General features: G+C 28.5%; 5 protein-coding genes and 1 pseudogene across 27 annotated transcripts in view; 3 read left to right on the forward strand and 3 right to left on the reverse strand.

Moving 5' to 3' along the window:
- Positions 1–1,102: 1,102 nt before the first annotated feature.
- On the forward strand, positions 1,103–10,124 carry LOC149882549 (TNF receptor-associated factor 5-like). Its single transcript, XM_090100168.1, has 8 exons — positions 1,103–1,119; positions 1,271–1,455; positions 1,967–2,018; positions 2,608–2,712; positions 4,214–4,378; positions 4,529–4,606; positions 4,684–4,761; positions 9,821–10,124. The coding sequence occupies exons 2-8, from the start codon at positions 1,295–1,297 to the stop codon at positions 10,049–10,051; spliced, it is 870 nt and encodes a 289-aa protein (XP_089956294.1). The 5' UTR covers positions 1,103–1,119; positions 1,271–1,294; the 3' UTR covers positions 10,052–10,124.
- Positions 6,486–8,930, reverse strand: LOC145202387 (uncharacterized). Its single transcript, XM_080075308.2, has 2 exons — positions 8,298–8,930; positions 6,486–8,194 (listed from the first exon to the last, which is right to left on the reverse strand). The coding sequence occupies exons 1-2, from the start codon at positions 8,878–8,880 to the stop codon at positions 6,807–6,809; spliced, it is 1,971 nt and encodes a 656-aa protein (XP_079931434.2). The 5' UTR covers positions 8,881–8,930; the 3' UTR covers positions 6,486–6,806.
- A 6,429-nt stretch (positions 10,125–16,553) lies between the features above and the next one.
- LOC149882550 (uncharacterized) lies at positions 16,554–53,850 on the reverse strand. Of its 19 annotated transcripts, XM_090099768.1 has the most exons (27): positions 53,621–53,850; positions 53,308–53,433; positions 42,600–42,667; positions 41,996–42,034; positions 41,809–41,850; positions 41,015–41,053; positions 40,829–40,870; positions 39,721–39,759; positions 39,537–39,578; positions 38,385–38,423; positions 38,197–38,238; positions 37,363–37,401; positions 37,175–37,216; positions 24,071–24,109; positions 23,904–23,945; positions 22,831–22,872; positions 22,161–22,199; positions 21,980–22,021; positions 20,423–20,461; positions 20,242–20,283; positions 19,887–19,925; positions 18,363–18,404; positions 17,691–17,729; positions 17,510–17,551; positions 17,169–17,207; positions 16,953–16,979; positions 16,557–16,810 (listed from the first exon to the last, which is right to left on the reverse strand). In XM_090099768.1, the coding sequence occupies exons 3-27, from the start codon at positions 42,661–42,663 to the stop codon at positions 16,797–16,799; spliced, it is 996 nt and encodes a 331-aa protein (XP_089955894.1). In that variant the 5' UTR covers positions 42,664–42,667; positions 53,308–53,433; positions 53,621–53,850; the 3' UTR covers positions 16,557–16,796. The 19 variants fall into 19 exon arrangements, 18 of the variants coding, with proteins under 18 accessions (XP_089955901.1, XP_089955896.1, XP_089955899.1 ...); XM_090099769.1 differs by lacking the exon at positions 53,308–53,433; XM_090099763.1 differs by lacking the exons at positions 53,308–53,433; positions 53,621–53,850 and adding an exon at positions 44,217–44,828.
- On the forward strand, positions 47,059–51,616 carry LOC149882551 (uncharacterized). Of its 3 annotated transcripts, XM_090099759.1 has the most exons (10): positions 47,066–48,417; positions 48,510–48,802; positions 48,882–49,094; positions 49,189–49,428; positions 49,533–49,609; positions 49,743–49,948; positions 50,055–50,384; positions 50,497–50,652; positions 50,873–51,068; positions 51,170–51,616. In XM_090099759.1, the coding sequence occupies exons 1-10, from the start codon at positions 47,491–47,493 to the stop codon at positions 51,478–51,480; spliced, it is 2,949 nt and encodes a 982-aa protein (XP_089955885.1). In that variant the 5' UTR covers positions 47,066–47,490; the 3' UTR covers positions 51,481–51,616. The 3 variants fall into 3 exon arrangements, 2 of the variants coding, with proteins under 2 accessions (XP_089955885.1, XP_089955886.1); XM_090099760.1 differs by lacking the exons at positions 47,066–48,417; positions 48,510–48,802 and having other exon boundaries at positions 49,046–49,094; positions 49,189–49,259; positions 49,346–49,428; XR_016456220.1 differs by lacking the exons at positions 49,743–49,948; positions 50,055–50,384; positions 50,497–50,652; positions 50,873–51,068; positions 51,170–51,616 and having other exon boundaries at positions 47,059–48,417; positions 49,189–49,259; positions 49,346–49,428.
- A 10,903-nt stretch (positions 53,851–64,753) lies between the features above and the next one.
- On the reverse strand, positions 64,754–66,351 carry LOC149882552 (uncharacterized; annotated as a pseudogene).
- A 1,930-nt stretch (positions 66,352–68,281) lies between these two features.
- LOC149882553 (TNF receptor-associated factor 5-like) overlaps positions 68,282–72,089 on the forward strand; it is an 11,261-nt gene continuing 7,453 nt past the window's right edge. For 2 of the 3 annotated variants that reach the window (XM_090100164.1, XM_090100167.1), the window contains exons 1-3: positions 68,282–68,938; positions 69,194–70,811; positions 71,108–71,159. In XM_090100164.1, coding sequence (XP_089956290.1) covers positions 70,651–70,811; positions 71,108–71,159 — 213 coding nt within the window. In that variant the 5' untranslated portion in view covers positions 68,282–68,938; positions 69,194–70,650. Of the gene's footprint in view, positions 68,950–69,193; positions 70,812–71,107; positions 71,160–72,089 lie in introns of all 3 variants that reach the window. The other variant, XM_090100165.1, reaches the window with a different exon arrangement.

Consider the following 72,089-nt stretch of genomic DNA (forward strand, 5'->3'; position numbering starts at 1 on the left):
AAAAAATCCAAAAGAAATATAAAAAGAACAATGTTTAATGTATATCTTTAAGTTATATTCATGAATATAAAATAAAAATTTAATTAAATGGCACTCTTCAAACTTCAAGTTTATGAAAAATTAAATGGCACTCTTCAAACTTCAAATTTTTGAAAAAAACTTTTATCATGAAAAACCCTTTTAACTTAAGATTTCGCGTAGACCGTTTTCAATGAACAAAGATAAGATAACAACGTAACAAAGATAAATACACTAATCTTGTTTTTTTTGTCTCGTTCATCAAATTGAAGTTGTTTTAAATTATTTTTATCTTTCATTAGGTTTTTCAGAAGCCTGTGCAGGTAAAAGACTCTGGTGCAGGTGAAAATTTTTAATGATTTTGTGGTTGTAAGATGGATATATGTATGTACTGTTTGTTGTGATTTATAAGCGAAAAGTCTCGATTACTCAGACTCGATATTTTTTATCAAAGTAGTATACATATTCACAAGATACTGTTAGCGCTGTAAAAAGGGGTGTAAAAACCTTCTCCCCCAAAATGTATGGTCAGGGACCCAGGATACTAAAGATAATGAATTCTGGCAGATGCAATGCAACATTCTTTAGTAAAATCAGGGTTTGACTTGCTAACATCATTTAGGTCCTAAACATTTTAATAATACAGGTATTTTATCTAACACTTGCCCAACCCATGAAAGATTTTTAAAATTCTTTTTATCCGTTCAAGAAACCCTTAATAAAAGGTTAACACTTGTGTCACAAATTGCAACGCGTTCACCCTTAAATAAAAAAACGAATGATAGTAAAATCTTTACTTGAAACAATCCATAGAAATTATTGTATAGATGGCGACTCTTGGATATATAAACAGAAAAATTAAAAAAAAAAAAATAATAATGATAATTAGATCATGGCAGAGAACTACTTTTGAAACTTTATGCTTTTTAGTTCTTTTTATTTATACTTTTTTTTTTTCATCTGAAACTAAAAAGTATAACATTTCAAAAGTAGACATTTTATTAAAAAGCAAATATTTAATTTTAAGCTTTATCAAGTTCATCGTAAAACATCTGATTTACTGTGTGACTTTGAAAATACTTGCTGGAAGTATTAATTTTGGTTGGTAAAAATTCATTAAAAGAAAACTAAACATTATAATCACCATCTATCAAAATAAAATCACTAAAAGTTATACTTTCAAAAATATTTTTTTCTTTTACCACTTTCACCGTATTTAATGATGTTTGATTATTTAAAAAAAAATTTAAAGATTTTAGCAACTATCAAATTCAAAATGGCTTCACAACCGAAATATGGAGGCTTTGATGAGTATTTTTTGAATCAACTTCCAGATGACTTTGTATGTCCAATCTGTATTTTAGCGATACGTGAACCTGTTCAAACGGAATGTGGACACCGATTCTGTTTTTCGTGTCTAGAAAAAACAAAAAAAAGGTAAGAACTTATTGGAGAAACATAAAAATAAGACACTTACGTCATATGAAGCAATGAAAAACAAAAATAATTCACGAACAATTTGTTCAAACCACGAGATTTTTACAATAACTTTTTGGGAGCTTCTGAATTAAAATTTTCACTTAATGACATAGGTTTCAAATTTGCTTTAGTATTGAATTGAAAAGTTACAAACTAGAGATTAAATTAAATACAACTACATAACATTAACTAGCATAAATTAGCTTAATGACAATTTTAATAGTTTTTATTGATAGGTAAAAATTATATACCATATGCTCTGTAAAAATATGAATTCGCTCTAACATTCCATAACTAGAAAACTCTTTTGTAATCTTCGGAGGTAGATCCTAAAAAATTGACAAAATGAAACCAATAAATTGCTGATGCTACGCTCGTTTATTTTAAAAGTGATTATTTAAAGTTTTATCTTTTTTCTGTCAAAAGTTTTCTGTCAAAACTTAATTTAAAAAGTGACATAAATTTTTAGAAATGAAAGGGTATTTTGTCCATTAGACAATACGACTATAAACCCAAACAAGGTAAGATGTTTTGTGGTATGGTGGAGTTGTCTTCATGGTTCGTTTGTGTTGTTAAAACATCAATAATTTTTCTGATTATGAAATTTCGTTAACTGCGCCATTTTTGTTCCTTAAAAAAGGGTGACTTTATATTTTTTAGAAGTTTGAAAGCTTGTCAATATATTTGTTTTCTTAGACTTTTTAAATCGATTGTTTGAGAGATGTCTAAATCTTGAAACCAACATCTTCATACTTGCTTATTTTAGACTAATTATTGATAAATAGTAGGAAATTAAAAAAACTATCAACCATACTAACATAAAAGCAGCACATATAATTTCTGCGATCAAATTAACAGTTATCTCTTTTGTGTAAAATCACCTCTTAAGTGTAAAGTTACCCCTTAACTGTAAAATCACTCCGGTTTTACGGTACAAAACTGTTTTAAAGTGACGTCTTTATCAATATTCGAATACTTGTTTTGTTATTTGTTTGTTTGTTTTATCAACTTTCAATTCTGATAAACCATAAATTCAATTATGCAAAGTAGAGCTGTGTTCTTGAAATCCTCAAAATCAACTGGAATAACACCGACTATTTTTGTTAGTAGACATTTCCCGACAAAGCTGTGGAAAGAGTTATACTGAATTTTACGATAAAATGCCATAACTTCTCACGAAATTGTCAATGGACTGGACAACTTAGAGCAGTAAAAGTAAGGACTATAAACTAATACTAAACGTTAGTTGTTTTTTGTTTTGTTTTGTTCTTAATAATAATATATTAGTATATTATAGAAATATCATATATATTTTTAATTTCATATACTGTATTATCTATATATGCTCGTTCTTATTTGCGGATCTGTTAAAAAGACATACCTGGACTCCAAGAAATTTACTCATCTGACTGACCCAGTTGCTCATGAATAGATGTAATATTCCTTTTCGCAATCTAAATGCCAAAGTTCTTTAAAATTACTCATTCAAAACAAATTTTAAAGTTTGCACTAAAAAAATTCCTATGATGTTGATGAGCTTTCTTTTTATCTTTATTTATTTTCAAATTCGAAGAAAAACATCAATTGATTCGATCCAGACTTCTTCAAAAACTAAACATAAGAATGTGAACAATCAATTTTTTTGATACTTGGTCAACAACTCTCATCAAACTGTTTGAGACCTTCAATAGCAATTGATAAGATCACTATCTAAACGACTTCTGCTAAAAAAAAAATTTAAAGCAAAAGTAAATAACAACTATTGTAGGGAACAGGAGAGGGGTTGAATTGAAGGACAGTGCGTGTTAAGTGATGGCAACCTATAGAACTTTACTATTTAACAAGGTAAAAGGTGATCAAATGAAGTGAATTGATACTACTTTTAATCACTACGTAGTTTCACTTTAAAATAAAATTGAAAAAATTAAAGAAAACTTTGAACTTAAAGTTTTTTCTCTAAATTTCGTAATGCAACAATAAATTTAGTAGTAATAACATTCGTTAAATATCCACCAAACGAAATTTCTCTAATTTTAAAGCATTCCGAGACTATTTTTGTTATTTCATGTTTAACTTATTTACAAGTTTAGTCTCGTTTGTGATGAAATAATACGAGGGGAGACCAATTCTGTCTCGGATTGTCTCGTCTCGTGTGGTCTCGTCTCGTCGTGTATCGTATTGTTTCGCTAAAATGTAGTTAAATAATGGTATTAGTTTCCAGACCTTTACTTCGCTGTACATATTCCTCTTCGATCTGTGCATACCTGCGATCTCCGCAAAATTTTTTCAAAATCCGAGGCTTTAGTACAATAATTTTTTTTGTATTTGTTGTTTTTCTATACTTTCAACATAATATATAATTTATGCTTTAACTGATAATTTATGCTTTGATTTTCTAAGCGCAATGCAAAAAGTTGTGAAGAGAACTGGTTTCGAATTTAGTTGTTTACATATCGAGGTTTTTGAAGTAGAAACTTAGAACTACTTTTAACAGATAAATTAATGATTACATTATAGTTTGATTATACTTCTACTTTGTAGATAATAAACGGAACAGGAAAAATTTGAAAATGCGTATTTGTTGGTTGAAAGGGAACGGAATGAAATGCTTTGAATCAGGTAGGGTAAATAAACAAAATACGCATTTTCTGTTCCGTTCCCTATTGAGTAAAAGTTACTTTTTGTTTCTGAATCAGTAGACATTTTGTTGATTTAGGACCATTTGGAAAACTGCCAGTATGAAATCGTCGAGTGTCCTAATGAATTGTGTCTGACTTTAATCATGCGCAGAGATCTACCTGAGCACTTAGAAATAAATTGCTGGTATCGCAAAGTTACTTGTCAATATTGCATACAGAAGCTTATTTGTAAAGATCTAGAAGTAAGGACTAATCAATTAAAATCTTTTTTTTTAAAATTACATCTTATAACTTAATTCTTGCAAGTTGAGCTGATGTTAAATGACGTCTCCTTTATCGAATATCGTTCACTACACAAATTCTGAATTCAGTGATTGGAATTTTAAATTTAGGTTCACTTAGAAAATTGCCAATATTTCCCACTCGAATGTTTGAACAAATGTGGCTCGAAAAAGATATTGCGAAAAAAGGTAGCTTTGTAACTAGAAGAATATTTAAAAAACAACATTGATCTGTGTGTACTGATTTTTATTAAATTTTAACAAAGATGACCATGCATCTTGCTGATGATTGTGCACATACTGTTGTTTCTTGCGATTACTTGAACGCTGGATGCTCTTTCAAGGTAAGAGTTTTAAAATGCACAACAATCATTATCAATTTTTTAAAGTCTCGATTAGTTAAAAGATGAGTAAAAAAGATATACAAAGTTGCGTTCATAAAATCATCGTAACAAAAAATTGTTTCAGACAGTTGTATATGTGTGTGTTGCACGCATCTAATTTTGGTTCATTGAAAAAATGTGTGGATTACATGATTACATGTGAAGATTAAATGTGATTACATGAAGATTACATAAGTAAATGAAGATTACATGTGAAGATTAACTTGTAAAAGTGATGAAACCGACGTTTCAACCCTAGAGATACTCCAATTTACTTGGGTATCCCTAAATAATATTAGAATAACTTCCCTAAAGAATCGTTGTTTGTCGAGTTTGTTTTAGCGAATGTTCTTCAAAAGATTTCACTTCATGGATAGATTTTTTTTTTCAATTCAAAAATCAATTTTCTTACTTCAAAAAGTGTTTTCGTTCTATTTATTATATTTTAACTCTTGATTAATTAAAAGTAAAAATAATAGACAATGTTGAGTACATTAAATCATTGTAACACAAAATTAGATGTTTAAGTTATGCAGATAGTCCAAAGATTTTCAAACAGTTTGTGTGTTTGAAAAACTTTAGACAAACTGTAACTTACTTAACTTAACAAATATCAAGAAATATTTTGTATTTCTTCAAAAAAAATTTTGTTTAGGCGAATAAAACCCTATAAAAATGCTGAAGTTCAGATAATGGAATAAAAATAATAATAAAAATAATAATAAAAATAATAATAAAAATAATAATAAAAATAATAATAAAAATAATAATAAAAATAATAATAAAAATAATAATAAAAATAATAATAAAAATAATAATAAAAATAATAATAAAAATAATAATAAAAATAATAATAAAAATAATAATAAAAATAATAATAAAAATAATAATAAAAATAATAATAAAAATAATAATAAAAATAATAATAAAAATAATAATAAAAATAATAATAAAAATAATAATAAAAATAATAATAAAAATAATAATAAAAATAATAATAAAAATAATAATAAAAATAATAATAAAAATAATAATAAAAATAATAATAAAAATAATAATAAAAATAATAATAATAATAATAATAATAATAAAAATAATAATAAAAATAATAATAAAAATAATAATAATAATAATAATAAAAATAATAATAAAAATAATAATAATAATAATAATAATAAAAATAATAATAAAAATAATAAAAAAAATAGTAATAATAATAAAAATAATAATAAAAATAATAATAAAAATAATAATAAAAATAATAATAAAAATAATAATAAAAATAATAATAAAAATAATAATAAAAATAGTAATAAAAATAATAATAAAAATAATAATAAAAATAATAATAAAAATAATAATAAAAAATAAATAAAAAAGCTTAGATAATGTAATAAACGTATTTAGCAAGCAGTTACTTATAAAATAACGAGAGAAAATAACCAATAATTATTATTGGATTTCCGAATGTGTTTATAAATAAAATTTTTTTCAAAATCACTTTACAAATGTGAAGCTTTAAGTGATCTAAAAATTAAAATAACGTAATTACGTCGTCACTGTTGTAAAAAATGACCAAAAACTACTTTGAGCTGACCCGAGAAAACTGCTTTGACAGGGTGAAACTACAATGTTTCCTGACTCCAAAAATGTAAAATTTGAAATCTAACTATTTTGTCCGAGAAAATAATTTTGATTTTTAGTTTTTAGTACTTTGCACAATAGGGCGAAATGACAGCTTTTCAAATTTTGCATTTTTACAGCATTCAAAAACTCTTCAAAATAAGCATTTATTACTCCAAAACATAACTGTCTAAAATTCACTTGAATAATAGTTTATTCTGACACAACTGATATAGTTTTTCATTAACAAGATGGAAATAATAAACACTTTCTTAAATAATTCTTTTAGTTATTCTAAGCCAAAACACAAAAACAACCTCTTGATTCTAAACACATAAAGAGCAAATGGTACATAAAATAAATTCTTCTCAATATTTGATTCTTCACAAATGCTTGCTGTTGTAGTCCACAACACATGAAAGAAGCCTCTTTGCATACTCAGGATGATTGCGGTCTCTTTTGTATCTCTGCCAATGTGAGCTGAAATTATGATGCATTGATTCTGTTGCCTGCTCACTAAAGATCCCCAAGGGAGCTCTTTTGATCTCAATGAATTGCTTCACATGGAAGAAAACAGCATGAACTTTTGGAGTCACACTGATGTTCATGATTGCCAAATATGAGTCTCTGAAGCGATCAATTTTTTCAGAAAAGTCATCCTCCAGAACCATACCAAAACATGCTGTCACCACAGACTTAAACTTTCGAAGGGCATCAATGATTCCAAAGACTTGAAAAGCAGACTCAGTCTCTGCAATTCTTTGAAGGAGGTCAAGATTGCTGAGAAGCTTGTGACAGGCATTCCCTGCAAACTGCCCACCATGGTATGGTTCTTGTTGAATGTGGAGAGCTGAGGGCCACTTCACAACATTGGGCCAAACTTCTGTCATGGCTTTGTACATGTGATTGACCACACCAAGGAGAAGATGGAGTTCCATTGGTGGTATGAGCTCCAAGATGAGTTTGTTTTCAGAACCAGATAGCAAAGGCTCATGCACTACATTGCCAAAAGAACTTGCCTTTTTGATATCACCACCAGACTTAGCAAACTCTTGATAACAGGCAACAAGTGAGCCTAGTGTCCTCAAAGATCCTGATTGAGAAAGATGCTTTGATTCTGTGTTGCACCAAGAGCAAGGGTGAGTACTTGCATGGCTCTGAAGGCCACAAAAGATGTTGGCAAGTTTCATGTTGCATGAGATAACAAAGTTGACTTTGTCTAACTTGATTAAAGACAAGATCTGCCTCACATTTTCAAAATTTTCTGGTAGTCCTTCTGATAAAGCCACAAGCATTTGACGCTTTACACTACTGTCTTTGGCAGTCCTCTGAGTTAAAAGTTTTTTCCGTGGTGGTGACCTTGAATCACAGTGAGAATCCAACTCCATGATGCCAAGAGAAACTTTCAGAAATCCTCCACCTCCATCAATTCCCAACTTGACAATATGATTCTGGAAAACTCTTCGAGAAAGCAGGACTTCATTCAAAAGCTCGGCAAGATCCTTGCAATGCACAACCACAAAGTCAGTGGAGTTACTCTCTGATAAAACTTGGATGCTGGTTTGAGTAAAAAACTCAGACAACTGTTTGCCAATGGCTTCAAACTTAGCAAGAAAACTAGTCTCCACAATCTTGGTGTCACTGACTCTGTTGATGGTTGATGCCAATTTCTTCATGCCAAGGTTGGACAGTCCTGTGTTTAGCTGAACTTGTACAAGATCTTCAGTTTTGATGCTGGGTTCAGGAAAAAGAGCTCTTGCACTTGAGCTTCCTAAAAATGAAATTATATTAACACTTTTTGTAATTTTAAGTTTTAAAATTAAAGGTATTCCCTCTGAACCTGCCATCTTTATATGTATATATAAAAGTATCACCTGTTTTAACTCTAAGTGGTGGGCCGCCTTTAGGATGCGATATTTTGACAGTACCACCAGGTGTGGAAAATTTAGTAGAGATGACTTGAGTAGCTATTTGCTCTGCAGCGAATGGATCAGCTGTAGCTAGCTGCTTGAGATTCTCTCTAAAAGTGAATGGAGTGCACTGATGTGGCAGACCTCTTCCAACTAGACTCAAACAATCACCACATCTTTGAGGGGTACAATCTTCCACAGGTTTAGAATAGTCCACTGGGCTCTTCTCATTCAACTTCAAATGTCCAACTTGACAAATAAGACAGTTGCAACCTTGATCTCTTGTTGGTGGTCTAACTTTTATAGATGAGAAAGGAAATAAAGGTGGCAGGTTAACATCTTTTCCTTCATCTTTTCTCCGAAGAATTGTTCGACATGAGTTACAAATGCCTCTTGGCACTCTGGTATCAGTAAAATCAAGACTTGTATGGTAATGCTTGAGGATCATTTCAACAAGGAACTGTGTCAACTCTCGAGAGCACTTCTTCAGACACAAGACACAGACAGATTTCCGACAATCTTCATGATTTTTTGAAAAATTTGGCATTTTGAAATTTTTCTCACACAACTGATAAGTGAAACACTTTAAATAAACATGTTCACTGCCTATTCCCGGAATTTTCGGCTTGTTTACAATTTTGATGCAAAACTTAAAATAAACATGTTCACTGCCTATTCCCGGAATTTTTAGCTTATTTACAATTTTGATGCAACAAAATGTTTATAATATAGTTCAACCATGAAATTGTAGGTAAAATTTTATCTTCTGAATTAAAATAAATACAAATTATACTTGCTATATAGACTGTTATGTTTTAGAGTAATAAATGCTAATTTTGGAAAGTTTTTGAATGCTGTAAAAATGCAAAATTTGAAAAGCTGTCATTTTGCCCTATTGTGCAAAGTACTAAAAACTAAAAATCAAAATTATTTTCTTGGACGAAATAGTTAGATTTCAAATTTTACATTTTTGGAGTCAGGAAACATTGTAGTTTCACCCTGTCAAAGCGGTTTTCTCGGGTCAGCTCAAAGTAGTTTTTGGTCATTTTTTACAACAGTGTCGTTGCATGGTGAATGAATGAAGCCTCAAACGCAAACTGATTAATTTACTTTATCGACCAATTTTTTATTCTACATTGTGTAAAAAAAAAACAAAATTTTTTTATCTCATTCAAAGTTTCATTTCAGTGAATTTTACAGTTTTATTTTTCAAAGTGAAATCTTTTTGATAGTAAATTTGATGGTAAAGTTTAAATAAAAGTTTATAAGGAACATCGAAATATTTTTCACCTTTTTCTTTTTAATCATTAATTTTTGATATTGAAACGTATCCCCTCTTTTAACATCTTTCCAATGTTGAATCAAAAAGGTTTCATTTAATTTGAAAGACAATTTTTTGCGACTCCTCATAAAAACTAATGAAAAATTATTTAGTTCTTTAAATAAATTTATAATTAACGTTTCTTTTCCCTTTGGATGACTTTTAGGCAATGCGAAAAGAGCAAGTTGCTCACAACAAATCTTCAATAAATGATCATCTTTCTTTGGCAATGACAAAGTTGTCCACTCTTGAGAACAAAGTAAATGAAAACGAAAAAGAAATAAGTTCAATGAAAGAGAGTATCACTCATTTTGAACGAACAATAAACTCATTGCAGCTCAAAATCAGTGAAATAGAAAACAAACGAAATTCAACTGAATGGAAAATTTTAAAATAATATTCTTTGGTTGAAGAAAACATCAACTTCCTTCGACATTTTTTGCCTGTGCAATAAAAAGTAGACAAATAAATTGATATAGTAGTATTATTTGTTGACAAGCAACATAATCCTTCAATTGTTTGAAAAAAAAAATCGTATAAGGGATCTCTTTAAATCATTCTTGTTTCTATGTTTAGAATGCTCAATAAATGATGTATTCACAGCTGGTATTTGAATAAAAGGTTGGCTAAGGGAGGGTATATTTCCGAGCTCTGCAGTTTTAGGCCCCCCCTCCCCTATTCAAAATCAAAGATTTATAAAGCATTTAACTTAACTTGCTAATAAATTAATAGTTAATTAATTTATCATTAACATAAATTTAAAAAAATTTATGTCAAGTTTTAACTTCGTCGTTTGCAATGAAGGCTGTCTTTAATCATTTAGTTTACAGACCGAAAGTGTTTAACACTTCGTAGGAAAACATAGTAAATGCCATAACTTAAATTTAGATTTTGATTGTGTTCTCTCCGGCAACTTTTAAACTGGTAAAGCACTGCGCTGCAAAATTTGTGTTCTGGGCTAAAGATAATTGGTCACAAATAAATTGTCTGGGGATTGTGGTATCGGAAAAGATTGATTTATATTGTGTGGTTTATTTTAGAAATTTTTCTCCCCTAATCTTCTCACCATTTATTGCAAACAAAGAAAATATTTTTAGCAGCTCTAATGTAATCAGCAGCTGGATTTTTCCTAAACATTCCGACGTTTTTCTTCCAAACGTTTTTCCAACGTTCCAACGTTTTTCTTCCAAACCATCGTAAAAAATGATTACTTCTTCATCTTTTTCTCTAATGTTTTCGCTGTCAAAAAATCTCTGCCAAAATTTCAGAATCTGAAAGTGGTGCTTCCACTGCGGATTCGTCAGTGTCAAAATCAACAGATGAAGCTGCGTCAATATCCCTCTGGTATAAGATCTGCTTTAACGTTTCACAAAGCCTAAAAATCTTATCATGCTTATCTTTAAATGAATCAGCATCGTCAGCTGTCTCTTGATTTACATTGGAGATTCCTATTTTATGCAAACAGTTTACAATCGTTTTGATGCATTACAAAACAGCAAATTGCAGCTTTATAGCAGAAGATGCAGCTAACAACTATGATATGAATACTGCATTCAGAACGGACACCAATGCTTGTATTAGGGGGGATCGAAAAAAGCAAGTTCTAAATGATGCCTTTGAGGTAGAGCGAAAAAGTTGCCTCTATACATAAATAGTTTCTGTTCAAAGTTTCCACACCCTAGGATAAAGTCTTCTGTTCTGGCAAGGAACGTGAAATTTCAAAAATTTAGAAAAGTAGTCAAAATTATTTTTGCAAGTTTTTTCAAATGTCACAACACTTAACGGTAAAGTGCGAAAGTTGCACCTACAAATGGTTAAATACTGCGCGAGATTTGACTCTCCACGGGCAAAATGTTCTGTGTTTGGCAAGAAGCCTGAAATCACCCAAAGAATCAACAAATTCACTGATTTTTTTCATTATTTAATACACATTTGTTAAACGTAAATTAGATGTTTTAGTGATGTTTCAATGATGTTTTAGAGATGTTAAACGTAAAGCAGAATTGTTATGCACTCGCATATTGTTATATATAAGAATTAAGAAGTAAAAAATTCAAAAATTAAAAATACGAAAATGGTGTTTTGTTAGCTCCTTCCCCAGCTAACACAAAACGTTCGAGAAACGTTCGTAGAACGTTAGAAATGGTCGGGCAGGTTCTAAAAACGTTTCTAACGTTCTTCGAACGTACTCGAACGTTTTGTGTTAGCTGGGTTAGGCTTTATACTGTCTCTTGCACCTAAATTCAATCACCCCCGATTTCAGAGTGGAGCTAATAAATCTATCCCGATTACAATTTTGATGCGTAACCAAGGTTGTCACGCAAGTTGTGGTTATAATTATTTATGAAAAACGGGGTTGGTTGTCACATATTTTTATTTGCATGTTGTGATTATGAAAATAAAAATAAAAAAAAAAACTTAAGAAGATTTTGAATTACAGACATGAGAAAGTTTTTTTTGATATAATTTTATTTTGAATAATATTAGATGTATAACCAAATTTTTTAAAAAAAAAAAAAAAAAAACAACATTTCCTGAGGACCTGCAGGAGGTTTGGGCAATAGAAAGATAATAGTAATTAAAAAGTTAAATCTGAAAATAAAAAAGTTTTTAAAATTTTTCTAAAGAATCTACATTCAACGAAAAAAAGTGAAATTATTGCCAAACTGTGACAACCATCGTAGTTGCACAATCTTTATAAATTTACATCAAAGCGATTAACAATCAAGTTTCTCATTAATTAAGATTCTCAATTAAATAATCCAAACTTCAAATGTGAATTAAAAAATTTAAAATTAACGCTTAGTATATAGTATATATGGTTAATGCTAATACCGATATTAATACTAACAAAATATTTTTACTAACAAATGAACACATTCATTCATTCTTCCATTCAGACTGATTAACCGTGGGTCTACTTCGAAAATGTCTTTTAAAACGGGATGTAAGATTTTTTTTGAATTTATCAAAATTATGAAAAAAAACCTTTTGATTTTTAACAAAATAAAGCCAGTAAAAATATTTAAAAATATTTAAAATTAGTAAAAAACATGCAAGATGGCTTTTAAAGTGACATTAGGATCATGATGTTTTGCTGCTTAGATTTATTACATATGCAAGATTATCGCCATGCAGTTGAACAGCAAGCCCAGTTCAAGACTAATTTTCTAAAAATGGATGTCTTAAGGTATCAGCGTCAAAATCCCATCATAATTTTTTTTTTTTTAGCAAAATTTTGATTTATTTTTTCAACAAAATTATTGCTTCGTTCATCCAACAACTTTATGCTTCGCTGAAATTTTAAAATTTATTTTTAGAAAGGAAACTTAAAATAAAGATGCTGGTCTTTTATGGAGGTCAGGCCAGATTCACACACGATAATTTTATATTCGCTTTCAAAATTAAATTAGCAGTCTGAAAAGTATGGTTAAATGGACAGGGTGATTTGATGTTACCCAACAATTATAGCTAAATAATCCGGATGTTGTTTAAAGCAATGTGCAAATGATGGCGTTGTTACGTTTCGAAGAAGCCTTATCAATAAAAAGAGCTATTGAATTTCTCTCTTTTTTTCTTCTTCTTATTCAAATATGGTGACTGAATTTCATCCTGTCGCAAACTTTCGAGGCTTTTAGTAAAACTAGAGGGATGTTTAACTAAATTATGATTGAAAGTTAAACCCTTTTCGGAATCTTTATTTACCTTTGTTTGCTTCAATTTCTTAGAAATCAAAATGGATTTCTTTTTTCAAAGAGGTTTTTCGATTCATTTCCGTTCGGCCATGGAACTATTTAAATAAATGAATTTAAATACTTTTTAATATATTAAATAACTTTTTGTTCGCCATTTGTTTCATTTTTGATATTCTTAGAGTATAAAGTGAAACGTCCTTTACGTTTGGTCAAAGTGTAAGAAAGAATTCATCGACAGCCTGATCGATCAAAATGTCATATAATAAAATCCATAAAATTTTCCTTTCGCTTATGTCAGCTTTACAGAATGAAGGAATGGACTGAATAATTGATTTTAAAAATTATATTTGATATTATATCAACTTGAAATGTAAATTATTAAAAGTAACACCGTTACCGATGTTAATTCTTTTGACTGAAGAAAATTGAACAATTTCCTTGAACGTTTGAAAAATATTTAAAGGCAAAATATTGACACTAGACTAGAAAATAGAAAACTAGACTATAATCACACCGAGCTAAAACTTATTAGAAAAGTCTTTAAAACATGGCTTACTATATAACAGGCCTTGTCAACGCGCGGCTTGCGTAAAAAACTGGAGGCAACATTAAAAATATTAATTCGCAGTAATTTACATTCTCAGTGAGGTGATTTTCGCATGAATATAATATTTGTATGATATATCTACTAATAGTAACTTATAAAAAGTGAAAAGATGAATTTATTATTCTTTTTTTAATTTTGTTTATAACTAACATTGTAATATAACTAACAAATCACATTTATAACAATTTTAAATTAACTTAAACGTATCTAAAACTAATTATGTTTAAACAATTTCGTTAGTATATATAGATTTATATTTTGCTATAATTTAATATTAGCATTTACCACAAAATTTATTAATGGGTTTTTTATGTATTAAAAATAAGTTTTTGAGAAAAAAGAGATAAAATCTTTAGAGAATAAAAAGTAAATACAAGCTTTCTAGATATTTTTACTAAACACTACTTTACAGTTTTTGTTAAAAACATTAAAAAAATTTTACTTTGTGCTGAGTTTTATCAACTTCTGCTTTGGCGTGTGAACGAGGTGAATAGAGTCGACAATAATTGTTAAATAAAAGATTTGTCATTGTTAATCCATGATGTCTTAGCATACCTAATGAATAAAATTCTGATAGCATCATAAGGAGGTTACACAGTGATGACCGACAAGTGTCATTATATACTTCATAAAAAAGAATGTAACAGTAAGTTGCCCATTGACAAACTTTGTCACCAGGAATTGTTAAACCTCCTCGATTTATGTTCTTTACAAAATTTCCATACGCTTCAAAGAAATAAAAGGTGTCATCTGGATTTTCATCTTCGCGAATAATATACCCAGCAATATAAACTAATGACATTTTAATAACAACAGTCAATGAATCACACAGAGCAGGTAAATTGTCAATAACGTTGCAAATACCCTCGCTTGGTAAAAATTTACATTTTGGACAAGAGTGATCTGAACCTAGATTGGCTAAAACATCTGAACTTTTCTCAAACTTTAATAGCAACTTTGTACGGTATATAGTTACTTTTTCAAGAACTTGTTGAACGAAAATAAAATAAGTTCCTCCTGAGCCTTGTTTTAATTTTCAAAAAAGCCTTTCTAATGGATCTGTTGTAAAGTTGCCTAATAATACATACTGATGAGTTGTATCTAAAAGATATTTTGACAACTGAACCAAACCATAACGTTATATAGTAAGCCATGGTTTAAAACGAATATTGAAACTATGCTAAAACTTGGAAAATTAGGCTAGAATTACACCGAGCAAGCACTAAATCCATTTGGAAGTGTCAACTTGAAAACGAGTTTTGACACTAGGCTAGAAATTGGAGAATTAGGTTAGATTTACACCGAGCGGGAACCTTCTCCAATTAGGAATTGCAGCTTTAAGGTGAATAGGGGCACTAGACTAGAAACTTTATAACTAGGCTGGAATTACACTGAGAAAGTATCTAATCCATTTTAGAACGATCATTGACACAAAGCAACGAGCTGGAATATTAAGCTAGAAATACACCGAACAGTAACTTAATCCAATAATATTATTAGTATAATAATATTATTAGTATTATTAGTAGTATTATTATACTACATGTATTTAATATTATATATATAAATTTGTTGAACCTGATTAAAAGAAAGTAAAGTTTTACAGGGATAACATTTATCACTCAGATGAATTAGGTAACATGTGATGATGGACTGTAAAACGATATGGTACATATGCATCATTGGGGCGTTAAAACTTTTTCATTTACGTGAGTTTTTAATTTCTTCATTTAAGTGAGTCTTTAATTTCTTCATCTACATAAGTCTTTAATTTCTTTATCTACTGAGTCTTTAACTTCTTCATGTGTGTGAGTATTCCATGTGCTCTGGAAATTTGTCCAAAAATATTAGTACTACTCCTAATCTTAGGGCTGTTTTTTCCTTGAGGCATTCACTGCTCGGTCTTGACCAGTCTATGCAAATACAAATTAAATGTTTGATGGAAAAATGAATATTAAATCATTCTCAATAAACTTCTGCACGCAAAAATGTTGTTTTTAGCAATGGAAAAAATCGACCCTTAAAGTATCAATTTCCAGTTTTATCGACAAATTTGCCACATTCATAATTGCAGCAACAAAGTTCTTTTCCCTCATTGCCAGGACAAAGTAGGAGTCTATAGTATCATCAACCACAATCTTCTTCCCAGATAAATAAAAAAAAAGTATTCTTAACAATAAAAAATCTTTTTAATTTATAACTTGTTTGGTTCACTTGCATAGTATTGATTTCATTAAACAAATTTTAATGATGCCGATGATCTCAATAAGTTTATTGGTTTCTTGTATGTTATTTTCAAAAGTAATGTTTATTCATAAAGTTTTATATCTATAATTTATTTTAACTATTACATTATAAGTAATTAATTTTATAATTCTTATAGTTTCTTAATCACGTCAACGTTATAATCTCAACGCGAGAAAGCAGGCTGTAAACCGCACAAATTATTCCAACCAATCTAGAAAACGAAAGAGTTGGGAGCAGTGGGAGTGGAAGGAAAAGAGCATGAGAGGGAGAAAATGTAATTTTAAAAATATATACTTTGTTTATAATTAGGATCTTGTGTTAAGTTGCAATATATATAGTTCCTGGAAGAAAGAAAGAACACAGAAAGTTGTTCTGCTAGATTTATTATTCAATAATTATCAACAATTATATATATTTATATAACTATAATATTATGTATAATTATATATACTGTGCAAATAAATATTAAATAGGTATCACATGATAAATATTTCAGAAATAAAAATGATGAAATGCAAGTCATATAACTATTGTCTTCTTAATGATCACTGTCTTCTTATTGATGACTGACTTAATGATGACTGTTCAAATGGCTACTGTTTACGATCTAGAAAACAATAGAGTATTTGACTAATACCCTTTTTTATTAAAATTGCTTAATTCTGATTTAAATCTAAATTCAAACTTTTTAAACTTCATTATTTATTCATATTTAGGTTTCTTAATAAGAACAGGTATTGTAAATGTACCTTTGCCAACTGACGCTTGAACCACGACTAAATAATGGAATAAGTTTTATTAAAAAAGAAAAAAAACAAAATAAAACATTCATCTGATTAAAAATAAGATTTATCTAAAAAAAATTGCCCCGGACTTGCTTCTGTGATGCTATTATCGAAAAAAAATTACAAAAAACACATTGGAAATAATTCAAACAATAACAACAGATTTAAAATATTGCATACCAGATTTTGATGGTTTAATTGAAGGTGTTTTCCACTCAACTAAAAAAAGAAGAACATACCAATTAAACTTTGTTGATTATTTTAATCTCTTCAGTAACAAAAAAAACTCCCCAATTTTCCAAGTACAAATGAGTTGTTTTTGACTGTTCAATCAAATTGCAATAGTTTAAAAAATATTAATGTGTTGTACTTCAAACCTGGCTCCTTTTTTCGTCAATAGTTGATTGTTATTGTAAAATGTAAATTTTTTGTCGACATGACATTTTCTCAAGTCATGTCACCAAAAATGGCAGATTGAACAAACAATTCAAACAATAAAACTGATTAATAAAACTGCATACCAGATTTTGTAGGTTTAATTGGACTGGGTGTTTTCCTCTCAGCTAAAAGAAAAAAGAAAGTTCCGATTGAAACTCCTTGAAAAATTTAAATATGAAAAAATAGTATTTTGTGCTTTCAATATTCTAATGTCATGTAATATTTTATTAGTTTAAATTTAAAAAAAAAGATAACTTGACTCACTGGATTTTGAAGGTTTTATCGGTTGAGAATGGCTAGACTCTAAAAATAAAATGGTTTGTTTTGGTGTAAAAGTGTAACTTTTCTCAGCTATTTAATTTTGAAAAGTTTGAAAATATAAAGATTTGTGAAAAATGAAAAGTTATTAAAAATAAAAAAGTGGGTTTCATAAAGATAAATATAAAAAAAAAAAATTCCTTCTTATGAGTCAATCATGACTTATTACCAGAATCAGAATCTATGGGGGAGGGGGGGGAGGGGTTAACCCTTAAGAAAAACAAAAAAACTCTCCAAATTTATAGTTGCAACATTCTATTTGATTTTCAAACTGTTCTTTTTTCTTTTTGATTTACAATATTCTGGTTTTATTTTTTCAGATTTAACATTCTACATTTTCATTTGCTTTCACAATTTTATTATCTATTAATATTCAACATTTACATAAATATCCTGAGCAAAATGAGGTGTTTTTGACTTTGTTTAATCAAATTGCTAAAGTTTGAAATATACAAATCCATTATACTTCAAACCTGGCTCCTTTTTTTGTCAATAGTTGCTCTTTATTATAAAATGTATATTTTTTGTCGTCATGACATTTTTTCAAGTCATGTCACTGAAAATGGCAGATTAAACAAACAATTTAAACAACAATATTGAATTAGTAAAACTGCTTACCAGATTTTGATGGTTTAATTAGACTGGGTGTTTTCCCCTCAGCTAAAAGAAAAAGGAACTTCCTGATATAAACTCTTTGAAAAATTCAAAGATGAAAAAATAGTATTTTGTGCTTGATGATATTGTATACAGTTTAGGAAGCTTTCCTAGCCAGCCAATAAGGAGAGTGCGTACGCCAGAAAGTTTCCTACTCTGTATACAAAAATCTAATGAAAAACAATATTCTAGGTTTCATTTCTTTGAATTTTAAAAAGAAATTAACTTGACTTACTGGTTATTTTCATTCATTTTCAAAATTTTATTATTCATAAATATTCAGCATTTGCATATAACATGTAAATAATATTTAGGTAATAAATGCGTAAGAAATACAATTGATTAACCCGTTACAAAAAACTATTGTCTTCTTAATGATCACCGTCTTCTTAATGATGAATGACTTAAAGATGACTGACATAATGACGACTGACTTATTAGTTGAACATGATAAAAATCAGCATCCTTTAGCTATCAATTACTCAAAAACTACTTAAAAGTCGATTTTTAAATGTCTACTTGTAACAAAGGCTTTTGAAGAAAAATTTTCCAAAACTTTTTCTAAATTTTATATTTGTTTACTCATTTTAACCCTACAACAATAATTAAAAATATGTAGCACCAATACAATCGAACAACAACACATAAACTTCCTTCTGCAAAAAAAAAATTAGAAAAAAATGTTAAGTAGTTTTTAAGTAGTTAACAATTAAAGGGCACTGAACTTCATCATGTTCAAACAATAATGATGACTGACTGAATGATGACCGACTGAATGATGACTGACTGAATGATGACTGACTGAATGATGACTGACTGAATGATGAATGACTGAATGATGACTGACCTAAAGTAATAATTTTTTTTCTTCAATGTTAAATTCTAAAAAAAAGGATATTTTTTTTTTATATTTAAAAATGAAACAAACAAAATCGCTACAGAAAATAACCAAGTAATAACTGATAATAATACTAATAAAAATGAATAACAATTTACAATAATAAATAAAAACTAATGCTAGTGATGGCTGACTTAATGATGACTGACTTAATGATGACTGACTTAATGATGACTGACTTAATGATGACTGACTTAATAATGACTGCTTAAATGACTACTGTTTATAATCTAGAAAACAAAAGTGTATTTGACTAATATCTTCTCTCATTAAAACTGTCTAATTTTGATTTAAATCTAAGTTTGAACTTTTTAAAATTCATACATTATCTATTTGTGCTTATGTTTCTTAATAAGTAAACGGTATTGTAAAACTACTTTAGTTAACTGATGCTTGAGCCACAACTAAATATTAAAATAAGTTTGTGCTTGTTAAAAAGAAAGAGAATAGAACATTCATCTGATTGACAAAAGATTCATCTAAAAATATTTGTCTCAGTTTTGCTTCTTTGATGCTATTGTTAAAAAAAATTACAAAAAACACATCCCAAACAATTCAAACAATAACGACAGATTTAAAATATTGCATACCAGGTTTTGATGGTTTAATTGAAGGTGTTTTCCACTCAACTAAAAAAAGAAGAACATACCAATTAAACTTTGTTGAATATTTTAATCTCCTCAATAACAAATAAAACTCCGTAATTTCCCGAGTACAAATGAGGTGTTTTTTGACTGTTCAATCAAATTGCTATAGTTTAAAAAATACTAATACGTTGCACTTCAGACCTGGCTCCTTTTTTCATCAATAGTTGATTGTTTCATCAATAGTTGATTATAAAATGTAAATTTTTTGTCGACATGACATTTTTTCAAGTCATGTCACCAAAAATGGCAGATTGAACAAACAATTCAAACAATAAAACTGATTAATAAAACTGCATACCAGATTTTGTAGGTTTAATTGGACTGGGTGTTTTCCTCTCAGCTTAAAGAAAAAAGAAAGTTCCGATTGAAAGTCCTTGAAAAATTTAAATATGAAAAAAAAGAATTTTGTGCTTTCAATATTCTAATGTCATGTAATATTTTATTAGTTTAAATTTAAAAAAAAAGATAACTTGACTCACTGGATTTTGAAGGTTTTATCGGTTGAGAATGGCTAGACTCTAAAAATAAAATGGTTTGTTTTTGTATAAAAGTGTAACTTTTCTCAGCTATTTAATTTTGAAAAGTTTGAAAATATAAAGATTTGTGAAAAATGAAAAGTTATTAAAAATAAAAAAGTGGGTTTCATAAAGATAAATATAAAAAAAAAATTTTCATTTGCTTTCACAATTTTATTATCTATTAATATTCAACATTTACTTATTTAGTTGAACATGATAAAAATCAGCATCCTTTAGCTATCAATTACTCAAAAACTACTTAAAAGTCGATTTTTAAATGTCTACTTGTAACAAAGGCTTTTAAAGAAAAATTTTCCAAAACTTTTTTTAAATTTTATATTTGTTTACTCATTTTAACCCTACAACAATAATTAAAAATACGTAACACCAATACAATCGAACAACAACACATAAGCTTCCTTCTGCAAAAAAAAAAATTAGAAAAAAATGTTAAGCAGTTTTTGAGTAGTTAACAATTAAAGGGCACTGAACTTCATCATGTTCAAACAATAATGATAACTGACTGAATGATGACCGACTGAATGATGACTGACTGAATGATGACTGACTGAATGATGACTGACTGAATGATGAATGACTGAATGATGACTGACCTAAAGTAATAATTATTTTTCTTCAATGTTAAATTCTAAAAAAAGGATATTTTTTTTATATTTAAAAATGAAACAAACAAAATCGCTACAGAAAATAACCAAGTAATAACTGATAATAACACTAATAAAAATGAATAACAATTTACAATAATAAATAAAAACTAATGCTAGTGATGGCTGACTTAATGATGACTGACTTAATGATGACTGACTTAATAATGACTGCTTAAATGACTACTGTTTACAATCTAGAAAACAAAAGTGTATTTGACAAATATCCTCTTTCATTAAAACTGTCTAATATTGATCTAAATCTAAGTTTGAACTTTTTAAACTTTATTCGTTATTTACTCATGCTTATGTTTCTTAATAAATAAACAATATTGCAAAACTACTTTAGCTAACTGATGCTTGAGCCACAACTAAATATTAAAATAAGTTTGTGCTTGTTAAAAAGAAAGAGAATAGAACATTCATCTGATTGACAAAAAATTCATCTAAAAATATGTCTCAATTTTGCTTTTTTGATGCTATTATCGAAAAAAAATTACAAAAAACACATTGGAATGGTTTTTTGATGGTTTAATTGAAGGTGTTTTCCACTCAACTAAAAAAAGAAGAACATACCAATTGAACTTTGTTGAATATTTTAATCTCCTCAGTAACAAATAAAACTCCCCAACTTCCCGAGTACAAATGAGGTGTTTTTGACTGTTCAATCAAATTGCTATAGTTTAAATATTAATATGTTGTACTTCAAACCTGGCTCCTTTTTTCGTCAATAGTTGATCATTATTATAAATGTAAATTTTTTGTCGACATGACATTTTTTCAAGTCATGTCACCAAAAGTGGCAGATTAAACAAGCAATTCAAACAATAAAACTGATTAATAAACTGCATACCAGATTTTGTAGGTTTAATTGGACTGGGTGTTTTTCCCTCAGCTAAAAGAAAAAAGAAAGTTCCGATTGAAACTCCTTGAAAAACTTAAATATGAAAAAATAGTATTTTGTGCTTTCAATATTCTAATGTCATGTAATATTTTATTAGTTTAAATTTAAAAAAAAAGATAACTTGACTCACTGGATTTTGAAGGTTTTATCGGTTGAGAATGGCTAGACTCTAAAAATAAAATGGTTTGTTTTGGTGTAAAAGTGTAACTTTTCTCAGCTATTTAATTTTGAAAAGTTTGAAAAAATAAAGATTTGTGAAAAATGAAAAGTTATTGAAAATAAAAAAGTGGGTTTCATAAAGATAGATATGAAAAAAAAAATTCAATCTTGTAAGTCAATCATCACTTATTACAAGATTCAGAATCTATGGGGGAGAGGGGGGTGGTTACCCTTAAGAATAACAAAAAAACTCTCCAAATTTTTAGTTGCAACATTTTATTTGATTTTCAAACTGTTCTTTTTTCTTTTTGATTTACAATATTCTGGTTTTATTTTTTCAAATTTAACATTCTACATGTTCATTTTCTTTCACGATTTTATTATTTATTAATATTCAACATTTACATAAATATCCTGAGCAAAATGAGGTGTTTTTGACTCTGTTTAACCAAACTCTTATAGTTTGAAATATACTAATCCATTATACTTCAAACCTGGCTCCTTTTTTTTGTCAATAGTTGCTCTTTATTGTAAAATGTATATTTTTTGTCGTCATGACATTTTTTCAAGTCATGTCACCGAAAAATGGCGGATCGAACAAACAATTCAAACAACAAAATTGGATTAATAAAACTGCTTACCAGATTTTGATGGTTTAATTGGACTGGGTGTTTTTCCATCAACTAAAAAAAAAAGAACTTTACAATTGAAACTTCTTTTTAAAAAATTTAAAAAATTTAAAAAACTCTTTGAAAAGATGAAAAAATAGTATTCTGTCCTATCAAAATTCTAATGTTATGTAATATTTTCAATTTTATTTATTTAAATTTTAAAAAGAAAATAACTTGACTCTTCGGATTTCGAAGGTTTATCGGTCGAGCATGGCTAGATTCTAAAAACGAAATGCTTCGTTTTGGTATAAAACTGTTAATTTTTCTCATCAGTCATCAAATCAGAGAAAATTGATGACGAATTTTTGTGAAAAATGAAAAATCATTTTAAAAAATAGTTTAATAAAAATAGACAAGAAAAAAAAATTTCACTTTTATGAGGCAATCGTAACTTATTAATTGTAACTTTTTAGCACAATCAGAATCTACGGGGGTCACCTTTAAGAGTAACAATAAAAGACTCTCCAAACCTTTGTTGCAAGGTTTTGTTTGAATGTTAAACTGTTCTTCTTTCATATTTTATTTATTTATTCTTTATCTTTTTTTTTTTTTTGATTTATAAAACTCTGATTTTATTTTTTAAGATTTTTCATTTTACGTTTTCATTCGTTTTTACGATTTCGTTATACAAAAATATTCAACATTTACATAAAACATGCGAAGAAATGCGTAAGAAATTCGGAGGATGGAACGTATGCCTAATAACTTTAGTCTTTGTAATGATCACTGTCTTTTTAATGATGACTGAATGATGAATGACTTAACGATGAATGACTTGATGATGACTGTTTCAGTGACTACTGTTTATGATCTCGAAAACAAATTTGCATTTGACTGATATACTCTTTTATTAAAACTGCCTAATTTTGATTTAAATCTAAGTTTGAACTTTTTAGATTTCATTCATTGTTTATTCGTGTTGATTTATCTAAAAAAAAAATTGTCTCGATTTTGCTTCTGCGATGCTATTATCGAAAAAATGTACAAAAAACACATCAAAAACAATTCAAAGAGTAAAAAATCGGATTGATAAAATTGCTTACCAGATTTTGTTGGTTTAATTGAGGTTGATGTTTTTCCCTCAACTAAAAAAAGAAGACCTTTCAATTGAACTTTCTTGAAAAACTTAAGATAAAAAATATTATTTTCGTAAAGTAATATTTTCGTTTTCATTTCTTTGAATTAAAAAAAAAAAAGTATCTTGACTCACTGGATTTCGAAGGTTTAATTGATTGAGTTGGACTCGATTCTAAAAATAAATCATTCTTTCGGTGTAAAAGTATAACTTTGCTCGGCTATTTAATTTTGAAAAGTTCAATGACGAGTTTTTGTGAAAAAAATGTGATTTAAAAAAGTATTGACGTTTGGTTTTTCTGTTCAGAACTCAAACATAGAATTGAACAGTTTCTTTTAAATATCATATCAATATATATGCTAAATATTAAGCATCTGCGACTCGCTGTTTGCGCCCTTATCATTTTTGTAATATTCAATACCAAATCTTGGGTCCAGGACAGTGCAGATAGTAAAGCAGTCACTAGTCAAATTATAATATTTTGACATTTTTGCGAGCGCTGCAACTGTAGAGCGGTGTAGATTATCTTCAGGGTTGGTTTTTGTGGTCATCCATTCAGTAATGTGATCCAAAAGAATATTGAAGAGAGGAACCACCAAAGACAATGTGGAATATGAATCACCACTAATGAGCTGGGTAAATTCCTTGAATGGTTCAAGATACAAAACAATTGTTTCAAACCTGTTCCAAACATCTGCTGAAATTGATAGACAACAGTCTGGATTGTTTGCAGTTGAGTCAAAATCGCAAAAATACGCAATGAAACCAACTTTTAATTCCATTGCTCGTTTAAGCATATCAGCTGTTGAGTTCCATCTTGTAGGGACATCAAGTATTGGTTTTAAGGTGCAATTTGATTGCTGGAAACCTTTGAACCTAGAATATGATTGAGGACTGGATCGGATTTTTTTAATTCCTGTTCTAAGTTTTACAAGATCATCTTTCAAAACATCCAAACCTGCTTGCGCGCCCAAATTCAGCACATGAGCAAAACACCGGATATGCTCAAAGGTGGTTTTAATTTCGTACTTGGAATTTAAAATATCCATAAATGAATTATTATTGGAAGCATTATCTAAGGTAATGCCCATTCCTTTGCTTGTAAGACCGAATTCAATCAAAACTGACAAGAATGCATTAGATAAATTTGAACCTGAATGGGAATCAGGCAAGGATTTGAAATCAAGAGTTTTGGCATGTAGGTTCCAGTCTTTGTCAATGTAATGAGCCGTTATGCCCATAAAAGCAATGTTGTTGGGTGATGTCCAGCAGTCAGTGGTGAATGAAACCTTTGAGTCAAGATTCAAAAAAAGGGTCTTTAGCAATTGTTTTTTGGTGTTGTAAGTGTCCATTATCTGGCTTTTTAATTGGCGCGCACTCATGATTGACAAATTTGGTTTCAGTAGAGTGAATAGTTTACGAAAGTGGCTGGACTCTACCTCATTAAATGATTGATCATTCTTGACAATCCAGCTAACTAAGTATTCATTGAATAGATCTGGAGAATAAACGATTGGTGTCATTATCATGTCATCTAAACGTCGTTGCTTTGGTTCTCTGTCCCCAAGTAATTTGCTTTTGTGTTGAGAACTTAAATGGTTCATTAGATTTGTTGTCCCACCTTTATTGTAAGCATACTTGTTCTTGTGCTTTGGACAATGCTGGCATATGGCCTTGGTTTTGTCATGCTCATCAACTGTGAAATGATCCCATACAATTGATTGTGAACATTTGGTGGTTTTTGTAACAGAAAAAGATTCGGGTTCTGGATTATCCGACATAATTAGGAATGTAATATATATTTCTGAAATAGATACATTTCAAGGTTGTTTACAAATAGTAAATATACTAATATTAAGTAAACACCTAATGAAAATGATTAAAATAATAATGGTTTAAATAATAAAAATAATATTAATAATAATGATAACAATAATAATATTTATATATAAGTCACTTGTCTTTATAAATACAATAGCTACATAAACAAAGTTAGACAGTTACAAACAGTTAAAACTGATAAAACGTAAAAGTAAACAATGACATATAGCAACTATTATAATGAAAAATAATTAATGAAAATAAGAATAACGAATATTAAAATAAATTTGAATTTGAATACACGACGGAAAATACAAACAATAGACAAACATACAAGACAATATACAAAAACGCACAGAAAATTAATAAAATTAAAAAAAAAAATTCTTTGCTTTCAAGCAAGCCATTATTATATTTTTTTATTATTTTCTTTTTTCGAATGATTGTTTCTTTCAATGAATGTTTTTCGATTCGTTATTGTTTTACTTTTTCCATTTTTATTGTGGTTAAATTGTATTTGCAATTTTTTCTTTTGATTTTTACATATATTTTTTTCTACGTTTTTTCTTTTAATCTTGTACTTTGTTTACATTTCTTTTCTTTTTTTCTTTCTCTATGCTCTTTACTTTCTCTTTAATATTAACAAACTTTAATTAAAAACTCTTTTTTTTTTTTTTTTTTTTTTACCGTTATTGAAAGGCGACCGCCATTCCGGAAACCACTGCAAAGACCCCGGAATAAAGTGATATATATGTTTGCGGGCCTGTAAAATTTGGCGTTTTTTTTTCAAACGCAAAAATTGAGAACAAAGTGAATATTTGAAAATCAAATCCAAATCCTCCAGATATTTGTCAAATCAAATTCAAATCTATCCCCTCAAAGAACAGTTCAAATTCAAATCTTTAAAGGTTTGACGTATATTTGATTTTGCCGAACACTATTTGGAACATTCTTACGGCTTTAATGCGCTTTTTGTAAAGAGAAAAAAAGATTACGAAAACTCCACTGCAACTTAGAAAACGTGAGCGAGTGACATGCGGTTTATCTAGTTTTTGACTCCGTTGATAAAAATCCCAATCAAAATTAACGCATGGGTTTTAAATCAAGTAAAGGTTCCGAAATTTAAAAAAACCAATCAGCTGCGAGAGTAAAATTTCTTTCATTTAAATTTCGTTCGGTAGATGTTAATCTATCACGTTCGAGAAACGAATAAACAAATGGGCAACAAAAGGAACTTTATAAAATATAATCAGGTGTAAATTTAAAATGAAGTTCAAATGTTTTGATGAGTCATGCTGCAGTGTTCAAAATATCAAATAAGTTTTTTAAACAATTGTCAGCTGGAATGTGACGTAGAGAAATGCCAAAATTATATATGCTGAATTCTTATTGGAAAACTTTGTTGATAAATACAATGCACATAAAAACCTTTAACAAGTTATATGTGTTGTTTTTGTTAAAAAGGTGATGAAGGTGGTTGTGTGATGCTGAAGACGTTTGGTTGAATAAAATGTTTTATTCGACAACTCGTCTGATTTTTGACAAAAAAACTTTTCTATTTTAAATAATTTAACAACTTATGTGCCCCTCGAACCAAATACCTCTCTCATTCCATTTAAACTATAACAACGTCATAGAAACCAGTGGAGCTAAAACAAGCACCAAGGAAAGATTTTTGCTGAATAGCAGGCTAAACCTTGTGGCTAAATCTTTACAATGGTAATTCATGTTGAAACTTGTCGCGCGCTCTTTAATGAATGGATATTTAAGTTCAAGAAGACATTTAATGAATGGTTATTTCAGTTCAAGAAGACATCTGCGTTAAATTAATTAAACATTTGAATCGTTTATTTGAAAAAAAGCCAGCACAACCTAGCTATAAGATAGCCAATAGAAACTGTTTAATGTATGTTGATAAAAAAATAATAATAATTCGTTATATATATATATATATATATATATATATAACGAATTATTATTATTTTTATGAATTTAGATGACGGTCAATATGTAAAAACGCAATTCTGGACGCCATACTTTTTATACCTACGAAATATTAAAGAAGCCCAACTAAAGCGAAGTTTAAAGAAGCCATTAAAACGTGACATTACCGTTAATGTTTGTTTGTAATTTAATTTAATAATATTTGTAATTAAAGCTGAAGATGCTATTATCAATAATCTAGCGAAAATTTCTTAGATAAAATAAAAAATTAGTATTGAGAGAATTCGTATTTATTGAAGTTCATATATTAAATATATATATATATATATATATATATATATATATATATATATATATATATATATATATATATATATATATATATATATATATATATATATATATATATATATATATATATATATATATATATATATATATGGTAAGTATGGGTATTAAGGCCCACCTTTGTCGAATGCGCGGTAAAGAAATGCTGATTTTTTTTTGCTGCCAGTGATAAATCCAGATAACTCTAATATTTTAATGTCGAAAAAAAGTTTCACAATTTATTTTTTCCCTAACTTTGGATTAGTGGGCCTTATTACCCGCCGGGCCTTAATACCTATACTTACCTTATATATATATATATATATATATATATATATATATATATATATATATATATATATATATATATATATATATATATATATATATATATATATATATATATATATATATATATATGTATATATATATATATGTATATATATATATATTTAATATATGAACTTCAATAAATACGAATTCTCTCAATACTAATTTTTTATTTTATCTAAGAAATTTTCGCTAGATTATTGATACTAGCATCTTCAGCTTTAATTACAAATATTATTAAATTAAATTACAAACAAACATTAACGGTAATGTCACGTTTTAATGGCTTCTTTAAACTTCGCTTTAGTTGGGCTTCTTTAATATTTCGTAGGTATAAAAAGTATGGCGTCCAGAATTGCGTTTTTACATATTGACCGTCATCTAAATTCATACCTCCATTTTTAGGTCCGCATTTGTTGAACTGAATTTCGATTGCCTCTCGAACTTTTCTTTCAAATTTTTTGGGTTCTACTTTTAGCGTCTTTACTTGATCCCATTTTATATTACCTGAACATTTAATTTTATGATGGCCAATTGCATATTGTTCTAATTTTTCTTCAAAAACATTTTTTTGGTGTTGTTTTGTTCTTGTTGCTATTTTCATTTTTGTTTCACCGATGTATTTTTGTTTACACTCGCATTCTATTAGGTATACTCCGGGATGGCTATTTGATGGTAGTTTTGTTTTGTTGCGCGAAGTTAGTAAAGATTTAAGATTTGCACTGGATTTAAAGACTGCCCTGTAACCTGCTTTCCTAAAGATTTTTCGAAGTTTTGGTGATAATACTGGGATCCACGGTAGTGATATAGTTGGCATAGTTGCTTTGTTGTTAGATAAAACTATTTCATTATTTGAGTGTCGTTTTTTTATAACAATATTTGCAAGGTCTTGTAATTTCTTCTTTTCGTATCCATTTTCAGCAAACACATTTATTAGGAAATCGATTTCTTTATTTAAAAATTTTTCAGAGCAAATTGATAAAGCTTTATGAATAAATCCTTTAAATATTCCTTCCAAGATTTTTGGATCGTGGTTTGAATTTAATAATATTTGTAATTAAAGCTGAAGATGCTAGTATCAATAATCTAGCGAAAATTTCTTAGATAAAATAAAAAATTAGTATTGAGAGAATTCGTATTTATTGAAGTTCATATATTAAATTTATTCAACTCTCATACAAGATGTCGTCATTTAAAATTTATTTCACAGCTAAATACGGAGCTGAACTTTATAAAGAAACAAAAAAATTACAACAAGCAAAAACAAATATGGCAAAATTGAAGAATCAATATATCTTTCTTCAAAAGTGTGTAAAACATAAATTAATACCAAAATCGCTTCGAGTTGTATGTCCAATAAATAACAAAAGAGGAAGAGACATGACTAAAAGGTACCGTTTTGAATTACTAATATGCATCAAAAACGATTCTAGAACTCGTTATTTTAATCATATAAAATTTGTAAAAGATATCCAAAACTATTTATATAAAAAATTAACTCAAGATGATTATGAATCTGTCGAAAATGTTACCGAAAAATCCCGAGAAAAAATGTTTGTTAAATCTAAATATCGTCTGATCAAAAAATTTAATATCTTGAAAAATATAAATTTAAAAGAAAAAGCTGAGACTCCTTCAATTCTTAAAGATGTTGTATTAAACCTATGTGAAACGGAAATACCTGAAAACCACAGGAATCTTTTAGAACTAGGACCAAAATTTGTTCCAACTATACAAAATATACCCTATTTAGACATTATTTCAATAACAGAATCCACTGCGTTAAAACTAGAGTATTGCAACAAAATTGAGAGTTCACAAGACTTACGCAGAAACTTGTTGAGGCAACTTAAAATGCTTAAACCGCAAAAAAACAATAACTTAAATTTTAAACAGAGGGAAGCATTAAAACAAATAAAAGAAGACAGAAACATTGATATATACTCTTTTGATAAAGGAGCAGGCTTTGTTAGAATAGAACACAACAAAGCCATTGACAAAATTCGTCAAGAGATTGGCAAAACAAAGATAATTAAAGAGGACCCTACCATTTCATTTGCTACTAAAATTAGAACTTACCTATCAAAATTGAATAAAAAAGGGCGATTTACCAAAAAAGAATATGAAAGTCTTTACCCAAGCGACCCAGTACCGCCACGTATGTATGGTGTAATCAAAGCGCACAAACCGGAAAAATCATACCCTATGCGATTAGTAGTTTCAACCATCGGGACACCAAGTTATGGAATATCACAATATCTAGTAAATATATTTTTACCAATCTTAGATAAAAACATAACAAAGTTAAAAAATTCGTCAACTTTTGTAAAAACAGCTAAACTTTGGAATATATCAAATGATGAAATACAAGTATCTTATGACGTTGTCAATTTATATCCATCAATTCCTCTGGGAGAGGCTACAAAAATTCTTCTTGATATGTTAGAGCACTTCTCAAATTTAAATAAACTAACAAAACTAAGCGTTTCAGAAATAAAATCACTAATAGAACTGTGTTTATATAAATGTTATTTTTTATGGAATGAAGAAATTCATGAACTTGTAGATTCAGGTCCAATAGGAATTTCACTCATGGTAGTACTTGCGGAAGGTTTCCTGCAATTTTTTGAAAATAAAGCAATCAATATTGCGCTTCATTCTAATCCACCGTTAGAAATAAAATCGTTTTTCAGGTACGTAGATGATAGCCACGCAAGATTTACAAATAAAGATAATGCCATCCGTTTTCAACAAATATTAAACAGTCAACATCATGCCATCAAATACACAATTGAATTGGAAGATGAAAATAAAAGATTAAATTTTTTAGACATCCAAATAACGAATAATCAAAAAGGTAAATATGATTTTAACATACATCGAAAAAAAGCAATAACAAATATTCAGGTTAAGCCCAATTCAAACCACGATCCAAAAATCTTGGAAGGAATATTTAAAGGATTTATTCATAAAGCTTTATCAATTTGCTCTGAAAAATTTTTAAATAAAGAAATCGATTTCCTAATAAATGTGTTTGCTGAAAATGGATACGAAAAGAAGAAATTACAAGACCTTGCAAATATTGTTATAAAAAAACGACACTCAAATAATGAAATAGTTTTATCTAACAACAAAGCAACTATGCCAACTATATCACTACCGTGGATCCCAGTATTATCACCAAAACTTCGAAAAATCTTTAGGAAAGCAGGTTACAGGGCAGTCTTTAAATCCAGTGCAAATCTTAAATCTTTACTAACTTCGCGCAACAAAACAAAACTACCATCAAATAGCCATCCCGGAGTATACCTAATAGAATGCGAGTGTAAACAAAAATACATCGGTGAAACAAAAATGAAAATAGCAACAAGAACAAAACAACACCAAAAAAATGTTTTTGAAGAAAAATTAGAACAATATGCAATTGGCCATCATAAAATTAAATGTTCAGGTAATATAAAATGGGATCAAGTAAAGACGCTAAAAGTAGAACCCAAAAAATTTGAAAGAAAAGTTCGAGAGGCAATCGAAATTCAGTTCAACAAATGCGGACCTAAAAATGGAGGTATGAATTTAGATGACGGTCAATATGTAAAAACGCAATTCTGGACGCCATACTTTTTATACCTACGAAATATTAAAGAAGCCCAACTAAAGCGAAGTTTAAAGAAGCCATTAAAACGTGACATTACCGTTAATGTTTGTTTGTAATTTAATTTAATAATATTTGTAATTAAAGCTGAAGATGCTAGTATCAATAATCTAGCGAAAATTTCTTAGATAAAATAAAAAATTAGTATTGAGAGAATTCGTATTTATTGAAGTTCATATATTAAATATATATATATATACATATATATATATATACATATACATATATATATATATATATATATATATATATATATATATATATATATATATATATATATATATATATATATATATATATATATATATATATATATATATATATATATATATATATAAGGTAAGTATAGGTATTAAGGCCCGGCGGGTAATAAGGCCCACTAATCCAAAGTTAGGGAAAAAATAAATTGTGAAACTTTTTTTCGACATTAAAATATTAGAGTTATCTGGATTTATCACTGGCAGCAAAAAAAAATCAGCATTTCTTTACCGCGCATTCGACAAAGGTGGGCCTTAATACCCATACTTACCATATATATATATATATATATATATATATATATATATATATATATATATATATATATATATATATATATATATATATATATATATATATATATATATATATATATATATATATAACGAATTATTATTATTTTTTTATCAACATACATTAAACAGTTTCTATTGGCTATCTTATAGCTAGGTTGTGCTGGCTTTTTTTCAAATAAACGATTCAAATGTTTAATTAATTTAACGCAGATGTCTTCTTGAACTGAAATAACCATTCATTAAATGTCTTCTTGAACTTAAATATCCATTCATTAAAGAGCGCGCGACAAGTTTCAACATGAATTACCATTGTAAAGATTTAGCCACAAGGTTTAGCCTGCTATTCAGCAAAAATCTTTCCTTGGTGCTTGTTTTAGCTCCACTGGTTTCTATGACGTTGTTATAGTTTAAATGGAATGAGAGAGGTATTTGGTTCGAGGGGCACATAAGTTGTTAAATTATTTAAAATAGAAAAGTTTTTTTGTCAAAAATCAGACGAGTTGTCGAATAAAACATTTTATTCAACCAAACGTCTTCAGCATCACACAACCACCTTCATCACCTTTTTAACAAAAACAACACATATAACTTGTTAAAGGTTTTTATGTGCATTGTATTTATCAACAAAGTTTTCCAATAAGAATTCAGCATATATAATTTTGGCATTTCTCTACGTCACATTCCAGCTGACAATTGTTTAAAAAACTTATTTGATATTTTGAACACTGCAGCATGACTCATCAAAACATTTGAACTTCATTTTAAATTTACACCTGATTATATTTTATAAAGTTCCTTTTGTTGCCCATTTGTTTATTCGTTTCTCGAACGTGATAGATTAACATCTACCGAACGAAATTTAAATGAAAGAAATTTTACTCTCGCAGCTGATTGGTTTTTTTAAATTTCGGAACCTTTACTTGATTTAAAACCCATGCGTTAATTTTGATTGGGATTTTTATCAACGGAGTCAAAAACTAGATAAACCGCATGTCACTCGCTCACGTTTTCTAAGTTGCAGTGGAGTTTTCGTAATCTTTTTTTCTCTTTACAAAAAGCGCATTAAAGCCGTAAGAATGTTCCAAATAGTGTTCGGCAAAATCAAATATACGTCAAACCTTTAAAGATTTGAATTTGAACTGTTCTTTGAGGGGATAGATTTGAATTTGACTTGACAAATATCTGGAGGATTTGGATTTGATTTTCAAATATTCACTTTGTTCTCAATTTTTGCGTTTGAAAAAAAAACGCCAAATTTTACAGGCCCGCAAACATATATATCACTTTATTCCGGGGTCTTTGCAGTGGTTTCCGGAATGGCGGTCGCCTTTCAATAACGGTAAAAAAAAAAAAAAAAAAAAAAGAGTTTTTAATTAAAGTTTGTTAATATTAAAGAGAAAGTAAAGAGCATAGAGAAAGAAAAAAAGAAAAGAAATGTAAACAAAGTACAAGATTAAAAGAAAAAACGTAGAAAAAAATATATGTAAAAATCAAAAGAAAAAATTGCAAATACAATTTAACCACAATAAAAATGGAAAAAGTAAAACAATAACGAATCGAAAAACATTCATTGAAAGAAACAATCATTCGAAAAAAGAAAATAATAAAAAAATATAATAATGGCTTGCTTGAAAGCAAAGAATTTTTTTTTTTAATTTTATTAATTTTCTGTGCGTTTTTGTATATTGTCTTGTATGTTTGTCTATTGTTTGTATTTTCCGTCGTGTATTCAAATTCAAATTTATTTTAATATTCGTTATTCTTATTTTCATTAATTATTTTTCATTATAATAGTTGCTATATGTCATTGTTTACTTTTACGTTTTATCAGTTTTAACTGTTTGTAACTGTCTAACTTTAGTTTTTTCAGGATCAATTCTTATGCCTTCATGGCTGATTATGTTGCCAAGATACTTGACCTCAGATACTCGAAATTGTATTTTCTTTAGGTTGAATCTGATGTTTCTCTCATGAGCTCGTTGTAGGATTTCTTGGAAAATTGTATCATGCTCTGTATCTGTTTTAGCTGCAATAATCAAATCATCGTGGATAGCCAAAACATTTGGGATATCACCAAAATTAAGTTCAATCATCTCCTGTGCAGCATCAGATGCGCATGATATGCCGAATGGCATGCGGTTGAATTTGTATCTGCCATATGGAGTGTTAAATGTGCATAGCTCTGAAGAAGGTTCATCTAGTTTTATATGCCAATAGCAATCAGCCATGTCTATAACAGTGAAAACTTTGTTGCCGCAAAGTTTGCTAGAGATTTCTTCTGTAGATGGAGTGGTTTTGTATTGTCTTAAAACAGACTTGTTTAGTTCTTTCGGATCAATGCATAATCTTAAAGATCCATCTTTTTTTTCTATGATGACCAATGAGTGTACCCAAGGTGTCGGTTTAGAAATTTTTGAGATCACTGTGGCTTTAACTAAACGGTCAAGTGTGCTTTTAAGTTTAGGAAGGATAGTCATTGGTACTTTCCTTGGTGCATGAATGACTGGGATTGCATTTTCAGCAACTGCGATGTGATAGTTTCCTTTAACTAAACCAAGACCTGTGAAAACGTCACCATAATGTTTTAAAATGTTAGCTTTATCAATTTCAACATTGCTAATGTTTAGTATTTCAAGAGATTTGCAGGAACTTAGACCAAGAAGTGGTTTTACATTGGATAGAGATACAACAAAAAAATGGCACACTCGTGAAATGTTATTATTTTCAACAGTTAGATTGCAAGTTCCTAGTACAGGAATATTGTTTCCTCCATATGATTTTAGTCTGGTTATTGTTTTTTTGAGAGGAGGTCTTCTAGGAATAGAGTTGTAGACGTTGTATGGAATGACATTACATTGGGCTCCAGTATCTAATTTAAATGTTATATTTTTGTTGTTAACTGTAATATTTGCTGTTAAATCGTCAGCACATTCCATCGATGCTGCAACATGATAAATATATAGCTCTGCAATGTTAACTTCCTTTTGATCAACTTGGTCTACAGTATTAGTATTAAAGCGATTGGTTTTGGATCTACATACTTTGGCAAAATGGTTAAGTTTTCCACATGCTGTGCACTTTAGGCCATATGCTGGGCAAAACGAGGAAGTATGTTGTGATCCACAGTAATAGCAAGGTTTTTGTAAGGGTTTATCAATCTTTAGTGAGTTGAATTTAGTTCTGTTTCCATGTTTGTTTATGGAATCTGCCTGGATTGTATTTTCAAGGGCTTTTAGTTGTATTTTTGATGTTTCATATGCTCTCATAAAACTGATTGTTTTTTCTAGAGTGAGCTCAGTGTCTTGAAGTAGTCTTTCTCTGGCAGCTTTAGAGTCGATACCACAGACTACTCTGTCTCGTATAAGGCTTTCCTCAAGGGTTCCAAACTCGCATGTTTTAGCTTTATTTTGTAAATCAATCAAGAAGTCAGTAAATAGTCTGCTATCTTGGATACATGTATTAAATAAATATCGTTCATAAGTTATGTTTTTTTTTGGGTTGAAATAACATTCAAACTTTTGAACTAAAGGTGTTAATTTGTCTTTTTCTTCAATTGTGAAGATGAATGTATCATATACTCTTAAAGCGTCTTTGCCAATCATGTGAAGGAAAATGGCACATTGAATATCTTCATTTTTGTCATTGACTCCTGAAGCTATTTTATAAAGATTCCATCTCTGCTTCCATTTTCTCCAGTTTTCTGAAACATTGCCATTTAAATTCATTGCCTCTAATGGTCTAAGTTGTTCCATTTTATTTTAAACACAGGTTTACTTCTGGTACCATGTAATATTTGATGTTTGTGTTGAATCACGAACTGAATACAACATAAGCTAAAGCGTGCTAACCGCCATGTTTTTATTCACAGTAAAAATGCTAACAATACAAGGCATGTGTCTATTATGCCGAACACGGATATTACAATAATAACAAGGTTTTTTGTGAAAAGTAAAACTTATAAAAAAAAAGTAGATTTGAGAAACTCTGGTTTTACCTTTTCAGATTAAACATCCTACATTTTCATTAATTTTTTAGGATTTTGTTACTGACAAATAGTCAGCATTTATATATCAGGAGAGAAAAATAAAAATGAAGAGATGCATTCCTAACATTTCTAAATGATGACTGCCATAATGATGACTGACTTTATGATGGCATTCCTCATGCCTGTCCTAATGATAAATTTTTTAACGATGACTATCTTTTTATTGGTTGTATTACTGACAACAGTCTTAAAGACAAGTTCTTATGACCTACAAAATAAAAGTCATTTGAATATTATCCTTCTTCATTAAAATTTCTTTTTCCTGATTAAAATTCAAGCTCTGAGAATTCTAATTTTCAATCAATACTTATTCATCTTTACATTTCTCAATAGCTAAACTTATAATTATTTTTGGCAACTGACGCTTGAACCACAACTAAGAACATAAATAAGTTTCTACTTAGTTAAAAAGAAAATAACAAAGCACTCATCTGATTTAACAAAAGAGAAATCTAAAAGAAGCTTCTCTCAGATTTGTTTTTGCAATGTTATTATCAAAAAAAAAAGGTACAAAAACACATTACAAACAACTCAAGCAACAACATATGATTAATAAAACTGCTTACCAGATTTCGATGGTCTAATCGAGTTAGATGATTTCTCTTCAACTAAAAAAAGAGGAACATTCTGATTGAACATTCTTGAAACATTTAAAGGTATCAAAAGTAGCTATTTTTGAAATCAAAAGTCTAGTGTAAAATAATATTTTCTTTTTTCTTACTTTGATTTTTTAAAAGAAAACAACTTGTCTCACCGGATTTTGTAGGTTTTACTGATTGATCAGGACTTTTTTCTAAAAACAAAAAAGTTCATTTTTGCTAAAAAGTGTGACTTTTATCATCTGTTTAGTTTTGAAAAACATGATAACAGGTTTTTATGAAAAATAAAACAAAAAAAAAATCGATTTAAAAAAAGAGATTTAAAAAAAGGAGATTTCACTCTTGTGAGACAATTGCAACTTTCTCACTATAACTTATTATCACAACCAGAACTTAAGGGTGATACCCTTAGAGATACCATCAACAGACTTATTGATTATTGGGTTGTAAAATATTGTTTTACAGTCAACATTTGTTTTATTGTTGTTTTTTTTCTTTGGTTTGTAAAACGCTGATTTCACCATTTCAGATTAAGCATGCTACATTTTCGCTAATTTTTAGGATTTTGTTATTAACCAATATTCAGCGTTTACATATCAGGTGCGAGTTAATATTAAATAGTAAAAGAAAATATATTAAAATGAAGAGATGCATTCCTATTAACTATTTTATTCTTAATGATGACTGTCATAATGACGACTGACTTTATGACAGCATTCCTCATGCCTGTCTTATTGATAAATCTTTCAATGATCTCATTTCTGATTGTTTTACTGACAAAAGTCTTAAAGGCTATTGCTTATGATCTAGAAAACAAAAGTGCATTTGAATATTATCCTCATTCATTTAAATTTCTTTTTCCTCATTCAAATTCAAAATTTGAGAATTCTAATGTTTACAATTCTCAATACCTTAACTTATAATTATTTTTGGCAACTGACGCATGAACCATGACTAAAAACATGAATCTGATTAATAAAATTGCTTACCAGATTTCGATGGTCTAATAGAATTAGATGCTTTCTCTTCAACTAAAAAAAAAAAAAACATTTCAATTGAGCATTCTTAAAAAATTTAAAGAAACAAACAAAACATTTTAAGCAATCAAAAGTCTAGTGTAAAGTAATACTTTTGCTTTCCTTCCTTTGAAATTTTTAAAAAAATCAACTTGTCTCACCAGATTTCGTTGACTTTATTGTTTGAGCGGGATTTGATTCTAAAAACGAAATTGTTGGTTTTTGTTTAAAAGTGAGAATTTTATAATCTATTTAGTTTATAAAAACTTGATGACATGGTTTTGTGAAAAATGAAAGTATTAAAAAAACATATAGATTTGAAAAAACAGGTTTGAAAAAAAGGAGTTTTCACTCTTGTGACAAAATGGTTCCTTATCATTCATGACTTATTATCACAACCAGAACTTAAGGGTAATACCTTTAAAAGGAATTAAGGGTAATATACCCTTAAAGATACCACCAATAGATTTTAAAAAATACCTTAAATCTCAAATTCATTCTTAATTTTAGGAAACCAGCCCAATATTTACTTTACACAATTGCTTATGCACAGTGTAATTATATTTTTTCTAGATCCTTAGGAATTACAATCATAAGCAACAACATTTGGAGTTTTAAGGGGCATCTGTTGTTCCCGATTGCTCCTATGCAGGGGTACTTTGGTTTCCCATACCTTGACACCATTTTCCAGATGATTTGCATCCTTGCTTGTCGCTGTGGTTTCTTTCATATTTTCAGCATCAAACTAGTTCAATTCAATGTGGCCCTTACTCTCGGCAATATCACGCCAATTTATTTCCTTTTACAGCCCTAAATCTTAAAGAAACTGCTTCCGGGAATCCAACAAAAAACACTAATCGCACCGCCTCGTTTGGCAACCTTGCTAGGCATGCCAAGCATTTTACAACCGCCAAAAGGCATTCACTCATTCCTCATTATTTACGTTCATAAAAAAAGCCGCTCAGACTATATTTGCAAGATTTCAAGAATACTTCGTCAATTTTCACTTTATAAAATTGCTTCTGCGCAGTGCAACTACAATGCCTAAGAAATAAAAATGATGATATGCAAGTCTAATAACTATTGTTTTTCTAACGATCATTGTCTTAATGTTGTCTGTCTTAATAATGGTTGTATTACTGATGGCTATCTTAATGGCTACTGTGTACAATCTAGAAAATAAAAGTGCATTTGAATATTATCCTATTTAACTAAGATTTGCTTTTCCTGGTTCAAATTTAAATTTGAGTTTTCCAATTTTTTATCAATATTTGTTCATGTTTAGGTTTCTTAGTAAAAAAAAAACTGCTTACCAGATTTCAATGGTTTAACTGAACTAGACAGTTTCCCCTCAACTAAAAAAACGAGAAACATTCCGATTGAACATTCTTGAAAAACTTAAAGATAACAAAAAAAGCATCTTTGGCAATTAAAAGTCTAGTGTGAAACAACGTTTTTGTTTTCTTTCTTTTGAATGTTTAAAAGAAATCAACTCACTGGATTTTGAAGGTTTAATTGATTGAGCAGGACTTGATTCTAAAAATAAAATGGTTTGTTTTGGTTTGACTTATATCATCATTTTAATTTTGAAAAACTTGATGATAAGGTTTGATGAAAAGTAAAACAACTTTAAAAAAAGTAGATTTGAAAAAAAAAATACTTCAAAAAGAGGAGATTTCATTCTTATTAGGCAATTGTAACTTATTAATTGTAATTTACTATCACAACCAGAACATCATATGGATACCATTAGAAATACCACCAACAGACTATATGATTTTTGCGTTGCAAATTATTGTTTGACAGTCAATATTTTTTTTTTGTTTTGTTTTATAAAACTCTGACTTTACCTTTTCAGATTAAACATTCCTCATTTCCATTCATTTTTACAATTTTGCTATTGATATTCAGTATTTACATATCAGGTGCGAATCATTTGTAAAGAATAAATGTGTAAGTAATACAAATAATGAAACGCAGGTCTAGCAATTTTTTTATTCTTAATGATTTCTTTCTTCTTAATGATGACTGACTTAATGACAGATGTCTTCATGAGGATTATCTTAATGATAGCTGTATTAAAATGGCAGTTTGATAGTTAAGACTCTTAATGAGTTAACACTCTTAATGAGTTAACAGTCTTAGAGAAAACTATCCTAATGATAACTGTCTAAAGGATGACTCTTAATAAAGGACTCTCTTATTAAAAGATGACTGTCTTCATGATAGATGTCTTAATGGCTACTGTTTACAATCTAAAAATATATATATAATCCTCTCTAATTTGATAATCTTTTCCTGATTTATACTTAAACATTGAGCTTTCTAACTTTCAATCAAAATATATTTATGTTTAGGTATCTAACAAGTTAACCATACTTAAAAGTAAATTTGATAAATGAGGCTTGAACCATGGCTAAATATTAAAATAAGTTGCCATTTTGTTAAAGCTAATAACAAAACACTCATCTGATTAACAAAAGAGTATTTGAAAAGAATTTCTCAATTTTTTTTTTTTTTTTTGCAATGTTATTATAGAAAAAAAACTAAAAAAAAACATCGCAAACAGTAAAAACAATAACATCTGATTAACAAAACTGCTTACCAGATTTCGATGGTCTAATAGAATTAGATGTTTTCCATGCACCTAAAAAAAGAGGAACATTCTGATTGAGCAATTTTTTTTTTGAAAATTTAAAGAAACAAAAAAAATAATTTTTGCAATCAAAAGTGTGAAATAATATTTTGTTTTCTTTCCTTTAAATGTTTAAAAGATATCAACTTGACTCACTGGATTTTGTAGGTTTTAGTGATTGAGCAGGATTTGATTCTAAAAACAAAATGGTTCATATTGGTTTAAAAGTGTGACTTTTATCATCATTATAATTTTGAAAAACCTGATGATGAGGTTTTGTTAAAAGCAAAAATAATAAAATGCACATAGTTTTGAAAAAATATATTTCAAAAAAAGAGATTTAATTCTTGTGAGGCATCATAAATTATTAATTGTAACTTTTTATCACAATCAGAATCTACAGTGGGTACCCTGATGATTACCAGCAAAGAACTAATTTAATTGTTGAATGTGTTTGTTTGAAGTTCAAAGATTTTTTTTTAGGTTTAAATTTTCTGATTTGGTTTTTTTAGAGATAACAATCTGCATTTTCATTTGGGTGTACAATTTTATTATTGATAAATATTTAGCATTTACATATAACATGTGAATAAATATTATTTGATTAATGCATAAGAAATACAAAAAAAAAGGAAAAAAAGAAATGCAAGCCTAATAACTATTGTGTTCTTGAAGACCAGTTCCTTCTTAATGATGACTGTTGAAATGATGACTGTCAAAATGTAGTTTAATGTCAAATAAGTGTTTTGAATAAGACCTTTTATTAGAACACCTTAATCCTGGTTCAATTTTAAGTTTAAACTTTTTAGATTTCATTTGCTTTTAATTCGTATTAAGGTTTCTCAATAACTAATATATTTAGAAGTAGTTAAGTTATTGTAAAATTACTTTTGGCAACTGATGTCTGACCCACAACAGAAAGATATCTGGTTAAAAAAAAAAATGCTTACCAGATTTCGATGGTCTTATAGAACTTGATGTTTTCCCCTCAACTAAAAAAAAGGAACATTCCGATTAGACATTCTTGAAAAATTTAAAGATAACAAATAAAGCATTTTTTGCAATCAAAAGTTTAGTGTAAAATAATATTTCCGTTTTCAATCTAGTTAACTTTAGAAAGCAAATAATTTGACTAACTGGATTTCGTCGATTTCACTGATTGAGTAGGTTTTGATTCTAAAAATGAAAAGATTCGTTTTTGGTTTAAAGGTATGACTTTTATGATCAATTTAATTTTGAAAAACTTAATGATAAGATTTTCTGAAAAAAATATTATACAAATTACTTATTGGCGTTTGGTTTCTGTTTTAATAACTTATAATAATGAATAAAGTAAAAACTTCTAAATAAGTCTATTAAAGTCAATTTTTCTGAAGTTTATTAAAACGGATGTTCTAATGCTTTTTAAATAGCCAAAGGTTTGTTTGAGAAGTTTTTTTCGAACAGAAACTGCTATTTTTGAAAAATAAGTTAAACGGATTAAATCGAATTTCAACCTTGCTCGACGTCTCGAAGTGTTGAAACAAAATTTTAAAAAAATGTGAGGGGTTGCAATATTCATTTCGAACCTTATGATTTCGTATGTTTAAATTGTAAAAGTTATTTTAAATTCGATTTGCTTTAAATAACTGATATAAATGTTTTTACTTTATTCGTTATTATTCGTAATTAAGGGAAAATCTAAACGCTGACGCTCAGTTTAAAACAAATAGATTTTAGCATTTAAAAACTTTAAATTTACCCCCTGAGATTACTTCAAAATTAACAATCAACAAAAAAGCCAAGATAAAGCAGCTCATCTTCATTATTCTATAAATAAAAATAAAAGTATCATCTTCTTCGTGTCAATAAAAACCTTCATAGGAATTGCATCAACTTTTGTACTTTGTTAACATTTTTTCTTAAGTTTAGTTTAAATTCTGATTTCTCAAAAGAATAAAAATCTCGTGAACGATCAAGAATGATTGAATGCAAATTTCCTGGCTTTAAAAAAAAATATATTACAAAAAAGAGAAGCGTTGTAAACTTTTTTTCTTGTCCATCCGAACAATATTATCAGTTTTCATTAAACCATCGAGTAAGTCACCCATTCGTTGGGTAGCTATTCAATATTTTGAAGAAAGAATTGAGCCTATTGCTGGCCTCAGTCATTAATAATCTGGATATCTATTCCTGTTTTGACATAAAAACTATACCGGTTGTAACTAAATAATGTTTGACCAAATCTTAGGGTACTTCAAGTTTACCAATTTTAATAAACTTACGCAGCATTGCTTATAACTGAAACTTGAAACATCTTATGATGTACACTTTTACATTGTGATAATGCAAACTTATCATAATTATTTATTCATAATTATCATTATAATGTAAAAGTATGAGCTTTATACTACAAACTTATTATTTAATATTATAGTAATTTTCATATAAGTATATAAAAGACATTAAAAATAGGCAGGAACGAATATTCGTTTATGGGTTTAAATATGGGCTTAAAAATATTCGTTAAAGAAGATTTGAAAAAAAAATGTTCGTCCGTTTGAATATTTTTCGAATGAATATTGGTTTGAATGAATATTATTCATTTGAAAGAAAAAATAGTCTTGACGAATATATTCATTTAAATATAAATATTGTATATAGCAATTCTAATCTGATAAATGATTCGAAAATAACTTCTGTAAAGACAATCAGATCGACTAATTCAAATTCCCTCGACACAGTTAACTTATGAATAACTTAATCATGTCGAGGGAGTTATTTCTAGCGTTTAAAAGTATCGCACAGTAAATCTTCTAATAACTAATCATTTTTACTACTAGAATTTAGGATTGCCCTGATGATGGCGATGGAACTTGGCTAAAATTACCAAATTTAATAAATAATTTACTAATATTCAGCTAAATCTTATATTTCAGCAAGAAAATTTAAATCCAAAAAGTATTATACAAAGCGGGGAAAAAAAAGAAAAAAGTAACAAGAAATTTAGCCAAAAGAGTAAGTGTAGCCGATATTATAATCAGCAGCCTAACCAATATATTTGTAAAAGGTATTCGTTTAACGAATATGTATTTTGCTAAACGAATATTCGTACGAATATTGTTATATGAATATGAACAAGGATTCCTGAATTGAGTATTTATTAATGGAACGAAGTATTCGTAGTAAGAATACGGAACAAATGTTAATCATTAAATGAATAATTATTTAATTATTTATAACGAAAATTATTCGAAAAATATTCGTTTAAGGAATATTCGACGATGCCTTATTAAAAGTACGGTTTTTTTTTTTGTTTTTTTTAATTGTATTTCAAGACGAGATATTTTATGTTGTGGAATATGTTTTTTAAACTTACCTCGCCATTTTTAGGTCTATTTACAACAGTTTGCTTCCTCTTCGTCTGAAATGCTTCCAGATCAAAATCTTTGCTCGAGAGTAGTTACGGATTCAAGTATTTACCCCCTGTTCAAAAGTTTCGTCACAAATGAAAAATTAATGATTTCTATTTACGCTGGTTCTTAAAATCTTTATGTATGGATTCCATATGAGATATATGGATTTTAAATTATTTAATACTAGCTGAAGTGCCTCGCCCATTACTTTTATGGAGATATCGTTCTATCAATAAAGTTTTTTTTTTTTTTTATTTCGTTCGGTAGATATTAATAATCCATCAAATCAGGGAAAGGAACAGACTTAAGATCAGACTTAAACTTTGAGTTTCAAATGACATTTAGATGTTGTGATGAGTCACGCTAAAGTGTTCGAAGTATCAAAATAAACTTTTAAACGATTGTCTGTTGGAATGTGATAGAAAAGTTCAATTGTATGTTGAATGCCGGTCGGAGAACTTTATTGATAAATAAGTTATGCACTCAGAAACCTTTATGTTGAATATTTTGTTTATATTAAAAGATGATGAGAATGGCTAAATGATGCTTTTTCGACAACATATCTAAAATAATTTTGACAAGAACCTTTTCTATTTTAAATAACTTAACGAGTTTCAGTTTTTGTACCCCCGAACTAGAACAAATAAGTAAATATATCTCTCTAATTTCATTTCAATTTAACTTATGTCGAAGAAACCAATTCAGCGAAAATAAGCACTAAGGAAACAAAAATTATTTTTGGTGAATAACGCGATAAATCCTGTGGCTAAAACTCATTAATGGTAAATCGTGTTGGGACTTGTCGCACGTTCTTAAATGAATGGTTATTTAAGTTCAAGAAGACATTTGCGTTAAATTAATCAACATTTGAATCGTTTATTTTTAAAACAAGTCTACCAACCTAGCTTTAAGATAACCAATAGAAACTGTTTATGCTTGGTTGATTAAAAAAAAAGATTAAAAAACTCTGAAGGGAGCATAAATATTTCTTCATTTCCAGAAAATGAAAATAAAATTCCAATCTATATATATATATATATATATATATATATATATATATATATATATATATATATGGTTTTATGGAAAGTAGCCATATATAATATATGGTTTACTTTCCATAAAACCTTTGGGGATTGCGGAGAAACTGAAAGTTTCAAACTTCCACTTCTGACTTTTAAAACATGTGTTTAAATTTTAAATGAAATTTTGTACCAAAATTTAAAGGGGACAGAATTTGTTATTATTTTTAAAAACTACTCATTTTTTCGTAACTTTTTACAAAGATTGCTACCACCCGTTTCAGCCATGCGTAACTAATGAAGTTTCTTTAATTGTTTAAAATGAAATAAATTATAAGAACAAAGTATGAGAAGCAAATAGGAATGACAAATAAAAATAACAAATAAAGATAACGAAAGTTTTGAGATTAAAGTAAAACAAACTCTAAGTTCTCAATTTCGAAAGTTGAATGAACACCGTTATTACTCTTTTAAATTATTCCAACTATTTTGAATTATTTACCATTTTAAATATACAATTAGTAATAGTTTAGCGATCCACCACAAACAAGCTCCCTCGAGCATATCACTCGAACGTAGCCGTTAAATGGCGTTGAATATTTGATTTGTTTTTTTAAAATATGTTAAGAAAATTAACAGTTCATCACTAATTTCTAATATTACTTAAAAATAAACTCAATTATTATTAACATTATTTTTAAAGTGGTATTTTAATGCTTTAACCCCAATATGCCCATTAATGATGTGTCTACCCGAATATACTCATGCATCAATGCATCTACCCATATACACTCAATAATGATGTGTCTACCCGTTAAATGGTATTGAATGCATACCTCTTAAGTGATTGAAGTACCTCATGAATGAAGTATTTAATTGAACACATTCAATTGAACACACAACAAAAGTTGCACATGGACTTATTTTCTCCTTGCTTTAAGAAGTTATTTCAAATACCAGAAACAAAAGGCATGATGAAAATTTAGAGAGAGCAAAGTAGTTGTTGAATGTTTGAAAACAAAAACTTTATTGGCCTTTCAAAATTTGATTATTGTTAATAAGTTTTACCATGGACCTAGAAGAGATGGACGTGCAACCTATTGTTTTACATCAAAGAGGCCGCAGAAATCAGCGAGCCATGCGAGTTTCTGACAAACTCTAAATTTTCACCCGTCAACAAAAAAAACTACTAAAACGGCCGCCCACAGAATTAAAACAAAAACTCTGATCACGTGGTATTAGTTTAAACTTTTATAGCATTTGGTGAATTCCATCGTGACGGAATCACCGATTTGAGCTTATTTTCCACATTTATGTTATAAAAATAAAAAAACTGTAATGTGCATATTGTTTTTCTATATGAATATAGAATAACAATATGCACATTACAGTTTTTTTATTTTTATAACATAAATGTGGAAAATAAGCTCAAACCGGTGATTCAGTCACGATGGAATTCATGATTTGTTTAATAAGACTGTTTAGGATGTAAAGTAACTACTTCACGCGTTGACAAATTACTAAACAAACTACACCAAGGTAAAGGAAATTAGTTGTCGGCACGAACAGATAGATTTTCATCATTTTTTCAAAATAAACATTTGTAAATTTGGAAACTTTTTTCAAATAAACAAAGTTCCGTCAATAATAAAATAGACCTGTAAGGATGATTTTAAAATGACTAAAAAAAGTATAGCGAAATATAAAAAAGCATAAATAAAATTTTTTGTCAAGATCTGGTTTTATTCAATTCCTTGGTCACGGTCGTTTTAATCTTGATACCAAACAGACATTTATAGTGCGCATGCGTCTCCGGAGATTTTTTGTTTTCCTCTCGATATTTACAATTATTTTGATTTGTACTTTGAGATACCGAAAATAGGAACACGTTTTTAAACTATTATATTTTGTTTTTTTTAGTGTTGCAAAGTTACATAAGATAGTCAAATGACAAAATATTATGGATAATTAAAAAAAAGTTTGATTCGATTGCTTTTTAACAAACTTTCAGGAGCTGTAATAAAGAGTATTATTTTTTAAATTTTATGTTTTTTCTAAACTCTTTAACTTTTTTAATTCAATTTTTGAAAGCAAGAACTAAACGGTTTCTAAAACTCTCATCTAAATTCTATTAGAAAACACTAATCTTATTAACCAGTCATTTTTTTAAGTTATCAAATAATTGGATTAAAGAAGTACGGTATCCAATCTAAAAATGTCTACTGTTGTTGCTACTAAACACATATCATGTCTTATGAAACTGTGCAGACTATGTGGAAACTATATCGGCAATGATCCAATTAACACAAAAAATATAAATATTAGAATTGATCGGGCATTTTTCACTGAGTTAGAAGAAGACAGAATGGACACCCACCCACCTAAAATTTGCATGAAATGCTACACACACTTGAGAAATATCGAACAGCGAGGAACAACCTCTAATTTCAGTTTAAGTCAATGGTCACAAACTTGTTTCGTTGAAAGATGCATATGCTTTTTGAAAAAATCTGGTAGGAAGAAAAAAAAGCAGTGTGGAAGACCACCATTAAATGACAAAGTTGTTTGGACAAGAGAGTCAATTTTTAAAATAATGGAAAGTTTTTCTGGACTGCCTCGTTTATTTCATGATTCTATCGATGTAGCTGATAATCCACACAAAGATTTATGTTTATGCAACATTTGTAAAAGATTGTTACATAAGCCTGTATTACTTAATAATTGTCAACATTTGTTTTGTGCAACATGCATTTTTCCAAACATAATTGGAAAATTAGAAACAGAAACTAAATGCACAATATGTTCCTCTAATATAACTCTTGGTAGTATCTTAAAGGCAACATCAATGCAAACTATACTTGAGAATTTAATTATAAAATGTTGTAATAATACATGCAAAGAAAAATTTACTGCAAAAAATATAAGCTATAAAGAAGAACATGAACAAACATGCAAAATTAGAAACAAATCACAATATAGTTCCCCATTGTCTAGCTCTTCATTGACAGTTACAGAGATATATAAAATAAATGAGAATTGTGAAATCCCTAAAGAGTTAGGCTATGCATTTGCTCACTTTGCAAAATTGAAAATGGCAAAAAACAAATCACATTCCTTTGAACTCCCTTCAGGTGGTCCGCGGGTAAGCTATTTTTACTTTTAAATTAAAATATTCAATATAAAAAAATAATAGTTTAAAGAATAGTTTATAGTTGGATAATTGGTCTTTAACAGGCTATACAGTTTAAAGTGACTTCAAAGATCTATAAAACTTCAAATAGTATAAGCCAGAAAACTATTAGAAGGCGTCAAAATCAAATACACCAATCACTTATTGAAAATGCAGGACCAGCAAAAAAAGCAAGAATAAATCAAGCAGCAATTATGCTTAATTCTTTTAGTAAAAATGATAAAATTGATATACTGAAAAAAGCAAACATCCCCCAAGTTCAGATAGGGTCAGAAGATATTGTATCACTAAAGACAGATTGTGGTTTACCTTGGGAAAAGATGAAAAAAATGATTAGGTAAGTACTTCGAGACCCGAGGATGTTAATCCGGCTCTGCACACACATATATATTTATTTATAAATATCTTTATTTCAGATTTTTCCACACAAAAAATGTCAAACTACCGTCACTTTCTAATCAGCAAAAAGTTTCAAAATATTGGTCAGGTGATGATTTGATTGTTGAAAACAAAGAATTTCTGTTTGAATTCAAAAATGAAAAAGGAACTTTTGAAATAAAAGATACTCCTACAGCATATATTAATGATTTACCATCCCATTTAATCAAGTTACTGGATGAATTAGAAAAGTAAGTTCAAAATATGTTTAAGTTTTTTGTAAATAATTTGTATAAATTCTATTCTTTGTTTTATAAATAAACAATTTCTTCTTTATTATCGTAGATATAACCAACTAACGTATGAAAAGATAAATCCTAGTGAAATACATGTAAAGGTTGGTGGCGACCATGGAGGTGGTTCATTTAAAATGAGCTATCAGATAGCTAATGTTTCTAAACCTAATTCTAAGAATAATACAACAGTTTTCAATATATTTGAGGCCAAAGACTATAGAGCAAACCTTAAAATTGGGCTCTCAAGACACATAGATGAAATTAGACAGCTTCAAACAATGAAATGGAGGTTAATAATTAAATATTTCCAAAATTTATTTGCTCTTCGATTTATAAAAATATTGTTTGAAATAAAAAAAAATTTTAAATCAATTTTAAAAATTGTAATTTTAGGGATAAGAATTTGCGAGTGTTTATGTTTGGTGATTATGTATTTCTGTGTGCTATCTATGGCATCACAGGAGCAACTGGTCAGTCTTAAGTTTTGTATTCACTAAGCTTGTATTCTAGATTAAATTACTAAAAATGAAATTGCAAAAATTATAAAAATTAAATAACTTATTTGTAAAAAGAACATAAAAGTTATGTAATTTTATTTAACAGGTCGTGATTGCTGCTTATTCTGTGAGATTACATCAAGTGAAATGCAATTGAATACTGAAGATCGGCATCGACAAATCAATTTAAGAACGCTTCAAACTTTGAAATCAGATTATAAACGATTTAAAAATGATGGAGGCAACATTAAAAATGCAAAAAAATTCAATAATGTAATTGATGAGCCATTGTTTGATGTACCAATTGAACAGGTGTGTATAAATTGTTGTCGAACTTTAAATGCATATAATATATATATATATATATATCTTTTATAACACACCTAACTAATATGGGATTGTTTAAATCATTTTACAGATAGCAATACCAGCTCTCCACATCTCATTGGGAATATTTCTAAAATTTTTTCACATGTTAGAAACTGAATGTCATCTTCTTGATATCAAACTAGCTGGATTTCTTGCAATAAATGATAAACGCCTTGACTCAAGTGAATTTGACAAATATGTTGAAAAGCAAGTAGAGATAAACCAGTTAAAATATGCGATTGATGATATAAATAATAAAATTCTTCTTATTCAAGATACAAGTGTCATTGAAGTACTTCGTAACCCTGAAAATTCAGATTACTTGCAGTTAATGTACACAGAGAGAATTGCACTGTTAAGATCAAAGAGAATAGAAAAAGTATTTATTAAATAGTACTGGAAATAATTATTTATTTTTAGAGCATTGTTTTTTTAATTTATGGAGTGTATTATCTGGATTTTTTGTACAATATTTATATTTAATTTTTAAGGAGGCACAAATTGCAGAATGCTGTAAAGTTGAATTATTAGAAGGAATTGGGCCAATAAGAAAAGGAATTGAATCTGTTTTACAGTCGTGTGGAGTGCAACGTCAAGCATATCATAGTTGCTCATTCATAGGAAATCATGTTCATAAAATGTTGAAGGTATGGTATGAAAATATAAATCTGTATTTTCATGAAATAAAGTCTGTTAAAATTTGTTATGCATGTTATGCAGGTTTTTACAATCTCTACATTAAATTATAAATTCCAATTAACATTCCTGATCAAATATATTGCAATCCATATACGTATTTATGCATATAAAGCCTATGCATATAATAAAAACTTTTGTCACACAAATGATTTTTGTTTTGTTTTTCAGGTTGATAACATAAAAAAGTTATGTGACTCTATTCCCCTAGTAGTTTTCAATCATATAAAATATCAAGAACATCCAATTCATGTAGAGGCGATTAACATACAACGAAAATTCAATATTTTGTTTAACAACTATTCTAAGTGTCACAATGAAATGAACTCATGTCATTTATTCAGCGAAGAAAAAATCAAGAGTTTTGGTAAGTTTATTGACTATTATAAGAAGTATTTAATAAATTATTGTTTAAAGACAAATTTTTCCATTATTTATTTACATTTACTAGTTAAGTTTTTTTTGTAGAAATAGCAGTATGTGAATTAATGAAGTTTTTTCGAAGCACTTGGCCAAAAGAATCAATAACTCCCAAAATGCATATGTTAGAGAATCACATGGGAGTATTTTTGAGCACATGGGGAGTAGGTCTTGGATTATATGGAGAGCAAGGTGGTGAGAGTATACATGCAGAATTTAATAATATCGAAAGAATATACTCGAGCATGTCTGGTATACGAAAACTAGAAAGTATTATGAGAGACCATTTCATAAGAAATAACATAATGGCTAAGTCATTAAAACCGCCCATCATCCCTCGAAGAAAGAAAACTGCATAATAAATTTTATGTTTTATGTATAATAAAATGATTTTGCATAACAAAGTTGTAAAGTTTATGACAAATATATATATTTAATATGTTTGTGTAAAGTTACTTTAAGATATTGTCGAAATAAGTCAGCCATATTGTTTTACGATTAGTGAAAAAATATCGAAATATTATTCATCTTCTTAGCTGCACATCTTTATGTAAAAAAATGACTGGTAAAAATGCTGTGTTAGATATTATAGCTTAACTTTTATTCTTTCCAATGATATATAATACTATATTTCAAAAATCGATCTTCGTAGGTTTTATTAAGGAATAAAAATGGTTGTAAAATCCGCGATGAAATCTCGGTCAACTTTACAGGTAAATTAAAGCTTCAGGCGTGACATATTTTTTGTTACTTTTGATTTTTTCTAATTACAAAAACGTATGTTAATAAAAAAAAAAGTTCATTAGTGAGATTTAATACTTAAGTATCCTATATATGAAAGATTGAAAATACCTTTAAATTCTCCGTTTTCGAGGCTAGTGGAAAAACAGTTTTAAATGCACAATTTATTTTTACGTAATGCGCTTGCGCATAATAAATGTCCATTGCGAAACTACCGTGTGGTCCTTCATTCACCAGGCTTAATTTTGCTAAATCATGTTATGTTAATACTTAGTTATTCTTGCGGTTTGCCATAAATTGGCTTTGCTAAATTCTTTAAAACTGTGACAAACAATTTTTTTCGTTATTGCATTTATATTCATTTTAAGTATAAGTTATTTATTCTTTACTGTATATATTTCTGTTGTTAAACATAAAAATAAAAAATTCTATAATATTCATAAACTAGAAGTTTACAGTAATATAGCAGATGGAGAAATTCCCTGGACATGAAACCAATATGCTCTAGGTTGCTACAAAATTAGTTGATATTTTGTATTATTTATTATATCTCTAGTTATACATGTACTAAAGTAGTTAAGTAAATGATCTTAATTTCCATATTATCATCAGCGTTATTTCTTAAAATATTGATAATATCTAGCTATTTAAAATTAAGTTTAAAACCTGATTCTATTGCTATTATCTTGAATTACTAAAAAGAAGTTGATGCGACTGGTTAGACGAGACCAAAAATTTTTGACGAATATAACAGACTTTAATATAATTTAATTTCTATTATTTAAAACAAAAGATTTGTAACAATGCGCAACGAGCATGGTATGTAAAAAAAACAATAGGTTGCACGTCCATCTCTTATAGGTCCATGGTTTTACTAAACTCTCGATGAGAATTCCCATGTAGGGGGGAACAACGCTAAGTAAAAATTCAAATAATAAAAAAAAAAAAAAATAGTGTACACAACTGAAATAAGCAAAATAATAGGAAAAAAAAATTATTATACGGGGAAGTACAATAAATACCCGTAAATACTCGTTACGAGTGCTTACGTTAAATAATCGAATATATATGCACGATGTATGGTTAAAAGTAATTGATTGTAACAAATACCCGTACCCGTCGAATATCTTATTACTACATGTACCCAATAGAGAAACTTAATCATTCAAGAACAACCAAGCTACTATTTTTTTGTATTTATGTATTTTTCTAAAGATCATGCTCACTCTACCTGTATCACTGGCTTCTGAAAAACCTTATCAAAAGTAATATAAAGTAATTTAAAATAACTCCAAGCTCATCAATGAGATAGGAAAGAATAGTGGGTTTATCTTTGAAAACTGTCGTCGCGAAATCTTTGGATTGTAAGGTCTTAAATAAATGTTTTTGTAGAAGTTAAAGTTAAAAAGTGTGCCATTAATGAAAGTATAATTTTATGTACATACCTGTAACCTGAGTAAAAAATAAGTGTTAAATAGAGGACGTTTTATATTTCTTTTTGATTTTTACAATAAGGCGACAAAATCCTTTTATCCGGTTTTGCTTTACTGACTACCTTTGCTCTTTAATTCCTGTGTAGTTAAAAATATAAATCTCATTGTTCTATCGCAAAATGATTTTTTTTTAAAAAGAAATTTATGATAACTACATTAACTTTTGTTTGTCAATATTTACAGAAACTAACGAACATAGATTAATAAAAAGTCATGCTAGATATTAAAAAGTAAATAGATATCTTATATTCAATGTAATGCATACCTGATTTTAAATATAAGTAAATTTCAAAAGTAATGTAAAACCAGTTAATTGTGAGCCAACGAAATGTAAATTTAAGTATAACGTAATCCTTTTAAAAATGTCTTTCCACGTGGAAGCTTTCAGTTGATGAACGACATTTATTCACTATCTCACGTTAAGATTTAATATTAAAGTAATGAAGTTAAAAATCTTAGGTATTTTTTTTTTTCTATTTGAAGTTAAAACTCAAAGTTTCTTTTTTTTTTTTTTTTTTTTTTTTCACAGTAGACCTTTCGAATTTAAAACGTTCGAATGTTCGAATTTTCTTCACTTTGAAGATTTTTTTCACTTTGAAGATCTTTAGACATTTGTTTTTTTTTGAAGGGTAATTTTTTTGAGGGGTAGTTTCGCTAGGGGTAATTTTGAAAAGAGTTTAGTCTTAAAAATGTTGACCTATTTCAATATTAATATAACATAACATATTATAATATAACAAATCAATATTTGTGTGTTTGTGAAAAAACTATAGAGTTTCCAGATCACAATAATTTTCTCTCCTAACGAAAACTCCCTTTTACAAATTTTCTCCTCCATTTACACCGTATACTTTTATTAAAATAGCATTCATAAACCGTCACAAATAACTGCGAACACATATTTACAATTCAATACAATATTTACAATACAATATTTACAATTCTTTGGTTTTCACAAGCAAAAACTATTAAAACTATTGAGTCCATAGCGTCTTTAAATGTTCTAGAACTTTCCGCAACGGAATTACAAACTTCAATAATGGCAATACTGCCGGGAGGTTTTTTTGAGGGTACCAAAAGTCTGCATAGATTCTAGGTGTTGATGAAGAGCTGATGAAGAAGTTTTATATTACCCTTTGTATCCTCTCCGGCAATGAGGAAGTGGACCCTAACAAGCTGCATCACTATAACCTTGAGACTGCACGACTGTACACTAGCCTGTACAACTGATATCATATGCCCCAGGCTGAGCACAAGATGTTGCTACACAGTCATTAGGTTGCAAGAACGAAGGTCATTCCAGTTGGATCAGAGGAGCCACTAGAGTCCTCTAACAAGGTGTTTAAGCAAAGCATGGGGCATCACACAAAGAAGTTCTCCAAGCCCCAAGTAAACTATGACCTCATAATGAAGATGCTTAGCAGCTCAGATCCTAAGGTCTCAAAAAGGAGAAATAAGGAAAAGGGCAAAGACTCCATTCTACCTGAGGAGGCAAAGAAGCTCTTGATGAACTACTTTATGTATATCAATAGCTAGATTCTTAATTATGTAACTATCTGTATTTTTTTATGTTAATAAAGTTAAATGTTACTGTACATTTTATGTTTATATTCACAATATCAAGGAAATTTAATTCATAAAATACATAAAAATGAAGAATTAACCGTCTTGACAACCCCTGACCACCTGTGCGGTCTTAACCACTCCTAGAGGCAAAATAAGCCCAGGTTTTAATTTCCATACCTCATTTAACTATATTTAAACATACAAAATGTCTCTTTTTATTATAAAACTGTCAAGACATCCCATGACCAACCCCGAAATAACCACCAGTGCGGTAATAACCACTCCTAGAGACCAAGTATGCCCAGATTTGAATTCCTCGACCTCAATTACTAATACTTAGATATTTAACATGTCTCATCTAATTGAAAAACCATCGGGACATAATAAGATCACCCTTGACCACCCATAAATTAACCACATGTGTAGTCATGACCACTTCAAACTTAAAAATTAACCCGGAAATGAATCCCTTTGCCCCAAAAACCCCTATAAGCATGTATCATATGCCTATATTCAAGCTATAAACAGCTTTGCCAATTTTGGACAATTCTGGCCCACTGTGCGGTGGCCAGATGAGGAAGATAGGCTTGTGTATATAAGTGAACAAATACAAAAGAAAATCCGCTATCCAAACTTGTGTTCTTGACGTGGGTCGTAGCTTATACCTGAAATAAACAGTTATTCATCATTTCATTTGTAACAAAATGTTGTATTTGTGTTGCATCACTTCGAAGCTATTCAATATATCTTTGTAATCTTATATTCTCTGAAATAAAATAAAAAATATTATCACTGCTTTTAATTTTCTCTCATTGAACATATGATCAACTACAAAAAAAAAAGGACGGTCAAATCTTAAAAAAAGTTTTTTAAGACGGTAAATTACTAACATTAAATCATCTTTTAAAAAAAAACAGCTACCAAACATGAAAAGATAGTACTTTGTAAAATATTGCTTAACAGTATGCTTAATAGTATGGTAAGTTGTTATGGTAAGTTATGTAATTGGTAAACAATCGTAAAGATATGGCAGTCATATGGAATTTTTTATATTAAGAGGTCAATTACTGGTACATTTACCTTAAGCAATTTTTAAAAATACAAGTTGCTTTTTATATAACATTCGCCGGACGCTTGAAAGATTTTTAAAAATTTAATTCCGTTCAAGAAATGCTTTTTAAAAAGTAGAGGAACAATGATATACTGCATACACTAGATGTAACTTCGATCCGAAAAGTGAAGCCGTGGAAGCCATTTCTAATTCGGACAAAAAGCTTATCTACCTATATTTTAAAAATTAACATTTAAATAGTGAATTCCTGAGCTGCGTTTGGCCAAACGCAGCTCAGGAGTTTCTATTTTAATTTTCTATTTTAACTTTCATCTATCTATTAGAACAACTATGGTTGTTCTAATAGATAGATGAAAGGAAGTGACATCTTTTAACAGATTTCCAGTTCATAACCAAGAATTTTGCAAAAAGTGGACAATCGCAATAAAACGTGAGAAGTTTACTACATCAAAGCACTCGGTTCTTTGCAGCAATCATTTTTTACTTATTTAAGTCGTTATCAAAACTAGTTCTTGAATGATCTTTAATTTATTGAGAACTTTAGATGCTCTCAACATTCACTTTTACTTTTACAGTGGGTTGCATAAATATAGAATCACTTGATTTTTAATATGATTTTTTTTATGTTTTTTTAAAATTTAAAGCACACAAAAAAATTCATAATATAAATTGTTTTAAATTTTATTAAGAGTGGTTTTATAAAAAAAATAAGAAAAAAAACTCTTTCAAAAAAAAAAATTTAAGATACTTTCTTATGAGAAATATATACAGCTGTTAAAAAAAACAAACAAAAAAACAGAGCAAAAATATAGAGTCAGGGTGCATTTTAGTATTTTGTATGCGCACCACGAACTTTCACACAAGCACGAACACGTCTAGGCATAGATTCAACTAGTCGGATGCATAATTCTCTTGGAAATTCTTTCCAAAGCTTTTCTAAGGCCTTCTGTAATTGCGCAACACTGGCTATGCTCTCGTTGACCAATCTTTTGTTTATCCAAGCCCAAATGTTCTCGATGGGATTGAGATCTGGAGAACGAGCTGGTCAAGGCATGACCGTAATGTTTTTCCGATCAAGCCACTCTTTAACCGAGATTGCAGTGTGAGCCGTTGCGCCATCGTGCTGAAAAACCCATTGTTCTCGTCTTCCGTAAAAAGCTCTGGCTGTTGGCAAAAGTTTACTTTCGAGGGTCTCTTTGTAGTTGTACTGGTTAATTCTGCCGTTATAAATGTTGTATGACCCTGTTCCTTTATGGGAAAAGCATCCCCATATTCCAATTGATCCTCCTCCACCTTGTATCCTTGGTACACAAAAACGCTCTTTGAACTTTTCACCAGCCAGCCTCTTGATGATTAATCTTGACTTGCGATTTATCACCTCAAAATTGGATTCGTCGCTGAAAATGACTTTGGCCCAGTCTTCTACAGACTAGTGAAGTCTTTCTCTACACCACTTTAATCTTTATAGGCGATCTGAGACACGCAAAAGTGGTTTTCGAGCAGCGACATAGCAATCTAAGCCTTTCTTATTTAAGCATCTTCGTACAGTCCATTTACTAACACCAACGTTACCAGGCGCATTTGTGAACCCTTCAGCAAGTTCGCGGTAAGAAATTTTAGGGTCTTGTCTAACCTTTCGATAGAGATAACTTTGGTCTCTTGAAGTTAGCTTTAAAGGCCTACCAAGCCTTGGTAAATCTTTGACATCATTATGTAGCTCGTGGTTTTTCAACGTTGTTTGTACACATTTAAGCGAAACATTGCACATTCGAGCTATTTCTCTTTGGCTTTTTGTTTTATCTTTTAGCAGACCAACAATTTTCCATCGTACGTTATCTGAAACAGCTTTTCTGCCCATTTTTGTCTTTTTACTTTACCAAATAATTATCAATGCAAATAACTCAAGATATAAAAATGATAACTTAATTTTATCTTCGCAAGTACGTTTATATAGTTCGAAAGAAATCAACCACCAAGTTTTAGATCGCTCGGAAAACATTTCGTTGAGATATTTCAACTTAAGTCGTTAAACTTTAGTTGACTCTATATTTTTGCTACATAAGAAATAGAGGTATGTTCTAATTGAATTAATAATTACTCAAGACTGGTTAACCTAACGAGTTCGAATTATATACCATTCGATAGAGAATCAATTAATTAAGACATTTAATACACTTTTAATCGTATTAATTAGTTGGTTTCAAAGATAATTGTGAAAAAAACGAAAATTTCACACAAACTAAGTAGTGACTCTATATTTATGCAACCCACTGTATTTCGCACGTCGGAAATAGCTCTTGCCCTTATTACAAATGGCGGATTAAATTTGTAAACAAAAATAGCAGCTTCACTTTTCGTCCAAAAAAATCCCGCAAATTAGACATCTAGTATATATATATATATATATATATATATATATATATATATATATATATATATAATAGTTATGTGTGTATCTACGATTTACGGCACCGATTTTAAAGTTAAAATCTGTGACCATTTTTTCACCGCGTGCTCGAGGTAGGTGTCGTAAGGATGGATTTTTCTCGTCTTTTTTTTAGAATTTTGTATTGACTTAGATAATATTTTAAAAGTAGAGTGTTGTAAGTTTATTGCAATTTGTTTTTTTTTTTGCAGTTACAAACGTTTTTAGTGATTTCATTGCTATTGAAAACTTCATTCCTGTTCTGGAAGTGAATTGACATTGAAGGGATGATGGGTTTTTTTTCTAACTTTTGAATCAATTTTATATATCAATTTTCTATGTACCTGCCAAATTTCATTAAAAAATAATGACACGCTCATATTCTATTTTTGCACGCAGTAAAAGTACTAAATATTCTTCTGTTGTAGAGGTTGGGGGGGGGGGGATTCAATATTATGAACATTTTGTATATTTGACTTTTTTTATTCATTAAAAAATTGTTTTTCAAGAAAAATGAAACTTTATTTAAAATATTGGTGATTTTTTTAAAACATGATTTACACACAAACACACACAAAAAACCATATTCTGTTATTAGTTCAATAAAAATATAGCCGAGGCAAAGTAATGCGCTAAAAACAAAACAATGAAGTTCTATTATAAAACCACCGTAATCCGAACGCTAATTTTTTAAGTTGGTTGCAGTTTTCTTAAGCATTCCTTATAATGAATTTTTGTCACTTAAATGGGCATAACTTTTAGTAGAATCATTAACTTTTTATGAAATTTTCACCATCGTTAAAGCTCTTTACAATGGTGTAAAATAATTAAATAGCTGAATAGTTTAAAAATTTTGCACACATACCTATATATAGATGTCTAGATGTCTAATGCGGGAAAATTAACCGAACGTTAAATAGTAACATTGAAATTACGACGAGTAATTGATTCAATTAATTCGTAGCTTCGAGTAATTTGCTCGAAAGGTTCGTTATAGCTTACGTAAACCAATTAATTTGCTTGAAATTTCCGTTAAAACTATGCAAAAAATGTTAAACTTGTTTGCACATATATTTTCTAACAATAATCACAAGGGGCCAATGCTATAAACAATTCTAAGTTTTTTTCGAGAAAAAAAATCTTTCGTAAAAACGCAATTTTTCACGTACGAAAAAAAGTTCGTAATCTCGAAGAATTTATCGCTGTTTGTATTTTTTTCGGCCATTGCTACAAAGCATAAAACGTATACGTCACTAAAATTTACGAACTTTTTTTATCCGTAATATATAGTAGTAATATAATAGTAATTTTTATTGTAATTTTTATTTAGTAGGCCTACTTAATAAATTTTATTAGTCATTAAGTATGCTGTGCTGTCTGTTCTGTTTTTATGAATATTTTTACATTCTAGTATTTGGTGTTTAAAAAAACTGTGTAAAATTAAAGTAGGAACATGGATTTAATTTTTTCGGATTGAAGACTTAGATTTCGAAGTTGCAGAAAATGAGCTTCGCCACCGATTGCCTCGAGAGGTTGGTGTTTAAAACATTACTTAAAATTACTATATATATATATATATATATATATATATATATATATATATATATATATATATATATATATATATATATATATATATATATATATATATATATATATATATATATATATATATATATATATATATATATATATATATATATATATATATATATTTAATGATTTTTTATCGAACAAAATCAGAAATCATACTAAATAGGCGCAGAAATTATATTTTTGTTTTGTTTTTCAATATCATTTTAGTTTAATGGTCGCTTTTTTAACGAAGATGTTTCTGACAACGTTTTTCGAGAGCAGTATCGAGTCCCAAGAGCTGTATTAGATTTTTTAGAAACTAGGCTTAAAGATAATTTGCAACATTACACTAAGCGAAATAAAAGTATTTCAGTACTTTTCCAAATAATGGTATTTCTTCATTTTATTGGCACATGTTTTTTTTCATGTTCTCAGAGACTGTCATGGAATCTCTACCAACACAATTTATCGTATTATACAGTGTAGGAGAAGCTATTTTCAATGTTAGTGTATTAAGTTAATAAAACTATTGGAAGTATATATATATATATATATATATATATATATATATATATATATATATATATATATATATATATATATATATATATATATATATATATATATATATATATATATATATATAAAATTGATATATACTATACATTACATCATGTTATCATTGTTAATTTTATATACTGTAATATATCTCTGCTGTTTTTGAATATAATGATTAAATTGCCATTATTATTACCCTTGTTATATATCATTAGCACTGTTACTTTACATTAGTTTATAACTATTTGTATATAAACTTGAATGTAAAATCTTTATTTAGAAATATAATTGATTGATTACATACTTATATTATGTTAATATATACTATATATTACATACTTATACTATAACATTTGTAAATATATATATATATATATATATATATATATATATATATATATATATATATATATATATATACAGTGCTCGAAGTGAGGCGGGATGGGGCGGGATGCCATCCCGTTACCTTTTTAAATTTTGAAGACCATCCCACCTCTTTTTTTTATGCATATTTTGGGGTGGGATGCCATCCCGGTACATAATAAATTAATGGAAATTTTATTTTATTTTCCTCCTATAAATAAACTTGTAAAAACAATTTTAAAGAATTTAAATGAACTAAAGTCTCAGCTGTTATTTAAAAATTTGCGGTAGAAATTTCAAAAACTAAATCGATAATTATAAAACATTGTGTCTTTTCTTTTGTATTTTAAATAAAAAGTTACCAAGCAACAAAAAGCGACATTGGTTTTTTTTTTTCGATAAAGTATCATTAGAGTTTTTTTTGGTGAAATAAAATATAGTACACAGTAGATTTACTCAACATTAAATGTTATGATTTAAAAAAAATTTACTTATTTTAAATATGGGTAAATGGCTAGCAAGCGGAAGGAAAAGAAAGTTAAGCAGTGATAGTTCTAAAAGTAATTTGGAAAATGACACTGAAATAAATAAAGAAGTGACAGATTTTTCGAGTATTGAAACTTGCTAATCCTTTCCTCAATGTGATGGTATTTTTTTTCAATTATTTAAAAATTGGTAAATACAAAAAAATAAGACTTGTTTAAAAATAAAATGTTTAAATATATCATTGTTTTTTGATTGCTTAATGACGTTTGATGTGAAACTCAACTCAATATTTTACGGTGACAGTCTCTTAAGAATATAACGGACCTCAAGTTGTTTTTTTAATATAGGTTTTTTACTATAGGGATACTCTAGGGATTTATAATTCCTTTATTTAATCTACACAAAATACGAAATCTATAATTTTAGGATAGGTGGGATGGTGATTAGAAAATATTAAAAACCATCCCGCTACCTTTTTTTTCCCACTTCGAGCACTGTATATATATATATATATATATATATATATATATATATATATATATATATATATATATATATATATATATATATATATATATATATATATATGTACATACATACATACATATATATACATATATATAAAATATAATGTAGCAATACATATTTTTATTTAAATAGTTTGCTAATTAAAACATACTAAGCTTCCCAAGAAGAACCTCTTTGTTTTCTCTGATCTTTATTGCTAGTAACATTTTAAGTTCTTTAGACAGCATTTTATTTTGTTGTGTATTTGTGTATTATTTTGTTGTGTATTTGTGTATTATATGGCATATTTATCAACTCCTTATACTTTTCTTTAGTCAAACATTATGAAAAATTTGTTTAACCAGAATTACTATCGAAAACCTTCATAAATAAGTATGGAATTTTAAATTCATGCATGCATTGTTAACGAAGCACAACAAGGAACTGAATAATCGATTAAATGCAGATTTTAAGTAATTAGTTTATTATGAAGTTACCAAAATCCTTTTAAGCTTTATCTATAAAATATCTGCATAAAAACACAAACAAAGAATGTTCAATGATTTTGAAGCGCTAACGTTGTTCCAACAATGGCCGCCAAAAATCACGAAGAAAATATCTAAAATTGAGATCAAAAATCTATCTGAAGTTTTTTTTCGAAAAAACGCATTTTTTATCTGAAAAGGCGATTCCCTTGTTCGTTTATAGCATTGGATTTAATAGCGAAGTTTTTATCTTAAAAACGGAGTTTTTTGAATGTTTATAGCAATGGATTTTTTTTTTCTTCGCTTTTTACGGTAAAAACTTCGTGTTTTACGGAAAAAACTTCGTTTTTTATGTTTATAGCATTGGCCCCAGGACAAGTAGAAATTTAGTTGAAAAAAATGTAGGTAAATTTCGTAACTGACGAATATTTACGTTTACGAATCGCAAATAAAAATACAAATAACAAAAAACTTTTAAAAAAATCAGTAAACTTAACAATACGAATACAAAAAAACCAGCACAAATAAGACTTTAAAAACTCTTTTTTTAAAATGAAAACTGATCTAGTATATGAAGCACAATTTTTAAACAAATAAAATTATATAAAAAGTAACATTTATAGACCAGTATCGTTATCAAGACCCATAAGAGCATAAGACCTTTATCGATATTAAGTCCCATACCGTTATTTACGAACTTTACGAATTGTTAACGGAAATTTTGTAACTCATGTAAGATACAAATTATTACAATTTATTATTACAATTATTACAAATTATTACAAGTTTTGTAACTCACGTAAGATACAAATTATTACAATTAAATCTACTATTAATTCCGTTCACTAGAATATGAACGCAAATTACGTATCAAATAATGACGTTTTTTTACGACAAACGCAACTAATTTCATCGAATTTCGGAAGATCAAAATTTCCCTCTTTCGCGATTAAACTGACGCAACTTCGTTTAATCGCAATTGTTAGTCTCTTATCTAATAAAAAGTTGACATTTGTCACAAGATTCCCAACGTCTTACCCTTAACTTGAAAAACGAATGATGATAAAATCTCTACAAAAGATAATCCATATAATTGTAAAACATCCGTTGACATTAATTTAGATTTAAAAATTCATTTAAAAATGATATAAAATGGGGTAATGGGACAAAATGGTTTTTTTTAGATAGGAGTAAATAAACCTTGATATGAGTATGGAAACAAAAATATAGTTATTAGCTTTGAAGATCAGTTTTTCATTAGTTTAAAATTTTTGCCAGAGTCATTCCATGCCAACTGGACCAAGGTTCAACATGGACCCCCTCAGATTTTAATGAAACTTAGTGGGTTTGTTAATATCAATGAGAAAAGCAATTCCTGAAAATTTCAGCATAAAATCTTTTGTGGTTCATAAGGTACAGTCGTTTGAAATTTCTGATTTTTCCAAAAATAAAAACTTCAGTAGCAAAAACATGTTTTCTTTATACTTTGAAGCTCTATATTTTAAAAACAAAATTTCAGAAAACCTTCTAGTTTTTTTTATTGTATACAACTCTTGACTTACTTTAATAAAACTTTGACATTGAATTCTCAAATGTCACATTTTTTCCATAATGGCTACCTAAAAAAAGCTTAAAAAAATTGTTTGCAAATATAAAAAGTTGATTTTTGACGAGTCAATATACAAAATCTGCAATTTAAGAAGTGAAAAGACATATTTTTTTAGTTTCTATATATGGTAGGCTTCCAAATTTTTTAAAATTTACTAATAAGATACAAATCAGTAAAAAATTATAGACTTCTAAAAATGGCTGCGGCTAAATCTTAGGAACATGTGCCTCCACTTCAAACCACCGGTAACCAAGGACCAACACTGGTTTTAATAAATTTTTTTTTCTTCTAATTTAATAGACTTTATTTCAAACGCACCACTAAATATACTCATATAAAAAACTGTGAAATTTAGTTTTAAGTGTCAGACTGTAAAAAGACTACATATAAAACTTATAGGTAGCCTATTAGGTTAAAATGAAAAAAAAGACTTTCTAGTCTAATTTACCCAATATTTAATACCATGACCTTAAGTTTTGTAATATTCTTCCAATACACTCATTATTCCACCCTCCACATTAATTTGACTTATATGATTATCATGTTGAAATTTAGATTACAACTTTTACAAAGTTAATATAATAACTGATATAAGTTATTTGATTTGTCAACACAATGTACAAGTTGATTATGTAATAAAAAATATTATCTAATAAACAATCAATATAAACATTGAATCTTTCAAATAAATATTTGCTAAAAAACTATGTTTAAAACAAATAAATCTAATTTATAATAATTTTGCTAAATTTTTATTTAACTATGTTACTTATGCTATTGTACAAATGTAATATTTCATAGCACCTACCAGTTGTTGATTGAACTTTTAAAGATGAAATTTTGCATAAAACATGCGTTATTGGAACCCAGCAAATATCTTCTTTATGTAGCCAAGTAAAAGTGTTTAACAAAATATACTGCTTCATGAACTTGATAAGAACATCTTGATTTTCTTCAGATATTTCCACAATATTGCCTAAAAACCACTTTGCATCATAAACACATGCTATATTGATTTCTGGTGAAAGAGAAGCAAGTGGAACCATATGATGCATTTTAGAATCATTTACATTAGTATACATATTATCAATATAATGGTGCAGGTTCACCATATAATTTTTATATTGTGAACCTGCACCATCACTAAAATAAATGCAGTGGTTAAAGGAAGGCATCAGCTCTTTTAAATGTTTTATTACTTCATAAATGAAACAATGAACTGAGTTTGTATTGTGTTGCAAATGATCTAAAAAATACAAACACTTTTACATTTTATCATATTTTCTTCCATATAGTAAATGACAAAAGGATGCAATGTTGCTTGACTGTTGTTCCAATGGAAACCTTGTACTGTATCTTGAATTAAAAAACTGTAATTTTCAGCAAAGTCTAGTAATACTAAAGTATGATTACTTGGTAATGTTATTTTTAGATGCTGCAAATATGCTGCTTGATTTTTGGCTATATAATGATGATCTCTTAATTGGTCTATTTGTTGACAAGCTTTTTCAATAAAACCATCCACTGGAAGAGTTAGTGCAACTGTGTCATGTTTTTTGTTGGCTTTTTGCCACTGATTAAAGGTGATTTCTTCCAAGCTGTGTTTATCAAATAAAGCAGTAAGATACACTTTAAGTGTGTTGTTATCTGGGCAGTTATCGCAGCTGTGCAGCATGCAATCTCGATTTGTTAAGTCACATGCAACTAATGTCAAGAGGTCTTTATAGTCTAAAATATCTGGTATTTTTAATCCTAAAAGTTTTGCATTTTGGTGGTACTCACAAACACATAATGAATGGAGACCTGAAGCACCTCCAATAGGAATAATCTACTTAGGTCTAAGTTCACAAAACTTAGAAAACCCAATCTTGACATTGATGGAAATTTTAATGAACTCTAAATAAAGTTCTTTTATGTTAACTAGAAGTCTTTTTTGAAAATGTTGTATTTTACCATTAACTTGGATTAAGACATACTGTTTCATACCTGGACACATTCGAAAGTATTCATCTGATTGGTAAAATTCATGAACTTGATTTTTTAATTTATCACTAATAGATCTTCCTTCTTTTTTAGATGGTTCTGCCATTATGCCACACATTTGTTTCAAATTCCTTGCAGCTTTTATCATTCTAAGGTAAGCAGAAAAATAGTTCCAACTCTCAGGAACCAAAGTCAGTAATTTATGTTTTTCTGATTTCGAAGAAACATCAAACTTTGTTTTAATTAATTCCATTAATGAATCCAAGTCTTGTTTACTTTTGCAACACAGCTCTTTTGTTTTTGGTTCATCCTTAAATCTGGAGAAACTCCCAAAACAGTTGCTATTTTCTTTTGGGTTGCAGTATGGATTTTGTTCATTTTTCTTTTTGCATAGCTGACCCTGTCTTTATGAAAAACCAAGGATATTAATGCTTGAATTAAAGTTTTCTTTTAAAATGTTAGTCTCATTAAAATCATTATCTTTATGTTGACATGAGTCGCTTCCATAATCTTTTTTTGTTATTTCTTAAATACAGCATTTTTTGACATTCTGTACAAAGCTTATGACCAGGTATTAAGTCAAACTCCTTCGCAACATCCAAACTGTTTACTCTGATAGATTCTAAAAGGTAACACAATGATAAAACATTAAAGAAGCCATTATCTTTTAAAAAATTAGTTAGATAATTTATATATGTCAAATTTTTTTTTTAATACTTTTTAATTTAATTTTGTGTTTGTTGAATGGATCGCAACAAAAGCTTCCATCATATGAAGTCTCAAATCTATCCAAGTAGACCTTTTGATGGTGATTACAAATAGTTTGAATATGATTTACTTTACTCTGCAAGTGTACAAGTTCTTGATCTTTTTTTGTTGATTCCTCAAAACCTTTAATTTTTTTGATTTTGGTAAATTTTACTTCATGGCAATTATAATTTAATGCTTTTCAAATGGAACATTGAGTTAGATCTAGCGATGCACTTGCCATTTATTTTTTATTACTACCTAAAAAGATTTATTTAAAAACAAGTTTTGAAACTAAGGTTTCCATAAGTTTTGGCACAACAAATAAATAGGAATTGACAAAATTTGCAAATAAAAAAAAAAAAGATATAAAAAGGAAACTCAATAATTTGCTTGTTTTTTATGTCACAGCTTTTAAATTTGTATGTTGAATTCTTTGTTTGTGTATATAGACACTTCATACATCAGACATATTTCTTTCTAAGTTCTAGGCAAAAATGTGCATGTTAAAAAGTAAATGCTTGGGATAGGGGGGAGGGGGCAGGTAAGAGCTAGGGCTATTTAAAAACTGAGTTTAATTCAAGCTTAATTAAAAACTTATTTCTAGTACTTATTGTGAAATACTTTTAAATTCATATATACTTTGTATTAGAATATATAACACAAACTAAAGTACAACAATAACTTTATTTTTATTGTTTTTAATGCATTTTGGGCAATTTTCATTGTTCTGATTTGTGACTTCCCCATGAGTACCCACTATTTTTTTTCTGAAATCACTATAATAAAGTCTATTAAATTAGAAGAAAAAAAAAAATTATTAAAACCAGTGTTGGTCCTTGGTTACCAGTGGTTTGAAGCGGAGGCACATGTTCCTAAGATTTAGCCGCAGCCATTTTTAGAAGTCTATAATTTTTTACTGATTTGTATCTTATTAGTAAATTTTAAAAAATTTGGAAGCCTATAATATATAGAAACTAAAAAAATATGTCTTTTCACTTCTTAAATTGCAGATTTTGTATATTGACTCGTCAAAAATCAACTTTTTATATTTGCAAACAATTTTTTTAAGCTTTTTTTAGGTAGCCATTATGGAAAAAATGTGACATTTGAGAATTCAATGTCAAAGTTTTATTAAAGTAAGTCAAGAGTTGTATACAATAAAAAAAACTAGAAGGTTTTCTGAAATTTTGTTTTTAAAATATAGAGCTTCAAAGTATAAAGAAAACATGTTTTTGCTACTGAAGTTTTTATTTTTGGAAAAATCAGAAATTTCAAACGACTGTACCTTATGAACCACAAAAGATTTTATGCTGAAATTTTCAGGAATTGCTTTTCTCATTGATATTAACAAACCCACTAAGTTTCATTAAAATCTGAGGGGGTCCATGTTGAAATCCTAAAATTTTGGTCCATTTGGGATGGAATGACCCCAAAGTAGTTCAAGTAACTTTGGCTTTCAATGAACTTTGATGTAATTATTATGTTAATTATGTTAATTATGTTTTATTATGATTTATGATGAATTATGTCATATGGTGCAAAAAATTCATGTGATAAGTTGAAGCTCATATTCAATTCAATTAATATAGAACAGAGTATTATTAAAATGTGTGAATTTTGGAGTGTGTGAAATTTTCCTAGATGTGGAACTGTTTTTAGCATCATCCCCACCAATGAGGTATAATGGGGTAGGAGATGTGGGGAAAAATGGGGCATTCCCCATTTTATCCCAAATATTTCAGTCTTTTTTAATGAATTTTAGATTTATTATTTATGAAATTTTTATGAACATAAAATAAATTTTTGTACTGAATGTTTGTTTGTATACATATATATTACTCTTTTACACTGATTAATAGGATAATAATATGAAGAAGAATTTATACTAGAAAACCTTTGTAGCTTATGGTAAACAGAAAGAATGCTAACATAAAATCAGTCAGTCACTCTTTAAAAATGATAAGCTATCATTACTAATAATAATTGTTTTTCAAGTTACATAAAATGAGAAATTATGAATAAACATCAAATCCATATGTATAGAGTGAAAGTGCCACGCAACGTACAATTCTCTCTGTGATGAAGGATGTAAAAAAAATATTGTTGAAGGATGTAAAAAAGCTGCCAAAGTATATAGTGTACAACAAACTACCCTTGAAGAAAGAGTGAAAATCTCTCAAAAAAAATCCTGATATTAAAAAAATGTATGAAAAGAGTATGTTCAAATGATTATTTATTTACAGTATAGATACAATATATTTTTAAATAATTGATATTAACACTCTTTGTCAAGCTGTATGTATATATATATAAATACATATATATATATATATATATATATATATATATATATATATATATATATATATATATATATATATATATATATATATATATATGTTATAGACCAACTTAAAGTATTAATAAACGTATAAAATGTTAATGTTTTTGTATTTTAGCTCTAAATGAACTCGCTATGCATGTTCAGCTGATGAAAAAGACACTTTTTAGGCTCAGCTCAATTGAGTTCAGAAAGTTAGGGTATGAGCTAGCAGTTAGAAACAATAAGAAACACAGTTTTAATAAAAATCTTGGGGTTGTCAGTTATGAACAGTTATGAAGGTTTTATGGAGAGATATTTCAAACATTTGTCTCTTTGTAAACCTGAGGCTACATCAGCCACGCATGCTGTTGCAGCCTCAGGTTTTGCTCAGATTTCATGCTACAATGACAAATGCCATAAATAGCTTTCTAAAAGCAGGCATATGGCTAGTGAATAGAAATATTTTTTCAAAGCAGTTTTTCTGACAGCAAAGCTACTGATATTAATTTCAGTGAAAATGAAGTTAATACCAGTAGTTTGCTAAAGTATACTAAGTGATCAGTATTTGCTGATACTTGTGACATGACTATTACCAGCCACCTCTGTGTATCTGCTAGCTTTCTATCTGTAATTACCAGTCATCCACTGGCTGCTAACACCCAAAAACCTGCTTTTAGTTGCAATCTTAGCACTTCCAACAGGAATACAATGACTTCTACAATCCAATCACCTGGTTGTACTGGCACAAATTCTACTTCCTCCAGCTTTTTAACTGCTTCTATTGGCAATCCTAAAACTACATCATTTCAAAAAGTATCTCCAAGGTTTACTATCCCAGTACCAAAGCAGAAATTGCAAAGGAGACTATCAAGGTGAAGAGGAAAAACTGCAATCCTAATCTCTTTTCCATATCAAACATCATTGTTAGTCACCCTGAGTAAAAATGTGCCAACTGCATTAAGAAAAAAGGGAAAAGACTCAAATGACAAACAAAAATGGTTTTGCATTAAAAAAAAAAGAGAGAAAATGCTGAAGAAGATGGACAAAACACTTCTGCAAGGTAAAAGAGGAAAATGATGAAAAAGTAAGAGGAAGACACTTCCTGTCTATTAAGAAAATTGCTCAATTAGTTTTGAAAGTTTCTTGTAGTGATTGCCACAGGTGGGCACATTACTTGCATGGTTGTTCAGAAGAAAAAGATAAAGACCAAGTGTTATTTGTGACCTATGCATAAACTGTAAATAAAGTTTACAACCTATTTTATTGTTTCAATGTTTACCCCATTTTGCTCTTAGCATGGGGTAGAATATTTTTTTCAAGGATTTTTAAATTTCGAATGCTTCCTTTTTTATTTAATGCTATTGGTTTCTTTTTTTGTCAGATAGTAGTTTGTATTGTATTTTTTCAGAAAAAAATTGCTTCAATTTAAATTACTTTTGTTAGTTTTTTGACAGCTTTTCCTTAAATACCCCATTATGACCCAGTCTCCCCTACTTTCAAAAATATTTTTTCTTTTACCCTTTTTGTTGTATTTAACAATGTTTGATCATTTTAAAAAGTCTTTTAAAGATTTTAGCAACTATCAAATTTTGAATGGATTGTCAACTGGAATATGGAGGGTTTGATGAGTATTTTTTGAATCAACTTCCAGAGGAATTTGTATGTCCTATCTGTATTTTAGCAATACGCGAACCCGTTCAAACAGAATGTGGACACCGATTTTGTTTATCATGTCTAGAAAAAACAAAAGATAGGTGAGAATTTTTGATTGGAGATATGTGAAAAAAATGGAGAAAGCAATTAAAAACAAAATCATTTTCAAAAATAGTTTTTATATATATATATATATATATATATATATATATATATATATATATATATATATATATAAAATCTGTGTGTGTCTCTGTGTGTGTATATTGTTGCAACATTTTCGAGAGAAATTGTTTATCAAGTAATCCAATAAAGTGGTTGTTTAAAGTTAATGTTTTTTTTTTTTTTTTGTCTAATGTTTTGATGATTTAGTTACAAAAATTACTTAAATTTTTAGAAACAAAAGGGTATTTTGTCCATTAGACAATAATACTATAAACCCAAACAAGGTAAGTTGTTTTGTGGTATAGTGGAGTTGTCTGCATAGTTCGTTTCTGTTATTAAAACATTGACAATTTTCTTGATTATAAGTCTATGATTGTGTGGTACCATAAAATGAGGTGACTTTGCTTAGAATTTTTTAGTCCTAACTTTAGTTGTACTTTGACAAAATTCTTTATCGTGTTATCACAGCAGTGAACACGGGAAAAAAATGTGTTTTTTTTTTTTCTTGTTAATGTTCATTTCTAATTTTAAAATCATATTTTTAAAATTGCATCAGGTATAAACACAACTGGGGATAGGAAATATTCCGTTTAAACATTTTTGAGTTGTAAATATATATATTCTATTTCTTTCTTCCCAATTGCTTTAATTCTAATATAAAAACAGCATTGCACATGGTCCACATGGTCCAGGAACATTTCCATACAGAAATTGACTTTGTTTGACTCTAAAATCTGGACTAAAAATATATTTGTTGATGAAAAAAAAAACATTGAAACTTAGGTCTTTCAAACTCAAGAAATGGGGAAAATATGATTTTATGATGCAAAAATCTGAACGTTTTTAGAACTGTAGATTGCTATACTTTTCATAGATTTACCACATTTTAAACAGTATAAATATGATGGGTGGACTGAATATTTTGAGAGAAAATTAAAATAATTGTTTCTCATTTTTATTTTCTGATTATTTTATCAAAACAACATAAAAAAGGGATAAAAACTTCTTGCTGTTCACAAATTAGGGAAAGGTTCCCTAATTTGTGAACAGCAGTTAATACTCATTCCAAGTAATAATTACTTTTTTCATAACAAGTAATAATTGGCTTTGACAACTTTCATATTGATCTATTTTAATTCACTTTTGATTCTGTTTGCCAGCTGTTTTGCATTTGTTACTGCTCAACCTTGCTTATAAACCATACCACCCAAAAT

The sequence above is a fragment of the Hydra viridissima genome, unplaced genomic scaffold (assembly GCF_058129835.1).
Source record: "Hydra viridissima isolate aposymbiotic clone 2 unplaced genomic scaffold, HvirCarnegie_v1 scaffold_10, whole genome shotgun sequence".
Taxonomy (NCBI): domain Eukaryota; kingdom Metazoa; phylum Cnidaria; class Hydrozoa; order Anthoathecata; family Hydridae; genus Hydra; species Hydra viridissima.

Bases quoted from the DNA above. Each gene is read 5' to 3' on its own strand.
- LOC149882549 (XM_090100168.1), top strand. From the start codon at position 1,295: ATGGCTTCACAACCGAAATATGGAGGCTTTGATGAGTATTTTTTGAAT. The intron at 1,456-1,966 runs GTAAGAACTTAT...ATAAATTTTTAG, and splicing joins CTAGAAAAAACAAAAAAAAG to AAATGAAAGGGTATTTTGTC. The intron at 4,607-4,683 runs GTAGCTTTGTAA...ATTTTAACAAAG, and splicing joins AAAAGATATTGCGAAAAAAG to ATGACCATGCATCTTGCTGA.
- LOC145202387 (XM_080075308.2), bottom strand. From the start codon at position 8,880: ATGCCAAATTTTTCAAAAAATCATGAAGATTGTCGGAAATCTGTCTGT. The intron at 8,195-8,297 runs GTGATACTTTTA...TTTCATTTTTAG, and splicing joins ACCACTTAGAGTTAAAACAG to GAAGCTCAAGTGCAAGAGCT.
- LOC149882550 (XM_090099761.1), bottom strand. From the start codon at position 42,948: ATGGGTGACTTACTCGATGGTTTAATGAAAACTGATAATATTGTTCGG. The intron at 19,926-20,241 runs GTATGCAGTTTT...TTCTTTTTTTAG, and splicing joins AATTAAACCTACAAAATCTG to TTGAGTGGAAAACACCTTCA. The intron at 17,208-17,509 runs GTATGCAGTTTT...TTCTTTTTTTAG, and splicing joins AATTAAACCTACAAAATCTG to TTGAGTGGAAAACACCTTCA.
- LOC149882551 (XM_090099759.1), top strand. From the start codon at position 47,491: ATGTCTACTGTTGTTGCTACTAAACACATATCATGTCTTATGAAACTG. The intron at 49,429-49,532 runs GTTAATAATTAA...TTGTAATTTTAG, and splicing joins CTTCAAACAATGAAATGGAG to GGATAAGAATTTGCGAGTGT. The intron at 50,385-50,496 runs GTATTTATTAAA...TTAATTTTTAAG, and splicing joins GATCAAAGAGAATAGAAAAA to GAGGCACAAATTGCAGAATG.